The following is a 58,550-nucleotide window of genomic DNA, read 5'->3' as shown; positions in this document are numbered from 1 at the left end:
GAGGAGGAGGAGGAGGGGAGGAGGAGGAGGAAGAGCCATGTAGGTACTGAGATCAGTCCTGGGTAACAACTTATCTAGGCTAGTTAATTAGGAAACATCTATAATTATGTGGGCATATTGTTATTGAGCATTATCACACACATATAAAGCCTTTGATTAATATTTAAGCTTTAGAATCTCATTTCCTACCAGGCCTGTGTGGATGGCGGGATGGTCTGGGCACAGCCCAGCTTTGTGGAGACAGCATGGGAGATTGGCAGAGCCATCTCCCACGCTGGCGTCTCGTGGGTGGCAGGCCTGAGCAGACGGCCTGAGCTGAGCAGCAGCGGTACACCACCTCAGCTCATGGCCACAGGCTTAGGCTAGTCAGGTACATGGCGGCTGATTAAGAAAAGCCAGATTGGACGCAGCTGATTTAAGCATCTCCCGAAATAGGGGGACCCTCGGAAGTGAAAGTGGGACATTGCCTTGAGCCAGACTCATGTCAGCTAGTGGCTCACATGAGCAGCTCTGCCAGTTGTAAATTCTTGAACTTCTTTTTGTTGGTAGTTATTTGCTGCTCAGAGTCCCGGAGAACCACACCCTGGGGCCAGTGCCTAACAATCACCCCACCCTCTTGCTTCGCCACTTTAAAAAGAGTGTGAATACCACCCTGACGGAGCTAGTGCTTTAACATTTCCATCTAAGACCGAGTTCCACATACAAATATCTTTCATTGAGTTCACACGCCACACTGCAGCATGTGCCATGTTAAGGGGATAAATGTACGAATCACAGAGTAGATGGCTAGTAAAAATGGGGAGACAAGTAAAAGGAGTAGAGTGGAAATGTGAAAGGACTTTTTCTTTAGTTTGACATTAAGGACAACCACCACCATCCCTCATTCTTGATTCACAGAGAAAGTCAAGTGGAGAAAGGAGATGGGAGACTTGAAGACAAGGGAGTGCCTGGCAGAGATGGCTAGAACAGATTCCTGACTGACCACATGACTGAATAAAGAGTAGAAAAACAGCCCCCATGTCTTTGTGAAGATTAAGATAACTAACACAACAGGATATAAAGGTGAATCAAACATTCACTTACTGACCAGAGGCTGCGAATTGACTTAGAGGAGAAGATTGGTATCTGAGAACCATCAGCACCAGGAACGGTCAGAAAGCATGTCAATGTTGTTTCACCGTAGCATGTTTTCAGACAGATATTTGCTTCCCTTGTTTCTCTTCCTCTTTTTCCCTTCCAATACATTGGCTCCCTACCCATTTTCATGTTACATGTATTCCTTTGCCTGCCCCCTCCTTTCCTCAACATCTCTTCCCCTTCTGTGGTCTCTTACCTACTGTGGTGGTTTGAATATGCTTGGTCCAGGGAGTGGCACTATTAGGAGGTGTGGCCTTGTTGGAGGAAGTGTGTCACTATGGGGGTAGACTTTGAAATACTCCTCCTAGCTGTCTGGAAACCAGTCTTCTGTTTGCCTTCAGAATAAGATGTAGAACTCAGCTCCTCCAGCACCATGCCTGTCTGGAAGCTGCCATGTTTCCTGCCATGATGATAATTGAACCTCAGAAGCTGTAAGTCAGCCCCAATTAAATATTGTCCATTATAAGACTTGCCTTGGTCATGGTGTCTCTTTACAGCAATGGGAACCCTATCTAAGACACATATTTCTTAAACTGTGTTTACCCTCCCCATTATCTAGATACATGCTAACATTCGAAGTTAGACTCTGCATCCAAGAGGGTATCTGTATTTTTTTTCTGAGTTTCCCTCACTCCACAATGTAAGACTTTCCAGATCTATTTTCCTTGTAATTTCATAATTTCATTTTCACTTAAGCATAATTCAATTGTGTCTGTGCACAGACACATGTTTTATTATCCATTCTTTAATTGATGAACATATAGCTTGGATGTATTGCCTTGCAATGTGAATAATTCATCAATAAACATGGATGTGCAGGTATCTCTGTGATAGGATACAGAGTTCTCTGGAGTTCAGGATTTGGTATAGTTGAGCCATGTGGTAGCTTTAAGTTTTCTGAAAGTTTCATACAGATTTCCATAAAGGCTTCACTAGGTCCTATCAGCATTGAATAAAGTTCTTAGTCATATCCTCTCTAGTATTTGTTTTCTTGATATTAGACATTCTGACACAGAGAAATGGAATCCCAAGTGATTTAAATTTGCATTTCCTGGTGGCTAAGGATGACAAACATTCAAATAATAACGAAAGTAATTAGCTGTTTGCATTTCTCCTTTTGAGAACTATCTGTTCATTTCATTAGCCCACTTATTGATTGGCATTCGGGGCTGTTTTCTTGTGGTTGTTTAGCTTTTGCAGTTCTTTATATATTTCTGATAACAACTCTCTCTGTCTGAGGTATAGCTGGCAAAGAGCCTTCTCCCATTCTGTAGGCCAGCTCTGCTGGTACATTCCTTTGCTGTGCAGAAAGTTTTAACTCCGTGTACTCCTGTTTGTTGATTCTGGGGACCATGTCCTCTGCTATAGGAGTGCCATACCTATAGTTTGAATTGTATTTTGTATGTTTTCCTCTAACAGTTTCAGGTTTTATTTCTCTTTGGGGGGGGGGTTAGACAGGTTCTTACTATGTCACCTGGAATTTACTATGTAGTGACCAGGCTGGCTTTGAATGGATAGAAATCCACCTGCCTTGCCACCCAAATGCTGGGATTAACTACATGTGCTACCATGCTTGACAGTGACTTCTTCTTTTAATAAAATTAGTTTTTTAAGAGACTTGTTTTTAATTTGTGTGTGTGTGTGTGTGTGTGTGTGTGTGTGTTTGTGTGTAGGTTTGTGTATTTGGGTGCATGAGTGCAGATGCCTGCAGAGGCCAGAAGCATTGCATCCCCCTAAAGCTGGAGTTAAGGGCAGCTATGTGCTAGGCAATATGTGCTACAGGACCAATATGTGCTCTTAGTTACTGAGCCATCTCACTAGCTCCTAGTTTCAGGCTTTAAATTTAGGTGTTTGATCCATTTTGAACAGTTTTTTGGAGGTGTTGATCTAATTTCATTTTTTTCTGCAGACAGAATTTCCAGCACCATTAATTACTGGTTTTTGTTCTTTGAAACACTGACTCATGTAGTCCAGGATAGCCTCAAACTTGAAATAGCATTCCTGCCTCAACCTCCCAACAGCTGGGATTATAGGTGTAGGCCCAGCCAATTGTAGGAGGTTAGCATGACACTGCTTAGCTCTGGGTGGGGCCTGTCTTTCAGCATCCATGTTGAAAATCTGTAAATGCTTCAAGAGAGCCATGAACGAGCAGGACTGCCTTCGATGGCATATAAGTGTGGAGTCACAAAGAGCTGCTCAAGCTCTTTGTGTTGTTGGGTGGGGAGGAGTGCTAACAGCTCTGTCACTGTCTTGAATTCTTAATAATTGCTCTTTTAACTTGTGGTTTGCATGGGGAACCTAATGTGATCGTGGAGCAGGGTGTGAGCAGAGAAGTCCATATCCCTATCCCACACTTCAGCTTGCACCATGCACTCGATCTTGTGTCTTGTCCAACTCCCCTCTGTGGATCCGTCGGAATTCTGTGTGCTGTACTCTCCCATCGGAACACCTGCTTAACCTACAGTGCTCCTTATCTACTGACACCTGTTCCATGTGCATACATGAATGACATGTCAACAGCAGGGGCTGACAGCCCACAGGAAACCATGCTTTCCAGCAGAAGCAGCATTTTCCTCAAACAGAAGAAGGTATTGATAATAATACCAATCAGGAAACCTATTGGCTTATTGATAATAATACCAATCAGGAAACCTATTGGCTTATCACAGCTGTTCCTGTTTCTGAAACTTCTATGTGTGACCCAATCACTTACAATGACATTTCAATAGAAGGAGCAGGGAAGATAGGTTGATCTATAGTTTTCACGTTACAAGGAGTGCCCTTTTGCGTACTCATCACCAAGCCAAAGACAGGATGCATGAATACAAAGGTGAAATAAGGTGTGTACAGCATTATCAATGTTCTGATGACGAACGCCTCAACATTTTTTGAACTAAAAAGCACAAAAAAGTTTCTTGTAATTTGTCTTTAAAATTGATGAATGCTAAAATTTATTTCATTCCAAGTAAAAAAATTAAAAAATTTTCCTCTACTTACAATGATAATTGCTCCTGTTAACCCATTAAAAATTCTTGTTGTTGAGGCTGGAAAGATGGTATGGAGGCTAAGAGCAGTTACTGTTCCTGCAGAGGACTCAGGTTAAGTTCCTAGCACCCAGATGGTGGCTCACAACCATTCATGACTCCTGTCTCAGGGGATCCGATGCCTTCTGCCCTCTGAGGGCACCAGACATGAACATGCTACACGTAGACATGCAGGCAAAACAGTTATACAAATAAAATCTTTAAAAAATTATTACTGTTAACTATAATAGAACTGACACAAGATTATCATTTTAATCATGAACTGTACAGTTTTGTGGCACTACCATTTATTGTGCAGCCTTCACAACCATCCATTCTCCTAAATCCCATCCTTCAGAACTGAAATTCTGTGGCCATCTGAACCAACCCTCCCACCAGTCATTGGGAACCACAGTGCTGCTTTCTGCTGACTCTGAGTATTCTAGATTCCACATAGGACTTAGGTCTTGTGTATTTTCCTTCTTACAGCTGCCTTATAGCACTTTACATAAAGTCCTCAAGCTACATCATGTGGTTATGTGTTAGAGTTCCCCGCCATGCTTACAGGCAGCTCCACTCTTGACTCCTCTCTGCAGCAATTGTCATGGTCATATAACCTCATAGGGCAGGGGCCTATGAACCTTATAATATTCCTGAGCCTCTTTTGTTTCAGGGGCTTCCTTGGTCCTGAGCCTCCCTGCTTCCTCCCAGAGGGGACATTTTAGCTTTATATGTATGAGTGTCTTGCTTCCATGTGTGTATGTGTACCATGTGCATGCCTGGTGCCCACAGAGGCCAGAATATGGCAACAGATCTGGAGTTACAGATGGTTGTGAGCCACTATATGGGTGCTGGGAATTGAACCTGGGTCCTCTGGAAGAGCAACAAGTGCTCTTAAGCACTGGGCTATCTCTACAGCTCCAGGGAGAATTTTAATTCAGGAGAAGTAGCTACACAATTGGATCATATGGTAATTCTATTTTTAATTTTATGAGAATTGACTTAGTGTTCTATTTTTCATAAATGCTATTATCAATTTGCATTCCTATTAGCAGGGTACAAAGGCTTAATTCTTCAATGTCTCACTAACATGTGTTGTTGCTTTCATACTCATAGTTGATTGTGGTTTTATGTTTCCCTAGGGATTATTACTGGTGAGCCTGGTATAATTTATAACTGACAAGAAAATGTTTATATATTAGTATCTTAAGGTCCCTCTCTCCTTGCTCCTTGAGCAAAGTCCTCCACATTTTAATTTCACACTGGGTGCTTGAAATGCTGTAGCCAGCTTTGCTAACAGGAATGCAGGAGCAAGGTGAAAAGGTCCATGACCTGATCATTTGAACTTGTGATCTTTCTCAGAGCTAGGGATATAGTAGTGGTACCATTTTTAGAATGTATAAGGTCCTGGGTTCAAGCCTTAGCACCACAAAAACAAAGGACAGAATAAAAAAATAAATCTGTGATGTAATGACACTTCTCCATCAGGAGACAGTGACTATCTGTTCCTCATGTCTACCAACAACAGAAATAGGCACTGGGAGAATTTGCAATTTATACGGGCAGCTCATCAGCCCATGTAAGTGGTGCAGCTTGAGGGATCTGGTGTTTGCCTCCATTTTAGGTTTCAGCTTCACCTGGCATGTATCACACATCCAAGTGCCAGGAACATTGTTCAATCTCTTGACTTTGATTCCCAGTGGTATCTTGGAAGGCATTTGCCTTGTTTGAGGCTTCTGTGGGGCTTTTTAATAAGCCAGAGGCAGGTGGAAAGTGGGACTTTCTTGTTCAGTAAGAGGGAGTTCAGCCACTTGTGCAGACTCTGGGGTTCTGAGAACACAAGAAGTCAAAATTCTCAGGGCATTCTATGCAGATGTCCCTAGATCTGATTCTTGTCATTCTTTGAGCCCTGCCTGTTCCATCATTAAGGTGTATAATGGGTGAGGTGAAAGCTAACAAGAGAGCTGACAACAGCTGAGGGAAACAAGACAGCCTAGTTTTACAATATGTACAATAAGAATCCATCAAAGGATTTTCTACAGAATAAAATGATTTTAACTCTCAGTTGTTATCTCCCTTTTCCTGTAGCTACCAGTTTTCAAGTTATTTTTCCAAGGACAAAGAAAAAATATTTCATATTTTTGAACTTTCCTTTTGGTAGTCAGGGTATGTTTATTAAGTTCCATAGTCGGTTCTTCTGAAAGCTCTATAGATGATAGCCTAGTTACGTGTTGTCTAGAGACAGCTAAGATTTCAAGTTTTATATCTGTACTCTTGTAGGTACCCTCAGTGCTTATGCGATTTTCTCTTTGATGCTGAGACTCAGGACCTCACAAGTGGCCAATAAGTACTCTTCCACTGAGCTACATGTATTTGAAAAAATCTTTTTATTTCGGATGGTTTTTCTCAAAATTGAAGCTTCACTCAAAGGAAAACATGAAGCTCTGTTCTATTCTGCTAGTTTTAGAACACTATATTATTATCAGTAATTTTAAAGATTCAACTAGCACCCTTTCCATTTAGTTTTGGTGTTTGTGGTAGCTTCTAGAACCCCTCTCTCATACCACCGACCTTTTTCAAGCAATTCTATCCCCAGCTGCTTTCGTGAAGGGCTTAATGTGCATGTTGCAGTTTGCTTTCTAACAAATGACTATTAGTGCATTGTCTGGCATTCATGTACTTAGTGTGTGTACATTGGATGTTTTTGTTTTTTGCTCTCCGAGTTATTTCCTTCAGACATTTAGGCTAGGCTGACTGACCAGTGAGATGTGGAGGTCCACTTGTCATTGCAATGCTGGTTTGTAAGTACTCATGTTTCCTGGCTTTTTTACATGGATACTGGGGATTTGAACTTAGATCCTCATGATTACAGGGTAGGTCCTCTTACTAAGACACCTCTCCAGTACCCTCTACCAAGTTATTTTATTTCTCTTGTAGCTGACATGAGTTGCCTTCATCATGTATTTAATTATATTTTTACCTCTGTCTTTCTCTATGACTTTCTGAATCACGGAGACCACATCTTTCATCCTATTACTGACATACCCTAAAAGTCAATTAGGCTCCTGTAGTACATCATTTTCAAAATTATGGCCTTCCTTTGTATCTTCAGGATAATGGAGCCATTCAGTCCAGCTATTACTACTGTTACAGCAAATGATTTGGGAGATATTAGTGAACAAGAGACAAAAATCTTTTTTTATGAAGGTAACATTTGGAGTGAGGGGAAGAAAGGTAACAAGCATAAATAATTAGCGTCTATAAAATGTTAGATGAATTAGAAGAATGGAGAGGTGCAGAGACTTGATGACACACTGAAGGCAGCCTTGAGATTATGGGCATGTGCTAGCACACTCGGCATCAGAATTGCACTTTGGGCATGTGCAAGGAAATATGCAAGAAGGAAAGATGCCAAATGGACTACTCCATGAGTCCAACTTCAAGAGGAGGAGACATGAACTTGCGATATGTCAGAACAAAGATGTTTCATAATATTAGGTAAGACTACTAAGGGATGTGTTCAGAGAGGAGCAAGAGTTCGATCCAGTATTATTACAATGTTAAGAGCTGGGGAGCTGGGCAGTGGTGTTGCATGCCTTTAATCCCAGCACTTGGGAGGCAGAGGCAGGCGGATTTCTGAGTTCGAGGCCAGCCTGGTCTACAAAGTGAATTCCAGGGCAGCCAGGGCTACACAGAGAAACCCTGTCTTGAAAAACCAAAAAAACAAACAAAACAAAACAAAAAAAAACCAAAAAACAAAACAAAACAAAACAAAAAACCAAGAGTTGGGGAGATGAGTACCAACCAGTATAATTAAAAGGACTTTCAGAAATGGAGTCACAAACTGCATTTATTACATGCTGATATGCAAACATAAAGGTGGAATAGGGACCTCTGAATTTCTCAGCACAGAGGTCATTGGTGACCTTCACGAAACTAAGATTAGGTTGGTATGTACATAAAACTTAAGTACTTTAACAGAATAAACAAAAAGCTCCACACAGAGCAAAGTTTTGGGTAGAAAGTGACAAGAAGGTTACAAAGATGACGGGGTTATGTATTTGTGTGGTGCCTGGATGTCAGTGTGTGGCAGCATGTGTACACAGTGGTCAGAGCAAGACCTCAGGTATCTTTCTCTGGCTTTACCTTATTGTTTTGAGACAGGATCTCTCAATACACTTGAAGATGATCTTTTTGTTTGGAGTGGCTGGCTAGTGAGCTTTTAGACCCATGTGCCTTTGCTCCACAATGCAGGGATTATAGTTACATGTGGCCGTGCCTGTTTTTCATGTGTCCTGGGGATGTGAATTCAGGTCCTCACACTTGTAGGGCAAGCACTCTTACCCAATGAACAAATTCTCTGGCCCCAGTTTTTAAATGAAGTGAATAGCAAGCCTCTGTGTTACAAGCATCAGTCTAGCACACCCTTCCTCCCAAGATCAGTGTTACTCATAGGCGTCATGTGCATCTCGTCATACACGTGCTTCAGTGAGACCTGGTCCACTCACACAACTGCCTAAGGGTGCTACCTTCCTTTGAGGATCTACAGCAGGAAAGTAGAGTGAATGCTGCCCAGCAGCGCTTAGCATCAAAGGGCATGTCTAAGTGTGACTGTTAGATTTACAGAAGACCTGGCCTTCTGCACTGGCTCTCCCATAGGTGAAATATTAGATTGTATTACGTAGTGTCATTGTTAGAATGTACTTACAGTGAGTGTTTCCTATCTCTATTCCTGACCACAGCACTTTATTCCTCTTTGGAATAGTAAAGAGAAGACATTTAGGGTCTGGAGGGAGACTGGAAACAATGGTCACCATTCAGACTGCTTGTAAAGAACAGCACCACATAACTGAGGGACAGGTGCCAGGTATTCTTGTTTGGAACATTATGTGTGTGTGTTTGTGTCTGTGTGTGTGTGTGTGTGATCTTGTAGCCCAGGCAGACCTCGAGCTATGCAGTCCTTGAACTACTTCCTGATAGTGTCTCCACTTCCTGAGCGCTGGGATTATGAGCATATATACCACCATGCCCAGCTCTGACTAGGACTGAAGTATTAAAATTAAGTGGACTTTGTCCTCTTTTCTTTGAAATGGATACCATTGAGGATAAGCAAGAGTATCCCAATCACTTCTCTGCAGCTGACACGGTGTTGTACATTGAGAAATTCTTTCTAGAAAGGTTCTACTTTCCTCCATGTACCTTACTGGAAACAGGGAGCGATGAAATCGGGTGCTTGTATAGGTGCTTTGCTTTGAAGTTAGGTCAATAGGTAACACACTGAACAAGCCACAGTGCTTACTTTTCATTTTCTGCAAAAAAGTTTATTTTGCTGTTTACTATGGAAAGGCTACAATACAATATCATATGAACACAAAGGACTGAACTTTGTAGCACTGTAAAACATATACTGTCATGAGGAATTGAGAAGCCAGGAAATGGGGTGTGGCACCTGCATTTGCTCGTCTCCCATAATACTCCTTAAATGTCAAAGGCACTTGCCGAAATGGTTAAATTAGGGATTATAGGATCTCAAATAATGACATACAACTAAGATATAAAATCAATGTTTAAATTTTCTTATAGATTGATCTCTGACAGTTTACTAAATCCTCAGACATATGCAATTTACAGCTTTAAAATATGTGATTTTATTTTATAATCTTTTCAAGTGAAAAGAACCTAATGCAACACTGTAAAACCAGAATTTTTCTATACTAAATCCTAAGAACCCTTTATCTATAGGTTTGCCTACTTCAATCAAGTTTCCTCTCAGCACACACTGGAAATTAGCCCTCACTTAGACACCACCAGCACAGTGTGACTTCTGGAGCACAGCCACACACACTGGGACTTGTGAGAGCTGAGAGACACAACATGGTGTGGTCCTTGCTTTATAAGCTTATCCCAACTGGATTAGCAATGCTTTTCTTCTCATCCCTGCACTTGTTCTAAGTAGCCTTGTAAAATAAAACAAGACAGAATAAAAGTGTGTTCCACCCTTATTCTGCTTGACATATGAAAATAAATATCCAAGTGAGACTAACAGCAGGCTTAAAGAGAAGGCCCATCTGCACATGCTGGTACTCACATGTAGTCTTAGCTACTTCTGAGGCTAAGTTGGAAAGATCACTTGATCCCAGGAATTCTTTGATCAAAAAGAAAAAGTCTGCAGGGTGTGGTGGCACATACCTCTAATCCCAGCACTTAGGAGGCTGATGGCTCTCTGTGCATCTGAGGCCAGTCTGGGTCACACAGTGAGATCATGTCTCAAAAAAACCAAAATCAAAATCAAAATCAAAATCAAAACCAACCAACCAACCAACCAACCAACCAACCAACCAAAAAAACCAAGAAACAAAAGACAGACTGAGACTCTGTCAGTCTAAGGGAGGGTGCATTTGCATGTACTAAGATGGCCCCTTCCTGCTTCTTCTGAGCCATTATCTTTATGCTGTTATTTGGCAAACAACCCCCGCCCCCAAGTGTTTAGACTGACTCATGTTCTTACTATCACTCACAGAAAAGTAAAACTGACTGATAACATTTCTATGTAAGAACACAAAATCTGATTAGTAGTCCAGTCCTTAATTTAGTAACACTCAATACAACTAAGAACATCTCATGACAGTTGTTTTCAACACTAAAAAAACTTCTTGCATATTTTCTAGCCATAAAACATATCTGAGATATAAATACAAGTCTGTTTGGGCTACAGTGCTGACATGACACAAAACAGGTGTTAAGTGACAAGGACAGAGGTCAGGCTCTTGTCACATCTGAGTCTCACCCTGTGTGTGCGTCCGCATTTACAGGGCACTCACATGCTATACAGAATAGAAAGGTGCTGGTTTCTGCTCTCAAAATGCCAGCATTACTTTCTAAGACAGAACCCAGGAGTAAACTGTAATGACAGTCTACAGGAACACCATCGCAGGTACCTCTGTACCTCATGCGTATTACCTTTCTCCATTTTAAACAATGTTCCATCATCAATACTGGACTTTCTCTTAATCAATAAATTTCCCAGTTTATAAAATTTTGGGACAATTCCCAGTGAATTTTGTTAGGAATCAAAAGACCACAAGTAACACTGGGTTATGATGGAGGAGGAACCCATTCATCACAAACTGCTGCAAGGGAAGAGGTTTCTGTTACAGACAAACCACAAGGGCACACATCAGGCACGGCAGTGGTGACCTGATTTCACTGGGCATCAACTAACATTAGCAAAGCTACTTGAAATTTTCTGTTGATCTTCACTGTTGTTAAATAATGATAGTTTTGATGGTGGTAAAACTTCATTTTTTCAAGTGCAGGATGATCTGAGCTGAATGAGAAAAAGAATGATTAAGGAGGGAATGAAGGCAGGCCTGGCATCAATCTGACAACTGTTTCTCTTCTCATTAGTTTGCTTGGTTGGCTTTTTTTTTTTTTTTTTTGAGACAGGTTCTTACTCTATAGCCCAGGCTGGTCCAGAACACACCATGAAGCCCAGGATGGCTTCAAAATCAGGAAAACCTTCCTACTTCAGTGTTCATAGTGCGGGGATTACAGGTGTGACCTATCACACCTGGCTCTTCTCAGCTTCTCCTTGTAGAAGCACCCATATTTCCAGTATTTCACACTAATGTCATTTTAAGTCTCAGGATTATATAAGATCAAAAGGGACAAAGCGATGAACTGGGACTGAAGCCATCACTGCTGTAAAATCCTCTGTTCCATGCCAACAGGGCTTCCTCAGAAGTGATACATTTAAATACAAACAGCTACATATATAAGTAGTTAAATAATATAAATTTTTTATACTTAATGTTTTAAAATTAATTTTATAATTCTATGTTTTATAATTGTTTCTTTAAAAGTGGTATACTTTATTAAAAGAAGATTGGAAATTCGGAGTCTTTTTAAGACCCCCCCCCACTTCCTGTTCACTAAGGGACATTGAGTGAAAGCAGACTCCACACCAAGCAGTGGAGCCAACGACTTGAGTATGCTTACAAGACGGTCACACTGGGACTAGCTTTGCTGATTCAAGGGAACACCTCCATCCCTCAACCACCAGCTGCTGGGACTGAGAGCCTCCTTGACCCATCTTTTTCAAAAGGATATATCATCAGTTCAGATGCTGTGCACAGGAACTGATGAGCAGAGTGAAAAGACCAGAGCCGATTCTCCATAGTATGCAACAAACTGTAAACTCCAGCAATTATATTTAGACCTTGCAATGTCTAGGATATTGCTTAACCTTGCTTCCACTTTTTCAAATTTCTTTCTGTTCTAAACATTTTGTCTGTTAGTATTCACCATTGTAGAATTAAACAAAGAAAAATCCAAATTGTTTCACACATTTTGAATTAAAATGATCACGAAAAGTAAAATCTGTTATACAAGACCATTGCCTCCCACCCCCACCACCAAATACTGGCCACCCCTATGCACTCTATTTCTAGCCTGAGATGTCCATGTGAACAAGTTCCTGTGGTCTGTCTTTCCCCTTGCACATCAGGAGGCATCTTCACTTTGACTTGTTTAAACAATAGTAAGAGGCTGGTGATACTCTTTACAATGAACATATCTTGTTATAAGAGCAGGCTGGGGTCAATGGTGGTCCCTAAGCATCAGTTCCTGATTGATTATGTGAGGTCACCTATGCTCCTGACAGTTGGCTACTTACTGCCACTGGCTGTTTGAACACTGTAACATCTATCTCCTCAAGAGTGTCAGAGAACACTAGAATACATTAGAAGCACATGACTATGCTAACTTCAGCACTTCTGGCACAGAGTTAGTTAAAATTGAGGAGGGAAAAATCACTAACAAAAATTAAGTCAAGAAAAAAGTTACCTGCAGATTCCACTGACTCGCATCAGAATCAGTCCCTTTTTATTGCAGTTTAGCTGACAACCAACTGGACCAAGACTGAGAGCTACATATTGCTCGTTTTCAAACACTCCAATGACAATCTCCAATAATTTTATTATCTCCAAATTTATGGTACCATATTATGATTTTCACACTGTTTAAATTTCCCATTTTCAAAATCCAAATACCAAAAAATTGCCACGTATTTTCTTATACAGTCAGAATAGATTTACTGGAATGTTTTCAGGTAGAGCTGAAGGCAGAAACATTTACAATGCTTAGCTTTTGTTAATCCATAAATATGGAAATTGCCTGCAAAGCAACTGTAATGTGAAAAGAATGACATTCTTGCAAATACTGACAGGATGGTTATGCATCTCTTTAACAGAGAGTCAGGACTCTACCCAGGCTTCCTGATCACAGACTGACTCTCACTTTGATGTATTAATGTTCTAATGCCACTAAAACACAAGTATGGGGTATTGTCATCAGTATTTAACTATATATACAAATAACAAACTGGCAAGTATCTAGTTTCAAATTAGATCCTTGGAATAAAGCAAAATAGAGTTATTTTTGCATCAAATATAATCATTTAAAACACACTTTGATAGTTGGAAAGATGATAATTAGATATTCTCAATGCTCCAATTTGAATTGGTACTTGCCTTTTAGCTTCTTGAAAAAGAAAATTTGAAAGTTATATACATAGGTTTCATTTAAATTATGCAGCAATCTTTAAATATTATTGTCCCAGATCTTGTTTAATGAGGATGTCTGTCATCAAATCAAGTACGGAATTTCACAACTATAAGAACTGTAAGAGAAAAAAGTAAAACAAAAAAAGAATATAGAAAAGAAAAGAAAAAAGAAAAAAGAATGCATCAAAATTAGAACCATATCACAGCTAAGTTAGAAGCACAACCCTAAGTGTAGGTTTTGGTCACTAAAGGAAAAATGAGGGCCAGACTCTGATTTAAAGTAACAACTATGAAATAAGAAGAATGTAAAGATATCATAAACAACCTGGGTGTCTAACACTGACCTTTTGAGCAAATAAACCATGACAAAGTAGTAGCCCATAGCTTCTAAAATATTATTACCATATTTAATGATATAGGAAAATAATGCATATAATATTTATTAGAAATAACTGATATGATCTTAGCTTTTGAAAATCATACTTACATAACAATAGGAAAAGACTAGTAGCATACACTTTTATTAATCTAGTTATATTAGTATAATAATTATATTGAGAGCAGCTAGCGCCATAGTGAGAGTCCAGTGGACCTTATGGTCCTTTTTATGTTAGTCTGTATATTGCATGCTATCCACCTTGTTATCTGTTCTACAAAGTTATCATCAACACTGAGCTGGTGAATATTGAACCACTACTTCTAGGAAAAATACAGGGTTAAGTTTCCATGAGTCTTACTACACTTAATTAATACATAATCTTGTTCTAAGTGTTTCTGTTAAAAGACATCATGTTTAATAGATATCATTAATTAAAAAATCACTATGAAGTCAAGGCCAGTAGCACTATATCTCATCCTTGAACACAGAACCTAGCCTATATACTTTCTGCTAAGGTGTATCACAGCCAGATGATACTTAGTAATGGGGACAGCATTTCTAAACTATCCTTGAGGTCCATTTCAAACCATAAAGTCAACATATGTGTGGACCATGCAGTCTATGAAAAAGACATTGGTTATGTAATGAAAGCTGAAATAAAAAGGCAGATCTCCATTTGACCCCAACTAGAAACCTGTGGGTCAAGGGAGTCAAAATTCTTCTTGCTCTGAACGCATCTGCACATGACTATGGAAGTAACATGAGCATTAACGCAAGGGTTACAAATACACTTCACCTAGAAAACAAATCCACACAACAGCCTAGGTAATGAGACTAGATTGTATTTCTTTATAAAATTCTTTTTAAGTTAAAAAAAAGTCTTATAAAAATTTTCAATTTTTTTGAGGCCCTTTCTAGTTCTTCATAAAACCTCTGTAAACATAAGAGACCTTGAAGAAAGGTCCTTACAAAAAATGATCTGACTTTGAAAAGAATACTAAAGAAAAACCAAAGAATGAGTTATACTTTCAGAACTAAAATTAAGTTCAAATCTAAATGCACACATATAAAATCATCTGGAGAAATTAACTGGGTTTTTCTCTCAAATACAACAATAAACAGAAAATTATATTTTGGTCCTAAGTATAACACTTACCAGATTTAGCCTAAAAAAAAAAAAAAGAAAGAAAAGAAAAGAAACCACAAAACCAGCTGAGTCCTATGCTGTGTCTGGGGTGTGGCTGAGGGGAAGGAGAGGAGTATCTTTTGAGAATCTAACAAAAGATATAGACTCCCCACAGAAATGTACACATGGATAATCACAAAGGTTATACATTTTAAAAGCATTATTCAGAGATTCTAGGTAAAGGTTGGCTCCTTATTTAAGTCATATCATTATTCAATGTTGACATTTCATACATTAGGCTAACTAAAATTAAACTGATTTTAACATAATACCCTAGCCAGAGGCCAACCTCAGCTACACAGTGGCATTTAAGACAGCCTGGGCTACATAGTGAGACTGTCTCTGAAAGAAAAAAAAAAAAACCCTAAGCCTTATAAAACACAATAACCCAAGAAACAGTGATCCAATAAATACTTACTGATAATCATTAGCAAAAGGATAGCTGCAGCCAAAGCCATGATGGCTTTTATCTAGAACACACAAAAAGGCAAATGAAAGATTTGACTTGTTAATAAATACAAGACTATCTGTTCTGCTATTTACTATTCTATACTACCTCATTAATAAACAGGCACATTCACTGAAGCATGTCCAATTTGCTATTTCTCACAAGAACATGATGGCTGTTCTGTACTCTTGTGTAACTAGCCAAAATTGTTGTGTTGGATATTATTATCTGAGGCTGTACTATGCAGTAAGCAGCCACAATTGAAGCCTTCCCAGGGCTGGGCCTATTTCTAATGTGAGACACAAAACTGTACTTTCTGCAACTCTGTCAGGACTGGATGATAAACCACAGGCGCTAGTCCATGTATTATTTATGTCCTATCTTATCTACAGAGTTATGTTCCTTATAAATGTGCTCTCGCCCCATGAATGCCTGAACCCATGGATCACACCAAATCCTCTACATGGAGTTATCCCTATAAAGGCAACCTATGATAATATATTGATAAATTATAAAGAAGGGAGTAATAACCAACAGCAAAATGGAACACGTGTATGGCAAGGCAAAGTGAATTTGGTGTTTGTCTTCCAAGAGCCACGATAAACAGTTGGTTTCCCTAACCGCAGCTCATTGTGGAGAAGCAACAACATGGACAACATGGGAAACCACCATGGGCCAGGGACTGCTATCAACATGGCAGGAGGCAGCATGGCAGCTTTCCCAGAGTACCCAAGAGTTGTTTTCTCACCTTACTTCCTTCACAATGTTTTAATCTCCATTTTTAGAACTACATTTTATTTATGAATAATGTAATTTGAGAGTATTGTACAGTTTCAAGTGAGAAAGAGAAGCCTTGAGATCATGCTTTAGTCAGCTGCCTGACATTTTAAGCTCATGCTATCTTTCTACATGGACTTGTCACAATCATGATTCCATCACCTTTTAAATTCATAATTATATAAACTAATTTTATTGCCTTGATGAATCACAAGCTTTGGTTTCATCAAACACTTTCATCTTACATAACTAAAAATGGCTGACTGCCAGGCATGAATGATCATGCCTTTAATCCCAACACTAGGGAGGCAGAGAACTCACTGGAAATCTCTGTGGGTTCAGGCCAGCCAGTCTTTAAAAAAATCACTATTGCTAGTGGATCAATACATAAAAATACACTAGATCATGAAAGTGTAAAGTCCAGTGTAAGCCTCCCCAGCATCAGAGTGGCTGTTCTAACTAGACAGAAGGTCATCATCAAGATATATTGGTTAATTTTGGTGTGTGATTTTTTTTATTTACAAGATTCATTTCAAAAATTAAAAAAAATCAGTATATTCAATATTATAAAGGGCTGATTCATTCTAGTGACAATCATAAATAGAAACAGGAATTAAATGTTTTAAACGTAGAATGGCTGCTAACACTTCATGACATTGCAGCCATGATACCAACAAAGTCACCTAAGGAATATATAAAAAGCTTTGCAATTTGGACATAAAAACCCAGGTCTTTAATTATGATAACTTAAAAATATAAAAATAGTCTTGAACCTGTACTAAAAAGTACTGCAATTCCTTATTTAACCTAAAAATATTTTCTAAATAATATGGAATTTAAGAGAAGCTTTGCTAAAACATGTATTAATTTGTCCTATTAATATAAAATTAACTAGGCTTAAGTTTACAAAATTTAAATGGAAATATCAACAAAATTGTAAAGAACCTGTATTGAATAGATTTTTCTTCCTTGCGTTTCCAATTTGGGGTAAGAACCATCTACCTAAAACTGTCATAACCAACCCCATTTCCATGGCTGCTCAAAGCTCCTTCATCATCAACTGTAGCCTATTACCACTCTACACCCTTTCAGCCAGTGGCAGCCTCTCATGTCTTTTACCACCTCCTTTTTAAACAGCCTTCCTAATAGCCTTTCATTACGATGAAACTCAACCCAAAAAGCGGGGGCATGGGAACCTCCAGATGAACAGGGATGCAATGTGGGACTAACAGTGTAGGAAGAGACTGAAGAAACAGAGCTCTTAGAAAGGGATCAGTAAGAGGTATTTGCTACTTACACAACAATGTTGTGTATTAGACGCTTGATGCTATCAGTGGTCCACAAAGTTAAACTGAGTCCTAGCCTCTTTAAAAAACAATCCTATGTATTTTTAAATCTCTTTAAAACATTAGAGGAAGAGGTAAAGAAGAAGAAATTAAAGAAAATACAAAATTTATTCTCTGAAGCAAACAAAAATAAATGGAAATAAGTTCCTTATGAAGGGAACAATGAAACTCATCTTTCTTCTATTTCTGGGAACAGAATATTTAACAGGTAATTAAACAAAACTCAGTAAATCCAAGACATCTCTTTGAAGAAATCCTTAACATATAGCAAAGTAGGCTTTAGAAAGTTACTGCTGAACCCTAAAATGAGGGGTTGAAAAAAAGTAAGTCCATGTTTAAGGATTTTGGCAAAATAAAAACACACCTAGATTCAAGAGGAAAAAGGAAATACTCTCATAACAACTGTTTGTATAAAATCTTAAAAAAATATTTTTCATGATCGTTCATGTTTGATTTAAGAGAAAACTTCATTTCTGCAGAAATATTAGTATGCAGTGACTCCATTTGTCCTTATTAAAATTTAATAATGAAGGAATAAAATGGGATTTTTTCCTTAATCTTTTGTTAGGAGAGTCTCTGGCATAGAAACTGCTACTGTTTTTCCCACTACGAAAAAAAAAATCACACTTTTCTCTAGTTTTCATTCTATTAAGAAAACAAAAGACAAAATCCAAACCCATTCTGTACACAGTGAACTGTTCTCCAAGTGCTAGGAAGAAGTGGAAGTGGGTCTAAGAAGGGAAGCGTGTTTGTCACCATGCTTGCCCAGATGTGTCCAGATGCTGACTTGATGGCAATGTGTGCACTTTCATGGAGAGAGCTGAGCACAGCCTTCCACTCTGTTCCTTTAGATTTCCCAGGCAGAAGAACTCTTTAAGCAAGGCACTTACAGTGTTTGTCCTCAAGCTCAGAGACTAGCTGCCTCCTCTCTTCTCACCTTTCTCTGCCCCTCCCTCCACCCCTCATTTACTTACTTTGCATCCACGCCACCACATTTGCCTTCGAAGCTGTTTGGATCTGTTGCTGAAAGCAGTTGCATTATCCGATAAGCTTTCTATATCACACAGAGGGTGGAGAGAAGGAATAAATGACATAGCAGAATTCTTTTATATACTCATACAAAGATAAACATTAATTTCTACTTCTTAAAATTTGTTCTCACAAAGTCTGTTAGTCTACATTAAAAAAAAAACAAAACAAAACAAAGGAAAACACAGTGGAAGGTCAGTTTGTCCAACCGATCCCACCCCACCCTGACACCCACTCAAGATTTCAAGAACCCTTCTTAGGGTCTCAATGCTTATACACAAACTTAATCCTGGTAAGAAAATAGAGTTTAAAAATAAGGATAGTCACGTGGAGGCAGATGGAAGGAGAGCGTCAAGTCCTGAGCCCCACATGTACACATGTACGTGTGCTCCCATACAAACACATGCACACAAATTATCAAAGTTTTTAAAATTAGGGGCTGGGGTTGCTGCCCATGGGCAGATCCCTGATGGTACACATTGGATCCCAGCACCAGAAACAAAATAAATACTTTGGCACATCTCTAGAAAAAATTTGCCCACGGAAAGAATTTAACTTTTAGAAAACAAAGATAACTGATTTTGAGTGAAAAAAAAATCAAGCCAATCTATCAAGAATGAACCTGGCATGCCAGAACCATTCTAATGTGCCAAGAACCATTACAGACTCAAGGACCAACATCTGCCTGTAAACAAAAGTTGCTAAGTTTCCAGGGAAAGCGTCATCATTCAAACAACACTTGAGGTCCAAATATGTGCTAGGAATCATGGACATAGAGACTAATATCTTTTGGAAAATAAAGACTACCTAAGTACCAGAGAAGACAAAATAAAAATAGCAGGCAAATTTGAAAGGAATACTAAAAAATGGATTAGATTTTAACATCTTGATATCCTAAGAAACAAAGCTTATCAATATGATAGGGCAAGAGAAAAGAGAGGATTTAACTTTTCAGCAACGTTGTTGTAAATTCTCCATTCCTTAAGAGTAAGAAGTAAACAGTAGAGTAGGACCATTCACATTAATGGCAGAGACTAAGCCAAGGAAATCAAGCTTAAGAACTGAATGTTAATCTCAGAAGCCAGGATTCCTAAACAATGAAGGCATGCATTAGCTACACACACTCACAACATCAAGAAACAAGCAAGTGGCTGTACCTGATTTGTCCTGTAGTTCATCTAGCCTCTCTCCTCTTTCAATTACCTTTGTAATATTCTCTTGCATTACATCAATAACTTCATCCACCTGATTCTGAACACTAGTTTGAAAAAAGATAACATTTATTCTTCTTTTAGAAATACACTTTTAGAACTTTTACTAGATGTGGCAAATTCTCAGAGAACTAAGAGTTGTCATTAAACTATAAAATTAAGCATTGTTCTTCCATTTCTGGGTCTGAATACCCAAGTAATTAAGGACAAAGGATATACTTTACAGTAATACTTAACTGAAAGCTTATTTTTAGTCTTGATTCTATCTTCAATGTAGCTCACAAGCAAACAAAACACTGACAGAATGCTCAGTGTGACTCTAAATCTTTCATCTTCTTTTCAGTAGACTGATGAAACAGCAGGTAAAACTAGTAATCACAATCCACCTTCATTTGCAATGCATTTCAACCAAAGACTTACCATGGTGCTTGATTAGGTTTACTGCAGGCTAATGAAAAATACCTTGTTTCCAAAATGGAAATGTACAGCACTCCTCTGAGGCACTGGATACCCTATGGATGTAACTCTTCAGTGCTCATTAGTTTTCTTTTGAGCATAAGCAAGATTCAAGACAACTTGGAACACCCAGGAATATTGGGGGAATGCCCACCAATAGGCAAAAATTTTAAAAAGCAATTCAGTCTTTAAATGAAGATGTTTTCCTCCTTATGTGATGGGAGCCTCTTCTAATCAAACTCAGACTGTTCAATGAAAACTGAAGCTTAAGAATTAGTCAAACGTTCTCAGCTATCTACTGTCATGTAGGAGTTACCTCCTATAAAAAAACAGAAATACTTGCATGTCTAGTATTCCTCTGATGTTCTAACCACAGACAAATACCTATCTTAAATTACTTTATATAATAAGCAATATTTAAATAAGAAAGATTAAATAAGAAATATTTAAAAAGAGAAAGTGAACCTTTGGTCCTTATAACTCAAAAAAATGTTTAAAGCACAATGACTATTAGCAACTATATACACACAGAAACCCACATATATTTAAGCAAATAAGAATATACACTTGTCTTTGTGCGTGTGTGTGTGTGCATGTGTGTGTGTGTATGTGTGTGTGTGTAAGAGAGAGACAGACAGAGAGAGAGAGAGAAATCATCTAGGCTTTTTTTAAAAAAAAAATCCTAATACTAATACACATTTCTTTTCTGTCCTGTCCTACACTATTCCCCACAAATTAATCATATGCAATCATGAAAAAGAGTTCTAACCTCTATTTGAGCTAGTCAAAGTGGGTGCTTTAAAAACAAGGTGAGGGCCCATTCAGATGTAGGTGATTTAGAGGCAGTACCATCACACTTTAGGAGCAGTTACTATGCCTGATGAGCTCATCTTTCACCTTCATTAGAAACATTACACATACCCATGAGTTATCTACAGTCTTCAGGATTCATCACAGTTTCTCAGAGTTCTCCATCCACACATTATTCTACTGAAGGCTCTAAGACTGACTAACTCAACCAAGCAGGGATATGCACCAAGATCTGACATGGCCACGGAATCTCCAAGAGATGTTTTACTGCAAGTCCTGATTATCTAAGCAGAGGGCTAGAGATGTTTATCCTACTAAAGAGCAGTGCATAAATATTTATATAACTACTCATACGTACAATTAACACACCTTATTAATCCTAAAGCTAAAATATAGCCAGCTCAGTCACACATTTTTTTTTCATTTAGGGACTGAATGAACAGGGAGGGAAAGTGACTATAGATTTACCTACACAGGCTTATGGCAGAGTATTGTAACTGTTTGTGATAGGTAAGTTAACAATTAGGTTGTGTAAAGATGACCCTAGTGTCTAGAGAGCTATAAAGTAATGACGGGAAACCCCTCTACCCATTCAAAATGAAAGCAAGTCTATGTCACAACAAATGTTGGTGAGCCTTATACTGTTGGTGGGAATGTAAATTAACACAGCCAATACAGAAACCAACGTGGAAGTTCCTGGAAAAAAAATGAAAAATATTCACAGGTATGTTGCTGTCCACCTAACACTTGAATGGCAGAGGAATATCAGGAGTTGAGGGTTGGCCTTAGCTACATCATGAGTCTGGGGCAAGCATGGACAGTCTTGACATTTTCAAGTAGTCATCTGTATGTTACATAAATGTTGACTGGCAGGACAGAAATGAATAAACGTACTATGGCTGCTACACACAATCCGACAGATTATAGTAATTATGGATATTAATATGTCAAACTATACATGATTTTAATATAAAGCCAAAAAGTTGAAGAAATAAGTCATGTGTCTAAATTGCTGTAAGCAAAAGACTCCATGGGTCAAGGGAGACTGCAGCAATCCCCTGCCCGCCTTCCACACCTCCCGGAGAGTGCGCACAGACACACACAAACACACTCACACACACTCACACAGTGAAATAGGTTTGGTTATGACATTCCCATCAGTGTACTTTGGGCATATCTGTCCCCTGTACTGTCTGCTCTCACCCCTTCTCCCTGCCTTTTCTCATTCTGTATCCTCCTCCTACCTCTGTTCCTTTCACCCACCCCTCCCCTACCAGACATCACATGAGAGAAAACATTTGGCATTTTCCTTAGGAGGCTAGATGACTTTATTTAACATAATAATCTCCAGCTCCTCCCACCTTTCTGTAAATGTAATTTGTTCTTCTTGACATCTGAATAAAAATTCATTTGCTGCCAGCGTGGTGGTGACTTGTGCCTTTAGTCCCAAGGCAGCAACAGGAGGATGTCTGTGAATTCAGTCCTGCCTGGTCTATAGAGTGCATCCCAGCACAGCCAAGGCTACACAAAGGAACCCTGCAAATCCAATTGCTGATGGGCATCTACCTAGGCTGGTTCTAACTCTGCTCTTCTGAAGGCTGTGATGAAAGGGTACCACATACATCTCTGTGCTAAGCTGCCTTGGAGTCTTTTCTTTGGGGGGGGGGGGAATTCATACCAGAAGCAATATGCTAGATCATAAGAGTTTTCATAAAATTTTCAATTTTTTAAGTTTTTTTTTTTTTTTTTTTTTTGAGATAGGGTCTTAGACAATCCAAGCTTGCCTCAAACTCAGGCCTTATGTAGCTAAGGACAAGCCTGAACTCTGATTCTCCTGTCCTCACCTGCCCACTACTGGGTTGCAGGTGGGTGCCCAGATGTGTAGGGTTACTTTGAACCCTACTCTCCCACCCCAGGAATGTCCACATTGATCTCGGTATTGGCCAGAGTAATTTAAATTTCTACCAGCAGTATGTCAGGATTCCCTTTTTTTCTGAATCCTCTTAAGTATTTGTTGTTTCTTTTCCTTTGCAACAGCTATTCTGACTAGTGTGAAGGAATCCTCCTCCCCCCCCCCCACTGCTGTTGGGAGCCACAGTCCTAGCAGAAAGCGGCTATCATCTTCACAGTCATCTCAGACCATATACCCTGACAAGAGACTTGTTTTGCAAGCAGCCTACAACAGTTGAGTACACTCTGATAAACATCTTGTTTTTCTCACATATCTTGTTTTGTTTTTTAGTGCACAGCTGGCACACATGGTAAAGTGTCTTCAGCTGCATTCCTCTGCTTCTGCTTATATATACCCATGATTTCCTTTCAATAAACGGGACTTGATCAGACTCTCTGTCTTGTCTCCATTCTTTGTGTCTCTTGCCCCTCCATTTCCACTCTCTCCCTTGCAGACCCTGTTGACTGACCTGCAGACCGGCACACCTGGCCCCCAAATGTGGGGCAGCACAGACTGGGTCAACTGCTGTCCCCCAAGCCCTCTCCTCATCCCCAGACAAGGTTTCTCTATGCAGTCCTGACCATTCCAGAGCTCACTCTGTAGTCCAGGTTGGCCTCCAACTCAGGGATCCACCTGCCTCTACCTCCCAAGAGTTGGGATAATGACAAGTGCCACCATTGCCCAGCTGAGGTAAAAGCTTAATGTAGTCATTTACATTTCCTTGACAGCTGAAGATGGTATACATTCATTTTGGGAAAGTACTGGCTATGTGTACTTCTTCACAAGTGTCCTTTAGTAACTAGATCACCTGCCTTTTGCTATTCATTCTTTATTTAATGTGGATACTAATCCCATATTGGATGAGCAGCTGGCAAAGATCTTCACCTATTCTGTTCTTCACTCTTTTTTTTTTTCTTTTGGTTTTTCAAGACAGGGTTTCTCTGTGTAGCCCTGGCTGTCCTGGAACTCACTCTGTAGACCAGGCTAGCCTCGAATTCTCAAACTCAGAAATCCGCCTGCCTCTGCCTCCCAAGTGCTGGGACTAAAGGCATGCGCCACCACTGCCCAGCCTGTTCTTTACTCTGTTCTCTGCTGCACGGCTCTTTAGTGTGATGCGAAGCCATTAGTCCTATCTTGCTCTGCACATGTTCCCACTGTACTTTTCTCTAGCAGTTCCAAAGTCTCAGATCTTACACCAAGGTCTTTAGACTCATTTTGGAACTGACTTTTGTGCACAGTGCAAAAAAGGAATCTAGTTCCAGTCTTCCTTAGGTAGCTATCAGCTTCCCCAGCATCACTTATTAAAGAGGCAGCCATATCTCTAATCCATGTTTTGACACCTTTATTAAGAATGGGAGGAATGTGATTGTGTGGAGTTATTTTCTCTCTGGGTCTTCTATTCCACTGGTATCTATGTGTCTGATTTCGTGTCAGCAGAACGGTGTTTGATTACTGTGACTCTGTAGTACGACTTGAAGTCATGAATTCATAAACTAGAGATGGGAAAGACCCTATGAAACTCTAAAGCATGGAAGAAGAGCTGTAGAAAACACCAGACAAAAAAAGACTTCCTATATTTAGAGATTATTTGCCATATTACCAAAGGCAATATACAGAGCCAATACAATCAATCCCCATCAAAATTCCAATGACATTCTTCATAAAAATAGAAAAAAAATTCTAAATTCATGTGGAATTAAAGAAGCTAAATATACAAAGCAATTTTGAGAGATAAAGAAGGAATTGGGGGTGGGTAGCAGCTGATCAGATGGCTCAGCAGTTACGAGCACTTGTTACTTTTGCAAAGGACCCACATTTGGTTCCCAGCACCAACCTAGTGGCTCACAACTGTCCCTAACTTAAGTTCCAGGGGATCTAACACCCTCTTCTAAATTCTGCAGGCACTAGGTATGTATATGGTACATTCATGCAGGCAAAACACTCATATACATAAAATATATTTTAAAAAATATATATTTAAAATTTTTAGAAAAGAATGAGTTGGGCACAGTAAAGGAAGTACTGGATTTATCTAGAGAATATATGTAAGAGGAAGGGTTATTTCAAGAACTAGGTGAACTGGATGTGGCTCAAAGAACTAGGGACAGCAAAGGGAAGAGGACTGTAGATCAAGAATCTATGTAGCTGAGTGGGAGAAAGATAAGGCTATAGCTGAAAGAAAATTAAGAACTGAAACAGCTCACAAAAGAGGTGAAACAGCTTCATGGCCTTAGGCTCATAGGAACTAGAAAAGGACATCAGACACACAAAGAGGAAGAGGGTCTGACATTTTAAGCAGTCTGAATCACCTGTGTTCTTCGAGGTTTCTATTCTAATGATTCCCAGGGAGGAAGATGGTGAAGAGAGGGCTCAGGTTCTACATCCAGAAGAGCTGCCTTGCAGTTTACCTGTCACTTACTATGTATGTATGCTATTCGCAAGGAAGGCTCTATCAGCCCTGTATTTTCTCACCTTTAAAATGAGGATGATAATTTGTCTCACTTGTGAGAATTAAATGGGATAGTCTTTCAAACACCTTACATGGTGTGCAACACTTAGCCATGTACTTGATAATGTCAATGCTCTTCCATTAAAAAAAAAATCCATGTTCTGCAACACACACATTCTTCTTTATTTTATAGAGAAAACACTAATTTTCTATTAACACCCCCATCTTGTGGTCTTTTAAGGTACTATCGACAAAAAAAGGGTTCTTTTGTTGTTTGTTTGGTTTTGGTTGCTCTTAATTATGTATTTTATGTATGTCCAAACAATTATATAAATCCAAACAATGTTGCTGATCTATATAGCTGAAAACACTCCATTGAATTATTATAAATTAAGTGATAACAATGCATCTTAGTTGAATAAAATGACCGATTTGGTGTACTGATGTCAGAGAGTTTTCCTTAAGCATGCGGCATGGCAAGTATGTCACACTGTACGCACTGCTGAGTCCTGTCATGTGAGATTAGTGTTCATGAGGCTCAGCCATCAACCTTCAATCTGCTCATCTGATGACTGACTTCTAACTAAATCTGGCCAGACTTCAGCTCTAGAGTAAGAACCACTACATCACTCAATAATTTCTTTTTATTCAATAATTCTGTGATTGTCAAAATTACAGTAATAGTTTCCATATACATGTCATTTGTGTGTGGCTCTAAAAGATACACTGGGTCATATTCTATATTAGGTTCACTCTGTAGAAGCATTTCAGATGGAAACAAAGTATACTGGCTGAACAAAAAACCCAGATGTGTCTCTAGATTCCTCTACTCCAGTGACACTTTAGACATGAGAAGTGGACAGATGATGTGGATGGGTAGAGTTACTCTGGCTCAGCAATTACATACAGACAGTCTTGCAGGCATACTTATATACACATATGCAGAACGTCCTGTGAATCCACTAAAACCCTGAGATAATGGCTTGTGAAGCCAGCTTCACTCCACTCCACGTGTACTTTATAAGACCATCATCAGACAGTTTTTTAAAACTTCCAGGTAGTGATGAAGTACGCTGCTTCTATGTATGTAGACTATAAAATCCACTTAGCTGAAGTCTAGCAACAATCCCCTTACAACACAGTATTCTACAACTGGAATTGAAGTTTCTGGCTCCTTTTGGTATTATAGCTGCAGTGTGAGACAATGGTGCAGGATACTAGCACCTTTGGCCACTCTTTTTTATATAATAAGAATCTAAAGGCATTTTGGGTTATATGATCTCTGCTATTGTAGTTAAAAAACAGCAATGGATAAACACAAATGGATATAGCCTCGGTTCTAATAAAAACTTTGTTTATAAAATCAATAGGCAATCTGTTCACAGACTATAGTCTGATAGCGGTGGTCCACATAGAATTATGACAATCATTTAAACAAATGAGTATCTAGAAACTTACTGCTTAATTTTATCATTTCTAGGTCCAAATCTTGGTCCAGATGGTCCCCGTCTGAAAATAAAACATGCAGTACACATTTGTAATGACAATATTTCACAAATATGAGCATAAGAATTACATCCATGTGCGCAATCAAGCTGGATTCTAAATATGGATCATCATTAATCACACAAAGCTTTATTTTACAGGTGTTAGTAGAACTGAATGCTACATAATTATGTATGGACTTCATGGTATATATCATTGGCCATAATCTAATTCTTCCAAGTGTTAAAACTTCCTGAGAAGGTATGGATTACATAATCCTTTTTTTTTAATTGTGGGTTTTTTTAAAAAAAAATTACTTATTTATTTTATATAGGTGAGTACATTGTTGCTGTCATCAGACACACCAGAAGAGGGCATCGGATCCCATTACAGATGGTTGTGAGCCACCATGTGGTTGCTGGGAATTGAACTGAGGACCTCTGGAAGAGAAGATGGTGTTCTTAACCACTGAGCCAAATCTCCAGCCCCAGATTACATAATCCTAATCTGCTTGTTTGTTTGAGATAGGGTTTCTGTGTAGCCTTGTCTGTCCTGTAACTTGCTCTGTAGTTCTGGATGTATGGAATATTCATAACAGACTACGGTCTGGACCCATGGCTGGTGTCTGTTCACTGCAGGTCATGAGTAATATTCAGTGAAGACCTGTCTAGGGACCAGGAGGATACTTTTAAAGTATCAGTGAAACTAAGTGAACAACTGGATGAATTCCAAATTAAGTTCTTTCAGTAGGGCTGAAGATGGTCAACTTGTCTTCTGTCTGTCTGTCTATCACTCTGTCTTTTTCTTACTCTTTCCTTCTCCCTCTGTTCCCTCTATGAACTAGAGGAAAACACTGTACCCGGGGACCTTAAGAGACACCCTGTATGGGCTTGCTATGCTCCTTATCCAGGAGATTTGAACCAGGAGGCAGAGAGTCCAAGTACTGGATGTATGTATATGACTCTTAAGGTCCCCTAGTACAGTGTTTTCCTCAGAGCCTTAGAAGTTCACCAAGGGAGGAGAGAGAGAAAGAAAGGGAGGGAAAAGTGAGAAAGAAAAAGAGTGATAGACAGACAGAAGACAAGTTGACCATCTTGCCCATGTGTCTTTACACCACCCTTGTCAGAAGACTCCTACAGCAAAGCTGTCCTTCCTAAACACATACCTAGCCCTAAGTGAGCAGTCTTCCTGACAACTACAGCAAGATACCAAGGTAACTCAGGAGGAAAGAATAATTTTTTAATTAAATGGTTCTGGAATGATCAGATGGTCATATTCCAGAAAATAATCCTTTATCCTTACTTCAGCAATGTACAAAGCTTAATTTAAAATGTCTAAAGGGTTAAAACTCAAAAGTCCAAACTATAGTGCTCCTACAAGAAAACACAAATTAAATCTACTATAGTGACATTATTTCTTCACTATAATATTTATGATAAAAGAAGTAATGAGGACATAAAGGAAAGAGAGCTGGGGGAGGGGGAAGGAAACAGAAAGGGAGGGAAAGAATAAGAAAAAGAAGAAAGAATGACAGACAGGCTGACAGATAGTGACACACATCTATAATCCTAATATTTGGGAAACAGAGGCAAGGTAATAATTGAGTTTGAGGCCAGCCTGGGTTACAGAGTGAGACCCTGTTGGAAAGACGGGAAGTAGGGAAGATATGTAAAAAAATTGATTTCAATTAAATCAAAGCTCTAGTTGTCGTGTGGTCCCCTTGGAACACAGATGAGTGTGCAGCAGCCCTCACGTCTAGGGGTTTGGCCAATAGAGACTATGCCTCGTGTTCTCATAAACCCCTCCACACAAGCATTTATAAAAGTTTTATATGTATGAGCAAAAACCTAGAAACCACTTAAAACAGTCACACACAAGTGAGTGGATACCTGACCTACTGATCCACAGACGGATCTCAAAATAAGCAGGCTATATAAATGAAGCCAGTTTTAAACATATAAAAAGATGTGTGGGGGGGGAGGGGCACAACATATAGTTTCTTTTCTATCAAACTCTAGGAAACAAAATCTGCAGTGACAGGAGTGTAGCCCAGGAGAGCAACAGCTTACAAAGAGCTGCAGGAAAGCTCTAGGGCAACTGTATGCTCCTTCTTTATTTTGATGATACTATAAAGATTTATTTTGGCACATGCCAAACTTAAATGAACACTTTAACTAGATGCACTTCCTTGTATGTTAATTACAACTGGATAAAAAAATTAACTTACAGAAAAAAGTCTTCTTCTTCATCTGAATCATCTTCCAAAAGATTTCTCTGTCAAGAAATAAGAAGATCTTGAGTTTTCAGACACAGAGGAATTGCAAAATCACAGAGACAAGTTCTAGGCTGCTGACATTTTTAAAAAACAAGCCTCCAGAAAAAGGGAACAGTAAATTACAGATGCCTCCGTGGCAGCTAGAAGAAATGAAACACTGTTTGTTGATCTTCCACAGAAAATGCTTTCAATCCTAGAATCCTATCATTCCCCACATCACCACCTTCTCTGTTGTCAGCTCTGAATTGTGGAGTCCAAGGGGCTACCCTAGAAGGAGTACAGGCCTCACCTTAGAGCACAGATAAATGCTTTTCTAGATACTTATCCTGAAATAGTCATACTAATTTCCAAAAGGTAACTTTACAGTTTCATGTTAACAAACAGAAAGTCTTCCTTGAAATGAAGATGGTGCTACATTCTCCCTAAAAGAGCATGAGGTCCTAATAGCAGGTTAAAATTAAGCAAAATCTAGACCTTCACACACAGATAATATATATTTTGTAGGCAGAGTAATGGTGCCCCAAAGATATCCAAGTCCCAATACCAAAACCTGTGACTGTTAACTTGTGAGGTGAAAGAGACTTGGCAGGGGTAACTGAGGAGTCTGAAGGTTCTTACTGATTACGCGTTTAAGCCACAACTAAGGAAAATGGTTTTTCCAAGAGAGGCAGGAGGCAAGAAAGAGACACTATGAGGCTGAAATTACAGATAGAGAAAGGATATGAACCAAGAAAGGCAAGTACCCTCTCTAGCAGCTTGTTTCAAAGAGCAATTTCCCCACAGAAGAATATAAAATAGAAGCTTTATCATGCTCTAACTTTGTGGTAATTTGTTTCTACAGAAATGGGAAATGAAATCACATATGTATCTTTTCTGAGGACATTGCTCCTCCAGGAATTAGGTCAGCCACAAAGAATAAGCCTTAAGACACAGGTGGATCTAATCAAAGGATCTAATCAAATGTATAGCCAGATTTGAATGTTGGAAGGCTGGGGAGGTGGCTCAGTAGGTAAAGTACTTGCTTCATAAGCATGAGGACCTGAATTTGGATTGTCAGCATCCATGTTAAAAAGCCAGGTGTGGCATCATGCATCTATCTGTATGCAGTGCCGAGGTATGGAAACAGGGGACCCTTGGTGCTCTCTGGCCAGCAAGCCTACTCAGTCAGCAAGTGCCAGGGTCAGCGAGAGACCTTGTTTCAAAAATGAGATGGAAGGCAACAGAGGAAGAGACTCAATGTTTACTTGTAGTCTTCATACTTAGACACATACAGGTGAGCACACTTACACACATACATGCACCATACATATACACACACACATTAAAATAAGTGGTGATAATGTCATTACGAACAATAAGTTAATAAAAAGTATAACATAAAAGCTCCAAGAGAGCTTAAGACTGTCCTATTAAAGTTCTGAGGCTGAGTGCAGGATGTGATGTGAGGAAGCAGGCGTGTACTGACATGCTCATCCTGGGGAGCGGTCAGGGCAGGAAGGGGAAAAAAAAGTACACTAGTGAAGGTCAGTCAGTTTATTTAAATATCACTGCTAAAATATTCAGTTAATATTTAAAAACAGAGAGAAGAAGAAGAAAAAGAATAAATTCACTAAGGTGCCTAGTGACTCCAAGGATAGGTAAAAGATGAAAGGCAAAATACCAATTTGGCACAAGCATGAGGGAATAAAAGAAATGCATATATGTATGATAGTTGTATGCCTATGTAAAATAATTAATATACAACACATACTAAAGAGTAAAAAAGGAAGGCTCTATGAAATGTTCATTAACAAATACTTGTTAATACTGAGCATTTAATATGTGAGCTGGGATATGTCTCAACTCTCAAAGTAACGGGTGATCCTGAGAAAAATGCCATGGAGAGCATTCACACAGCGACGGGGCAGAAAGTGACAGATGACTACTTGGGATTTAGATTGTTGTGGAAAATCATTCTGAAGAGATAAAACTTAAACTGAAGTTCACATGATAGTAAAGAGTCAGCCAAAAATCAAACAGGGTATTCGCTGCCCACAGAGAATGGCCAGCACAGAGGAAGTCCAGTGCGCTTACTTAAATACATGACCTTACTAACACCAAAATCTTATAAGACTGGAATGCCACAAAGTCTAGCCAATAGTTTTTTTTTTTTTTCAAGAAATTCACCTAAAATACATGCCAAATAAAGAATAAGGTGGAGTGTGGAGAAAAGATATACTGGTAAGGTTACACATAAAGAATATTAGTAGTCTAAACTACTGAAAGACATAACCAAGTAAGACCTTTTGTGAGACAATTATAAAATGTACCATCTATCTAGAAGCAATGAAAATGACAGAGGGACTAATTAGATGGCACAGAGGTTAGAACACTGGCTGCTCTTCCAGAAAAGCCAGGCTTAATTCCCAGCACCTACATGATGGCTCATGATCACTTGTCACTCCAGTTTCAGGGGACCTAAAGCCCTCTATGGCTTTCTTGGGTACTGCACACACATGGTGCACAGACACCCATGCAGGTGAGATGCCTACATACATAAAATATTTTTTTAAAAAAGGACTATAAAGTACTAATACAATATTTATAAATTTTAAAAACATGAATCAAAGAAACCAACCACAATAGGATACACATCCTATGATTTTACTTGCAATGTTTAGAATAAGTCAAACTAGAGTTTTCATTGTCTGTGGCTAAAGGAATGAATGGAACATGGATGAGTGGCAGAGAGGACAAGGTCTCCTTCAGAGATATTGATATGTCTTAAAACTGACTGTGCTAGCAGCTGCCCAACTCTGAAATACCAAACTCCTCTGAACTGTATACAGCTAACTTAAATGGCCATAAAACCTGAAAATATTGCTCTGATCTATCTTTCTACCTAGGAACTGATCATAAAAACATTCTCTGACCTACACTGTTTGATGATAGGGCTTAAGACCCCCACTCCAGAAGGTGTCTGTCCCATATCCAGCATGAAGAAACACAGAGGCCAAGGAGAAATGGGGAAACAGTTTCTCTTCCTTCTCCTTTCTCTATGCTATTAAGATCACCCTTTTGTCCAATCATGTTTCTACACAGTCGTCCATGCTTCATTAAACCTGAGCATGAAAACGGGCCAGTTCATCCTGCTTTGGGGGTATTCAATCTAAAGGACCACATGTCATATAAAATAAAGCCATGATCAAATACATATGTTCTAGCTTTCCTCTGTTTCCTTTCTTTTATTATGGGCATCAGGCGTGACCATGAACAAGACCATGAAGGTGAACAGGAAAAGGATCACCTCCTTTTCTGCTTCCATACATTTCAGATATTCTTCCATTATTTGCAGGGAACGCAACTTACATTCAATTTCTTTAAAGTTTAAGATTCTAAACTTACCCTCTCACTTTTCACAGACCCAGTGACGTCATCGTCATTTAGGTGGCGCTTGAACTTGGGAGGCATACTTTCTGCTCACAAGTACTCTTGTATTTCCCAACAGAGTAAGTATTCACCACCTTAAGGGGAAAAAAAAAAAAAAAAACAAATTTCATCATATGAGGAACTTTGGGGTATAAGCTAATGTGCCTAACATTGTACAATGCCCTGAATGATAGGGTCTCCTCACTTCTAACTTTAACTATTCTTGCTCCATTCCACTGACTACAGTCTATATGCTAGGTCTTAGATTGAAGAAGCAGTTAAAACCAGAATAAAAATGAATGTTATTCTCCTAAGGAAACATGTAGAGAATATGGTAAATTTGAGATTTTATAACATGAAAGAGCAGATATTGTCAAAGAGGGAGAAAATGGGACTAGTTCTAAATCTTGAAAAAGCTTTATGATTTTTCTCTTGGAGTCAGAAAACAGTGGCATACGTCTAGTCACTGCACTTTTAATTGGTTGCTTAAGCAATGACGCAGTTCCTCATCTATAAAATAGTGATTTCCAGGATTCTGCATGAAGTCAGGTGGTCACATGAGATAACAAATACAAAAAACTATAAACTATAGTCCACTGGTGCTCCATGAGAATGGCTAGTTTATAAGTACTAATGTGACAATCTGGTAATAACAATTATATATATATATATATATATATATATATATATATATATATCACTAAATATATGTACATACATATTCAAATGAGTGTATATGTACATGTTTTCTCTCTCTCTCTGGCATTCCTCTTTTTTCCTGACAGGTAGATCCTAAAGCCCCATACCCATGAGAGAAAATTTGTGAGTTTTTATGCTAATGAGATTGATAGGTCTTTGGCAGTCTATAAGCAGCTTCGGAATGGAGGCTATCACTGAATAAAAAAAACAAGTCAGGATTAAAAGGCTGAACTATTTCAGTCCACACCACTCCAACCTCTGGAGAGTGCAGAGGGCTAAAGGTTGAAGTGATTCCTGACAGCTGCTGTTGTAATCTACTAGTCCCACAAATGAAGCTTCCATGAAAAGCCAAGTGGTTGGGATCCCAGATACAAAAATCCAAGAGGTCCAAACCCCAGGCAGCTTTGAGGTATAAGCATATGACTTTCCTAGAGGATGGATGCCTGGAGGGGCCAGGAGAGCTCTGGGTTCCTCCTATACTTTACCATCTATCCCATCTGATAATTAATCTGCACCCTTTATAACAGTCTTTAAAATAAACTGGCAAACTTAAGCAAAGTGTCTCCCTGAATTCTGTGAACCAGTCTAATAAATAAATTGAAACCAACAAAGAGACTGTGGCCATCACAATTTATAGCCAATCAGGTACTATAACTTGGAAGTACACTCTACGTGTACTTCACTGCTCACTTAAATCTCATGTATGAAGCTTCTGTAGAATGTTTTCTATTCAGTGGCCACCTGAAGAAGGGACAGCTGCGGCTATTTCCTAGTAGAGAGCGGTAGAAACAAACTAAGAGGACTTGCAGCTGATGTCTATTAGAGAATCTCTTGCTTTCTAAAGGAAAACATCCTCCTTGCTTTCTGGGTTTACATTTCCTGAGAGAAAATGTGATTTTTCATAGATAAAAACAAAGAGGTTAAATAAAGCTGTGTTCCTCTGCAGTGGAAGCACCTCACAGCCTTTTGTATGTTAATATGCACTGTGATTTTTCCAGGAAATACTTGAGTATGCAACACAACCAAATTGTTCTAGGGAAGTAGCTGTTATGCAAATTCACATTTCCAGTATTTTGGAGCAGACGATGAGATAAAAGCCTCAGATGCTTAGTATGTGCTAAACACACACATGCACCTTCAGGAACAGAAGCATCTTTTAGCTTCCAGTGTTACATATGCATTTTCTTTTATTCTTAACACTTCTTTAAAGGAAAGTTAGTAAGATAACGGTGTTCTGCCATACCACTCAAACAGATCAATAAGTGGCTATGCACTATCAGTTTTAATATTTATTCATTTAGTTATCATCATGTTTTAGAACTCTTAGACATACTTTATAACAACCTACCATCTTCTATAAAAAAAATCTTTAAATAATTTAGATACTAGTTTACTGTTAGGCACTAAGAGAAACCCAAATCAAAGTACTATCACTGAAATCAGCTCCCTGTTATTTGTGCTCAAACCAACAACTTCACTTATAACATAACTAGTATCCATCCATGCCTGAGTGACAGCTCTGGGGTTCTTTATTCCACATTACTTCCGTGAGAATCTGACCCATTTTATTCCTTACATCTTAATCTCAGAATAAATTTCATGAAGAAATGCTACAGAATGCACCGGGAAAAAGTTGATAAAGCAAGAATTGGAGAAAAATAAGACTTTTAACTGTATCTAGACTATATATTTATATCCTTGACAGCCCAAAAGAAATAACTGGCTGAGAAGAACAGGTACTCCAACTGATCTTAGCCGACAGAAGAGAGAGATCAAGCAAATTCACAAAATGTCTTTACAAGGTATGACACTAAACCTTAATGAGGAATAAACCTCTTATTCAAGTTCTAAAATGCAACCTATCAGTTTGAGAAAGGAAGCAAAGTCAGGCCAGACAAATGAACAGGCCACCAGCAAAACAGCAGACAGATAGACGAGCTATCCTTGATTATACTACCCGCAACTAATGATATTTACAGATTAAAAATAAGAATCGGAAATAAACTGTGCTCAGAAGTTAGAGTTGACTACATTCTGCCTACAGTTCCTTCTACCCAAAATATTGTCAGTTAACGTGTCTACGTAGTAAGAGTCATCATGAGGTCTTTCCATGTCGTGGATGGAAGACTACGCGGTTCACTGAAGTGTCAACATCGCAAGACTCTTACGTGTACTTCCTCGCTCGCTTAAATCTCACGTACGCATCTTCTGTAGTACGTTCTCTATTCAGTGGCTTTACACGTAATTCACTTCTAACCTGTTTAATCTATTGGCTTTTTTACTTGACAAAACAAGCTGTGTATTTCACTTTACTAAAATGCTCGAATCTGGCTGAGCACGGCTTTCCTTTTCTCAGCCTCCATTCCCTTGCCGGCTCTTCCTCATTTCTCATCTGCAATCTTGGCTGGTGACAGTTCCACGCAAATCGTGACTGGAAATCTTACTCGCAAAACCTGTTACGTGTAAGGATTCACCTCCACCCTCGGGTCATTCTAAGCACAGTGGGGTTGCGCGCTTTCTCTGAACCCCTGAGGAAGGACCTCAGAAGAGCCCCCTCGGCCAGTTCCTCGACTCCCTTCCCGCCGCCGTCGCAGGCCCCGCACCCCGACATCTGCTCGGAACTCTGGCCCCCCACTCCCCGTACAGGTGCCCCCTCGGGAACAGCTCTTCCCCTGGAGGGCAACTCGATCCCAAAGCTCCTCGGCCGCCCCAGCCGCTTCCCAGTCCTCGCGCCCCTTCCTCAGGGTAGCCCGGGCCCCAGCCTTCCCCACTCGCGACCTGGCCCTCGCGCAGGCCAGCTCCCAGCCCCAGCGGACGTTGAGGGCAGTAGGCAGGGGCGTCGCCTGGCTCCCTTCCTCCCGACGCGCGCCGGTGCGGGATACCTGAGGTCTCCGAAGAGCTCCGGGCAGCAGTCCCTGCTGGCAGCGCAGGACGGGCGGGGGAGGGAGCGGGAAGCTGAGGAAGAAGGGTGGGAGGGGGAAGGCCGAGGGCGCAGACCCGCCACCGCTCCGCTCTGCTGCAGCGCCCCCGCTCATCGAGCGACTCGGCGCTCCGCAGCCTGCCGCTGGGCAGAGGGGGCGGGCTCAGGCCGGGGAGATCGAACCGCTCGGTACTCCGAGGCCTGGAGAGGGCGGGTGGGGGCGGGCTCATGCGACGGAGATCGAGCCTCTCGGCGCTCCGGGTCTTGTACCCTGGCGGAGGAGAACAAGTTCAGGCAGTGGAGACACTGAGCAGGTCGATCGCTCCGGCCTTTCTTTAATCCCGGAGAATCGCCAGTGGTTGTGACATTCAGTTCCAGTGGAGGAGCTCGTGGGTTGTAAAGGGATGAGTAGGGAACATTGAGAAGGAGTCTCTCAGAAACCGGCGCTGAAAGGGTGACTAGGATGTATGTGCCTTACTTTGCAGGATGTCTGAAGGAGCATGATGAAATATCTGTCTGATACCATTTACAAAATTGGTAAGGGTTACTCAGTTTCATTTCCTTTGGTTGTAGCCTAAATGGCGAATCCAGACATAAGGATTCAGACGGGAAACCACCCTTACACTGCCATTCCGCCAATATATTCATCTCTTTCTCAGTCTCTGCTTGGCATATTTTTTAAAATAAGTCTGGTGTCGCTAGACTTATTCCAAAAATGTAGAATTTTGTATTTATTTTCTCTACTTATCTTCCTGTATGTCTTTTAAATTTAACGGTTATGAGTCCTTTGTTAATAGTTTAACTGTGGGGAGATAAATTGCCAAGTATTTTATAGACACAAAAATAAGAAAAGATGTTCAGGAACAAGAAAACAAACAGGAGGAGGAACATCCCAGGGGGAAACTCTCTTAGTACCTGGTCTGTAGTGTAGGGTTGATGTTGGACTCACTGCTTGAGTGTCTACTCCTACACAACTTGGTTGACTTGGAAATGGCCTGCCCAGAATGGAAGTATCTTAATCCGTGTCTCTGGCAGGGCATGGTGGTGAGATTATCACAGGGTCCTTAAGACAGCCCAGATATGGTTTTTTGTTTGTTTGTTTGTATTCATTTGATGTTTTAAAAAGATTTATTATCTTATGTGCATGAGTGGTTTTGGCTGAATTCGTATTTCAGATCCCCTGGGACTGGAGTTACAAACTGTTGCAAGTTGCCCTGCAGGTGCTGGGAATTAAATCTGGGTCCTTAACAAGAACAAGTGCTTTTACTCAGAGCCGTCTCTCCAGCCCCTTCAGTTTTTATCTGATATTGATGTTTTTATCTGTATATTTGCTTACTGTGTCGGACTTCCTTGCTTTGTTTCGTAAGCTAGTTAATGCCCTTGTCTATTGACAGCATAAGGAAATATGATCATAGAGCTACAGTAGACACGCCATTCTTTAGCTTTAATGAATAATCTGTTAATTTTCTTTGTATTTAGTCATAATGCTTTAATTTGGCTAATTATTTTGATTGCTTTTGGGCCAGGAACGTATGCTTTCACTCTTCTTTAGTAATGTGGAAAAGTCCCGTTGACTATCCCTAGCATTTGTGAAAGCTTAGGAAACGTGATTTCTGTGGTCAGTGTGAGTCACTTTCTTATTCAATGTTCTATTGCTGTGATGAGACACCATGACCACAGCAACTTTTATAAAACATTTTTATCGGGGCTGGCTTACAGTTCAGAGGTTTAGTCCATTATCAGCATGGTGGCATCAGGCGGACATGGTGCTGGAGAGGAGCTGAGAGTTCTACATCTGAATCAGCAGGCAGCAGGAAGAGAGAGACACTGGACCTGGCTTGAGCATCTGAAACCCCAAAGCCCACCCTGAGTGACACAGTTCCTCCAACAAAACCACATTTATTCCAACAAGAGCACACTTCCTAATCCCTGTCAAGGAGTGCCACTCCCTAATGACCAAGCATTCAAATCTATCCACTTCCTGGAGCAATACTTATTCAAACTGCCACAGTCACATATTACCAGTAAGCATGAATGATTATAAATATCTCTGGAACAAGAACTTAGAAACCACTTCCATTAAAAAGCACTGATAGGGGGCTGGTGAGATGGCTCAGTGGTTAAGAGCACTGACTGCTCTTCCAGAGGTCATGAGTTCAAATCCCAGCAACCACATGGTGGCTCACAACCATCTGCAATGAGATCTGATGCCCTCTTGTGGGGTGTCTGAAGACAGCTACAGTGTACTTATAATAAATAAATAAATAAATAAATAAAGTTAAAAAAAAAAAAAAAAACAATAAAAAAGCACTGATAGTTGAGTCCTTATTTACTTGGGCCCACAGGTAAATCAAAGTATGAAAGCCAGGTTTTGCTGTCTTCATTGTGTCTGTCTTCTTTACTTTGTGTCAGAATCCTGCTTGACTCTACATACACACGTTAATCACTGTAGTGGCTTTCACCTAGAGCAGTGATTTTCAACCTGTGGGTCGTGACCCCTTTGGGAGGGGTGTCAGCAGCCCTTTCACAGGGGTTACCCAAGACCGTGGGAAAACACAGACATTTACATTATGATTCATAACAGTAGCAAAATTACAGTTATGAAGTAGCAATGAAATAATTTTATGACTGGGGTCATGACAACATGAGGAACCGTATTAAAGGGTCGCAGAATTAGGGAGGCTGAGAACCACTGCTCTAGAAGGTGAAAGGAAAGCATCATAAAGATGCTGGGCTTTGATACAGGGTCTCACTATGTAGCCCTGGCTGTCCTGGAAGTTGCTATGTAGATCAATCAGATTGGCCTCAGACTCACAGAGATCCATCTGCCTCTCTCTCTTAAATACTGGGATTAAAGGCATATGCTGCCGTGTCTGGCCTGGACAATTAGTATTTCTGGTGGCTGCATTAGAAATAGCAGACAGAGCCAGGCAGTGGTGGTCTACACCTTTAATCCCAGCACTTGGGAGGCAGAGGCAGGCAGATTTCTGAGTTCAAGGCCAGCCTGGTCTACAGAGTGCGTTCCAGGACAGCCAGGGCTACACAGAGAAACCCTGTCTTGGAAAAAACAAAAACAAAAAGAAACAGCGGACAGAGCCAGAGGGGTAAAGGACACCACAAGACCTACTGAGTCAACTAACCATTTACCAAAGAGCACACAGGGGCTGGACCTAGGACCGTTACACATTTGTAGCAGATGTGCAGCCTGGTTTTCATGTGGGTCCCCTAACAATTGGAGTGGAGGCTGTCTGTGACTCTGTTCCCTGCCTTTGGATCCCCTTCTCTAGCTGGGCTGCCTGGTAGAGCCTCAGTGGGAGAGGACGCACTTAGTCTTGCTGTAACTTGATATCCCAGAGCCTGCTGGTACCGAAGCAGGGCTTTTCCCTCTTCTAGAAGAAGGGGAGGGAGTAGTGGGGGGAGGGACTTTTGAAGGAGAGACTGGGAGGTAAGGAGGGAGGGGGGCTGTGCCTGGAATGTAAAGTGAATAAATAAAAATTAATGAAAAAGAATACAAAACAAACAACAAAAACACGGTTGTGAGCCATGTGGGTGCTGGGAATTCAATCAGTTTTTCTGCAAGTCCAGCCAGTGCTTTTAACTGCTGAGTCCCCTCTCTAACCCTAAGTGTCAGATTCGTAGGTAGACTTTCCATCATTTCTTTTAGTTTAAGCTCATCTCATGCTTTCTTCCAAAAATTCTCATTCCCATTCCAGAGCTGTATTTGAGGTTTGTGTGTGTAAATCAGGTTGTCTCACGGCCGGCTTAGGATTCCTATTTCTCAAATCTGCTAAGGCAATTGCTACTTGATTTATTGACTTTCCAGCTTTCAATATTTTGTTGCTATTGTTTCCTAAGGGTAAAAAAAATTAAGAATGTGAATAAGTGAGAAATCATAAAATGCTGAGTTTCATCTGTCAGTGAATAGCAGTAGGAGACAGCTCAGCAAAAGATATGCTGTCTATTCTTTCTTCATAGAGAAACACTCCTAAGACAGCAAAGAAGAATGTGATTTTATAAATATAGAAATAGACTCCCTGGCAAACAAACGAGGGCTGAGATTACTTATGATAAGTTCATCAGGAATCTGACCCAACGGATATAAAGCACTGGGAAATGGCAGTGTAAGTTATGAATTCGCATGACAGAGTTTAACAGCAGTGTCATAGCTGAGTTAGCTCATTCTGTATTAGTAGGGTGACTATACATCTTGCTTAGAAAGCATATATATTTCCCTGGACATAGTAGTGCATTCAAGTCAGGAATTATCTAAAAATCTACATATCAACTTTATTGTCGGCTACGCCAGCATAGCTAACTGAGTTCCTTGGATCGGCGGAGGGCTGAGGGCAAGAGAAAGAAACACAAGGAGTCATCTGGTAAAGAACAAATGCTATATTTTCAACTGCATAGCTCTCTTTTATGCTCCCCACAAAACAGGAACATAAGAACAGGAATAAAAACAGGAACAAGGATCAAAACAGGAACAAGGAGATACACTCGGCAGGCTACCAACCAAGCTTGGATTTCTCCTTGAGCAATGTTCTTGGGGAAATGCATAGAGATGGGGGAACGGGCACAACAGCACAGGTGCAGAGGACGGTGACTCACAATTCACCCTTTTTCTTTTTATTAGAGGCCAAGTGGAGACAGAGACCAGACCCTCAGTGAATATTGGGGATATTGTAATGACCCCCCAGCCCCCTGCCATTGTACAGTGAGGTGGTATGGTCATACCCATCCCGGTGTCTTTTTCCTGAGGAGGGGAACTGTATCAACACCAACCCCTATGCAGCCAGGCATGTCTCTCAGGGAAAACTCCCTTGCAGTCCTGGCCGCAGCTCGGGCCTACATGAATGATTACGCTTTTTGTAGCATGGTCAGCCACACTTGGGCAGAAGGATCCTCTCGACCATGTAAAAGCACCAATCCTCGCACAACAGCTTGAGATTGTACCTGTTGTGCCCAAAGGCAGCACAGACACCCAAAAAACAAGCATCAGCAAAATTAGGCTAAAAACTTCCAAGGAAGTAACTCCAGCCCACTCTTTCACCAGCATTCCCACTTGAAGAAACATGCTCAAGATAGATGACCCATCAATAGGATAAACTCTGGTATTATTAACTAATACAATCTTATTAAAGAGCTGCCGAGTAAGATAATAAATAGCATTCCAAGAGCCAGAAATCAACTGATTCAAATACTTAACAGAAGAGGAAGCATTAATTACATGCACGGGTGTAACACAATTGGCATGAAAGAAGGAATCATAGCTAACATGTCTGGTAGATAACATAAAATCTACTTGTTCTTGAACCAAAGCAATTTGTTGATTTGAATCTAAAACAGCAATATGAAAATGAGACTGAATATCACTCTGAGAAAGCAATGCATCTGCACCCTCCCCGAAAGTTCATTCAATGTCTCACAGTGATAAGTAACCATTTTTCAAAACATTCAAGGTGACATAGCAAGTCATAATGAGAACCTGGTGCTTAGTAAACTCTTGGCTCCATCTCTCTTTTGTCCAAGATGCATTTACTTCTAGGTTTGAGTACTTCCCAACCTTGAGATCTGAATGCGTTCTGACACTTGTTGAGCAACTTGGTTTGCAGAGTTGACGAGGAACACAGTCCATTTTGCGTGCGGATTGAGGTCGCCCCCTAATCTGATGGGCCAGGTCTTTGGTGAGCAGAACCGCAATGAACATCTTCCCCAAGCCAGTGTTCAAGCACACAATGGTGTTATGGTTCAAAGCTGCCTCCAGCAGCTCAACCTGGTATTTTCTTGGCGTATAAATGTTATCATGAATTGCTTCTTGTTGCCATGGCAGTCCAAAGAAAGGACCCATTGGTGAGGAAGCAGGGGTCATGAGTTGCAGGCCTGCCATGCTGAGGGGCTGCAAAGCAGGGCTTTTCATCTTAACCTCACAGCATGCCCAAGCTTCAGCTCTGGAAATGCTGACTCTAAGTTCTTTCAGAGTTTAGGCGAAGGCCGCTAAACAGTGCACGCTGCAGGCCTTCCACAACCATCGGACCCTGCTCCAGCACACACATCACAGCCCAGGCCTCTCAGTGCCGCCTGGTTCCAGCTGTCAGCTGTCAGGTTACTCCATTCACCTGGACCCAGAGCTGCCCGCGCTGCATCTGGCCCCTCTCTTTTCTCCTGGAGCCCACTTCCTTTCCTCTAATGGCCCCCAAGAGTTCCTCCTCCTTAGAAGAAAAAGAATCCCCCAATGTAGATGAAGAAGAGGAAGAAGATCCACATAGGAACTCCCTAGCCAATTCCTCCTGAACGTCTCCAAGAGTTTTCTTAGCCTCCTCAATTTGTTCCTTAACCAATTCGTTTTCACTGACAAGGGCATCCCTAACCAGTTTCCAAACGCCCCAAACTGAGAATTTTTGTAATTCTTTCATAAATTCTTCAATAACCCTAGCTTCAACAGCGGTTCCCCGCTGAGCCAGAAGAGTAGATAGTTGCTTAGCCAGCAACTCCTTACTATGTGCTAAATCCACGGCGGTTACTTACCCCAAAAACTTACCTTCTGTTCGTGCCCAATACGTCTCCCGTCTTAATGCACACCCCGGAGACGGCCCGTCAGCAGTCATCCTCATCTTTCCGATCTCGGTGAAACCTCCACTTGTCAGGTACGCCAGCATAGCTGACTAAGTTCCTTGGATTGGTGGAGGGCTGAGGGCAAGAGAAAGAAACACAAGGAGTCATCTGGTAAAGAACAAATGCTATATTTACAACTGCATAGCTCCCTTTTATACTCCCCACAAAACAGGAACACAAACAAGAACAGGAATAAAAACAGGAACAAGGATCAAAACAGGAACAAGGAGATACACTCGGCAGGCTAACAACCAAGCTTGGATTTCTCCTTGAGCAATGTTCTTGGGGAAATGCATAGAGATGGGGGAACGGGCACAACAGCACAGGTGCAGAGGACGGTGACTCACACTTTATCATTAAAAATTAGTGCAAAATGGAAATGGTGAAATATAAAAGTCAGTATATTATTTTATCTTAGTATAGGTTGAACAATAATTTTATTATATAAAGCCTATCAAAAAGTTTTGGTTAAAAGACACAATTTCTGTAAGCTGTGTTGAATACCCATGATGAACAATGCTGTGCAGCTCAGCAGCAGGCCAGACAACAGCTACCACAAGCTGGGGGCTGCAGAAAGTTCCTTGAATAAACACATTGACCAGTTTCCTTCTGTGGTGTATGACTTCCTGGGGAAGTGTGAACAACTGTCTGTTTATCACCTCCCCCCACCCCCATAGGGCCCCTGCAGCAGGCAAGAGAGTAATTCCACCCAAGTCGACTTTGGTGAACCAAGGAGTTTATTGGGGTTACTTCCTGGAATGTGGGTGACCTAAAAGCAGAGAGTGCATCACCCAAAAGCCAACCCCTACATGGCTTGTTACATCTCAGAAGCTCCTTGCCCAACCTGCAAATGACTCCACCAGAGAGACTCCTTTTAGCAGCTGTTTACTGCTTCTGTAGCCTTGGGGTCTTGTGAATCTTGTGACTTCCTAAGCCTTGTAGCATGCTATAGCCTCCTGAATCTTGTGATGCTTTCCTTCCAAGAGCAATGCTCCAATTCAGAGGAGTTAGTCACACAACATTGTACATTCAACCTTTAACTTTGGCTCTATCTAGTTACTTTTAGTGAGATGAGGGGAGGTGCCAGAAGCCAGGACCCTCGCCCTTACCCTCACCCCCTACCTTTCCCCACCTGCACAATGTTCCCTGCAGCTTGGCAACCGCAAGATCCTGTTTGGCAGCTGCAGATAGATTCAAGGCAGTGTACCATGTAGACCATGAAATGTTTCAAGGCACAGGCCAAGAAGATTCTGTACTTTTCTACCACCTGGCCCCTCTTACCCCCTCCCCTTGTAAAACATACTATAAAAAGGCGCTTTGCACTCAAATAGATGGCTCTTGACAAGCAATTGCTTCCTTGAGTCCGTTCTTCTCTCTTGCCCGTTCTTTTTCAGGTTGTGGTCCTCCTCACCCCCACGAATAACTAGGACCCTCAGGTCGGGTCAGGGAGGTTGCACCAAGGTGCAAGTGTTTAGAATTTCTCTGAAAATGTCCCCTGTGCCAAGTTTCTTCCAAACTGATGAACAAGCTCTCGGTTATTGACTCATGGTCTTATTTTTGTCTAAAATTTGTAGCCTTTCTTTGATTTGATACCATATCGACAACATCAGATGACAGGGCAACATAGAATTCTCTTAGTTTCTCCTCTTGCTGTTATCTGTCATTGATTCTTCTGTTTTATTTTTAGCAGAACCTCAGTCTGATTCTGTAGTGGTAGCTGTGGACTTCCTGCAGCCCATCTACTGTTAGTGGGGAAGCCACGCCCCCAGTTTGTTCTTAAACCATATAGAAGCAATCTTTTAAGCTTAGTACCTCGTGATGATCCCACTTTAAGTAGGAGGCTTTAGTGTGCTTAAGGTCAAACATAGCTTTCTTGCTGAAAGTGGTGAATGCTAATTTTAGGTGCAACATCAAAGTGAATCAGCTAATCTTTCAGATATATGTGGCAGGTATTCTATTAAAGTCTAAAGATTCAAAAGTGAACTATATACTGTCTTCCAAATACAATCTTATATAGCAACACAATATGTTAGCCTTCTGTTACAATGATAAAATGATTGTGTAGTAGTTTGAATGAGAATCTCCTCCATTGACTCAGGTGTTTGACCTCTTGGTCCCCACTTGGTGCTGCTGTTTGGGTAGGTTTAAGAGTTTTGGCCCTGGCTGGAGGAAGTATGTTACTGGAGGTGGGCTTTGAGGTTTCAAAAGTCACAAACCTTGTCTAGTGTGTGTTCTCTCTCTCTCTCTCTCTCTCTCTCTCTCTCTCTCTCTCTCTCTCCTTATGTTTGTTGTGTTTTAAGCTCCCTCCTTCTGCTGTCATGCCTTTGCTCTACCATCATGGACTCTTAACCCTTTGGAACCATAAGCCCATATGAATTCTTTCTTCTATAAGCTCTATAAGTTGGTTGTGGTGTTTTATTATGGCAATAGAAAAGTAACAGACACAGCATGAGATAGCATAAAAGAAGGAAAATCAACTGAATTAATGAGTTTCAGAGATTTTAGCTCATAACTTGGACTCCTTGGTGCTGGGCCCAAAATGAAGGCATGTTGAGGAGCAAGCTGATCACTTCATAGTGGCTAAGAGAAAAAGAGTCAGAGACTGAAGTCCCACAGTTCCTTTGGAGAAAATGTCTCCAGTGGTGTAAGACCTCCCAATAAGCCCACATCCTGAAGTCTCTACTACCTCCCAATAACACTGAAGGCTAAGGCCAAGCCTCCAATACATGGGTCTTTGAGGGACCTTTAAGATACAAACTGTAGAATAAGCAACAGTTGAAAAGGAATATAGTAAAAAAGAAAAGAAAAGAAAAGGAATATAGTCAGGTTTAGAGTCAAGTGGACAATGGGATGAATGTATTTGAGTTTAACAGTAAACTAAACCACAGTGAAGTCAAGTGGGAATGCTGTCATACCTTTGGGGTAGTAATAAGGGGAAGCCATTACTATGTCTTGGCATATATCACCTCCTGCAAGAGTAGGCTCAGTAGAAGAAAGACAGAAACCATGGTTACAGGAGAAGGGTTTATGGTAGTGGAGTACAGCCATGGCTAACCCTGATTTATTTCTCTTCCCATTTCTCTTGCCAACTAAGTGGATTGTAGTGCAAGGCAGGAAGAAAGATTATGAAGTCTCTCTTTTCTTCCTTATGCCTTTCTTTTTCAGGGTCATTTAGCATAGGCATCCTCCTAATTTCATCTCTAGGTAGAGCCCAAGAAAGAATATTTACAAGAATGTCTATTTTCTATTGATACATTGAGATATCAGAATTGGGTATTTTATTATTTTAAAAATGATTTATTTATTTTTATATGCATTGGTGTTTTGCCTGCATGTATGTATCTGTGAGGGTGTCGATTCCCTGGAACTAGAGTTACAGACAGTTGTGGGCTTTCATGTAGGTGCTGGGAATGGAGTTTCAGAGGTGGGTCCTCTGAAAGAGTAGTCAATGCTGTTAACTATTGAGCCATCTCTCCATCCCCTGGTGTTGTGTGTTTTATAAGAGGTTCATTTAACTACTACATTTGGGAGTATGAAAATCCAAGATCAAATGACCCTTGGCCTCTGATCAGGGCCCCATGTCTGCATCATATAGCAGATGGCCTCATGGTAGGAGCACATACAGGATGAAGAAAATAAAAAGGCACAGTGGAGAGAATTGAGTGTTGCTCTTATAACACTTACAAAGGTATTACCTCCAGGGACTTAGTCTTGAGTCTGTCTTCTTAGTCTCATCCATTGTCTTGATATGTTTTATGATCTAATGACCTTCCATTAAGCTCTACTTAAAGATTCCACTGCTTTCCAAAGTTGCTGCTCTGCAAACCAACACACGGACTCTTGGGAAAGAGCTGTGATTATAAGAATGAGTGCCTGTTAGCCTCTTGGGGTGAAGGGATGAAGAGCCATCAATGGTCACACTTATACAGAGTAGTCAAGACAGGACAGTTTAAATAAGACAAGTTAGGCTTGTGGTACATCCCTGAAAACATCATGATACCTACGATACCTGAGAGGCTAAGGCAAAGGATGATAAACTCAAGGCAATCCTGAGGGTATATAGCAATGTGAAACAAGACACACACACACACACACACACACACACACACACACACACTTGGCCACAAGGAAAACAAAAATAGAAGAGTGTAAGAGGCTGGTCAAGCACTTGTTTAGCAGGAGTTTACCCTGATGAAGTGGAAGGGAGACTGAGTAACCATTCAGTATCAGATCTTCAGAGAAAAGAAAATACTAGAAAAACCATTAGACTTATTGACTCATAGACCATTACTGATTTTTCACAAGTATTTTGATTAACATGGGAGAAACAGAAGCCACATTGTCAAGTTTAATGTTTAGTAGAATTACAGATTTCTTTTTATGGTGGTATGAATAAGAATGCCCTTCAGTAGGCTCATATATTTGAATGCTTAGTCACTGGGAAGTAATACTATTTAAAAGGCTTAGAATGATTGAGAGGTGTGGCCTTGTTGAAGGAAGTGTGTCACTGGGGTTGGCTTTGAGGTTTCAAAAGCCAACGCCAAGCCTAGTGTCTCTCTCTGCCTAGCCATCAGGATTTAGCTACTGCTTCAGCACCTGCCTGCCTGCCCGCCTGGTGCCATGCTCCTTGCATGCTGATAATGGACTAAGCCCCTGAGATAATAAGCAAATTCCCAATTAAATGCTTTCTATCATAAGAGTTACTTTGGTCATGGTGTCTCTTCCCAGCAATAGAACAGTCAATAAGACACATTTTGTGTGCCATGAAAAATAAACAAGTTATATTTACTAATAACAACATTTAGCCACTGTAAGAGTGAAACTGAAAACCATACCATAAATAGCTACAAAAATGAGAGGATGATGTTGGAGAATACAAGATGTGGAGTTCTAGACTGAGAGAGATGGCCTGTTTTTAGAGGCAAGGGGCAGTGTGCAGATACTGATGAGAGATTGTGATCTGGAGAAGAGAAAATGAGGGCAGTCCTAAAATGGTGTGTAAAGTGACAAAGGTGTGGCCCAGATTAAAGGTGTGCCTTTCCACCTCAAGATCTGTATACCGGCCCGTTCTGTCCCACGTTTGGGGGCCACTCTGTCCCACCCCGAGCTGCTGCTCTGGTCCACCGGTCAGGGTCTAGCAAGAGAGAATGGGGATGGAGAGGCGAGAGATACGAAGAATGGAGACAAGACAAAGTCTGATCAAGTCTCTCTTTATTGAAAGGAAATCTTTACACTTTACCACGTACCTTGCCCTCATAGACAAGCAGGAGAACACAGCTGAAGGCACTATGTCATGTGCCCTGCAACATGGATACCACGTGTACCTTGCAGCTGGGGGCACTAAACAGCAAAACAAGATATGTGAGAAAAACAAGATGTTTATCAGAGTGTGTTCAGCTGTTGTGGGCTGTTGAAAACAACTCTCTTGTCAGGGTATATGGCCTGAAATGGCTGCAAAGATGATAGCCGCTTTCTGCTAAGAGTTGGCTCCCAACAGATCTGGACTAAAGGCGTGTTGTCTTCCTCCCCTGAGATCTGGATCCCAGGTATACCCTTCCATTCTGGATTGGAGCTCATTCCAGATATAGTTAAGTTGACAACCAAAAAAAGCCATCATGATTGGTTGGCAAGAGTTGACCCATTGACTTTTGTTGTTGTTTATGTTCTTCTTTTTGATATTTCAAGAATATAAAAAAAAAAAAACTATGGGGCTAGAGATGCTGCTCAGCTGGTAGAGGGCGTGGCAGGCAGCAAAGCTAATGTCCTGAGTTTCATCCTCAGGATCTATGTGGTATAAGGAGAGAATTGACAATGTTCATTTGGAATATATATTCATATACATAGTCTATGTTGTGTGCCTGCTACTAAGTCATGCGCATAGTTCAAAATACATTATTGCTTTCACCATAGATAAAATTTCAAACAGAATAAAGTACATTAAATAATTATACATTGCCATGGATATTTAAGAAACAGTAAAAGAATTATTGACAGTAATACTAGAAGAAAAGTCAATATATAAAAGAAAAAAAAAGGCTTTCTGAAGGAGGTACCTTTGAATAAAAAACATCTAAGCAGACTTAAACTATAAAAGGCTCCTGTCATGAAAAACAGGAGAGAATGTTCCAGGCAGAAGGACAGCAAAGGCCACTAGGCAGGAAAGAATGTGGCATTCAAAAACTGTATTTTGACATTGTACTTAAAAACACATAAACCCTTCCATCCTCATTATGTTGAGGTAGTTGGTTTTCAGTGTTAAGTACTCTCACATGTTGGGCATCAGACCCCTGGGACCTTTAGAGCTTGTGAAATTCAAATTGTGTACTTGCTTGCAACATCCCTTTTGTCCTCAGCTCCAACAGCTGGCAACCAGGATTCTACTTTCCTGTTCTGCCTTCCCCAGCCCCAGCCCAGACTTTGAGACAGACTCTCATGTCACCAAGCTAGCTTCAGAATTTCTATGTAGCTAAGGATGACATTGAGTTTCTGATCCTTCTCCCAAGTCCTGAGACAACAGGCATGTGCCACCACTCCCTGCTCACAGGTCTGTCTTATATTTGTATGTGTTGTCAGATACATTATGTAGGTGGAATAATGTGGGATTTAGCAGAGTAGTGTCTTTGAGCATGTATCAGGATTTCCTTTTTTAAGGCTGAATGTCATATATCCTGCATGTTGTTTGTCCACTTACCCACTGTAGATACTTGTCACCTTTGTTGCTTCTGTTAGGAACTCTTGTTTCTCTCTTTTACCTCTTGAAACTAATGCTCTTGTGAATATGATATGTAAGTACCTCTTCAGCATTTCCCTTTACTCAGGAGATGCCTCAGCAGTTGCAGAGGACCCACTATTCATGTTGGGCAGATCACAACTACCTGTAAGTGTAATTCCAGGAAACCTGACACCATCGGCTCAGGGAACTCTCCCACATGTGACATACACATACACAGAAGCACACACACGCAAGTAATAAGTATGTTTTAAAAAGACTTTTCTTCTTTTTCAGTCGAGCGCTGAGCAGGTTTTCATATCATGTCTGATGGCTCCGCGGATTACAACAGAGAACATGGCGGCCCAGAGGGAATGGACCCCGATGGTGTCATTGAGAGCAACTGGAATGAAATTGTTGATAACTTTGATGATATGAATTTAAAGGAGTCCCTTCTTCGAAGCATCTATGCTTATGGTTTGGAGAAGCCTTCAGCTATTATTCAGCAGAGAGCTATTATCCCTTGTTTTAAGGGTATGATGTGATTGTTCAAGCTCAGTCAGGAACTGGCGAGACAGCCACATTTGCTATTCCATCCTGCAACAGTTGAAGATTGAGTTCAAGGAGACCCAAGCACTAGTATTGGCCCCCACCAGAGAACTGGCTCAACATCCAAAAGGTAATTTTGGCTCTTGGAGATTATATGGCAGCAACTTGTCATGCTTGCATTGGAGGAACAAATATTCAAAATGAAATGTAGAAGTTGCAGGCTGAAGCCCCTCATATTGTTGTTGGTATTCCAGGAAGGGTGTTGGAAAGAAGATACCTTTCTCCAAAATGGATCAAAATGTTTGTTTTGAATGAAGCAGATGAAATGTTGAGCCGAGGGTTTAAGGATCAAATCTATGAGATTTTCCAAAAATTAAATACAAGCATTCAGGTTGTGTTGCTTTCTGCCACAATGCCAACTGATGGGCTAGAAGAGATCAAGAAATTCCTGAGAGATCCAATTCCAATTCTGGTGAAGAAGGAAGAATTGACCCTTCAAGGAATTAAACAATTTTATACTAATGTTGAGTGAGAGGAGTAGAAGCTGGACACTCTTTGTGACTTGTATGAGACTTTAACTATCACACAAGCAGTTACTTTTCTTAATACAAGGTGCAAGGTGGACTGGCTCATGGAAAAAATGCATGCAGAGACTTCACAGTTTCCACTCTGTATGGTGACATGAACCAGAAGGAAACAGATGTCATCCTGAGGGAATTCCAATTAGGGTCAAGCCATGTTCTGATCACTATTGACTTGTTGGCTTGTGGCATTGACTTACAACAAGTGTCCTTGGTTATAAACTACGATCTTCCTACCAATCGTGAAAAGTATACTCACAGAATTGGCAGAGGGGGTCGATTTGGGAGGAAAGATGTGGCTTTAAACTTTGTTACTGAAAAAGACAAGAGGATTCGTCGTGACATTGAAACTCTACAATACTACAATGGAGGGAATGCCCATGAATGTGGCTGACCTAATTTAACTCCTGGGACGAGGTAGTTTTGAACGCAGTGCTCACTGTTGCTGAATAGGCGATCACAACGTGCATTGTGCTTCTTTGAGAATATCTGAATCTTGTCTCAATGCTCATAACGGATCACAAATACAGATTCTGAGAGCAAAGCGACTTTAGTCCTGAGCTCTTGTGAGGAGAGGCATTGACTTTATCCTCTTTAGAGTTAGAGTTAGAGTTAGGCTGTTGGTGGTGGGGGTATAAAAGATGCTATCTGTAAAATCTTTTTTTTCTTAGAAATTCATTTACTAGTTATGTAGAAATGGTTGTATTAGATGTTCTTTATCATTTAATAATATACTTGTGGATTAAAAGATATAAGTGCTGTATAAAATCAGCCAATTATGTTAAACTAGCATATCTGCCTTTACTGTGTTTGTCATTAGCCTGACTAGAAAGGCCTTTAAAAGTGATTTTTTTTTTTAGAAAAATAATTGAATGCATTTTATTGGTATTGTATTTATTCAATAAAGTATTTAATTAGTGCTAAAAATGACTTTTCTTTTCATACTTCTGTTTTCCCTTTTTTTCTTTTTTCTTTTTTTTTTTGGATATAGACCCTGGGATGTGCTTGCTTGATCACACAAAAAAACGTGTTTTAAATTTTTGAGAAACTTCCCTGACAGGACCATTTTGTATTTCTACTAAACAGTACAGATGGATTTCAATTTTTCCACATCTGGGGTAGCATTTGTATGTTGTTTTGTTTTCCTGTGCTCATCCTATGGTATGTAATGGTTTTCAATTATTTTCTCTTAAGGTAGGATCTTACTGTCCAGTCCAGGCCATCCTGATTCTTGACATCTTCCTTCTCTGAACTGGTTATAGGTATGGTTTTGTAAGTTTGGTTTATATTTCCTTACAGCAATATGTAGCAATGTGGATACCAAGTCCTTTGTCTGTTTTTACGCCAGCCATTGATGATGAAGTATATGAGTTGTTCATATGTTCTAGATAATAACCCTAATTAGTTATGATTTTTCTAGATAACCTTAATTGCTTATGATTTATAAGCATTGTATCCTGTCCTGTAGGTTGTCCATTAACTTTTGTTGAATGATTGCTGTCATTTACAGGAGATTAGAGTTTGGTTTAATTGCACTTGTCTATGTTTGCTTTTGGAGTTATATCTAAGAAACTCCCTGCCAAATCCAGTGCCCTGTGTGAAGCCTTTCTCCTGTGCTTTGTAGGTTTTGATTCTTTCTTTATTTTGAGATAAGTTTTGTACATGGTTAAGATAGGAAACCAACTTCATTCTTTTACAACTGGCTTTGCAGCTTATCAATACTCAGGATTTTGATATTTATGCAAAAAGAAGGAGCAGGCCAGTTGATTGGGGCATAGTTAACAATGAGCATAGCAGAATATGAGATTGAGTCATGAAGGCATTTTAAAGCAGCCTAAGAATTTAGCAACTGGAGAAAGTCATGATCAGATTTATAACTGAGAAAAAACCTGATACATTCCATATGGAATACCAAATAACACTAGCATTTTGCAGCTTTTCAGAGAGATGATACATTTGTTTTACTATTACTATTTTCCCTTCTTGCTTTGTTGTTGTTGTGATAATGTCTCTATGTAGCCCAGACTGTCTTGGAACAGTTTATGCAGACCAGGCTGGCCTCAAACTTACAGAGACCTGCCTGTCTCTGCCCAAGTGTACCACCACTCCCAGCCTCCTCCTCACTTTTTAATTTTCTTTTCCTTTAAGCTATTAACTGTGTGAACCTCCTTTTGTTCTATGTAGTTTTAAGTCTCTCCTGGCTTTTGGAGGATACTAAGTGCTGGATTTACAATTCCATAATCAATCTGTGGCCCTCTCTTTACTTCTCAGTCAGTGTTCATTGTGTTAGAGTCTTAGGATTTTCTTTATGTAATATGTACTGCCAATGGAACAGATTGTAACAATATCTTGAGAAAAATTACATGCCCTAACTTGCTTTTCTGGACCAAGCCCATCAGATTTATTCTTTGAAATAATCATGAACACATGATCCAGCAATCTCAATCCTAGAAATAACTCAAAAAACTCCAGACTTTCATGCAAATACCGTGTGTTAATGTTCACAGCAGCGTTATTCATAATTGTCCAGAGTGGAAAGAATTAACATACATCTTATTCAGCCATAAAATAGAATGGAATACTAATACATGCTACATAAGGCATGAGCTTTGGAAATAAGCTAAGTCAAAGAAGCCAAACATAAGAAGCCACATATTATAGTTATATATGTGCAGTGAAAGTTGGAGGATTCAATGACTTTGCAACTTTAGCTATCATTTTTGAATACTGCACGTCAAGGTATGTTAGCTTGTCCTTTGTACTGGAGAATGCCGCTTTGATCTGCAGTTCCATTGCATACTGAGGATGTATGTATGACCTTAGAGATTCAGGTTCAATGCTGATTCCCCTTCCTCAAAGTCTTCATGTGTACTGGTTTTTGTGGTACTGAGGATTAAACTTGGAGCTGCGTGCATACTAGGCAAACACTCTACAACCATCACAGACATCACCAGCCCCATTTCAGAGGCGTGAAAGTTCATTATGTCAGGATAGAAGTATGACAAGTGTCAACATGGCAGCAGCAGAAAGCTATGAGAGGAAGATAAAGACACTATTCAAGCCAGGCCTAGGGGCTCAGGCCTGTAATCCTAGCATTCCTGAGGCTGGGGCAGGAGGATTGATGTGAGTTTGAAGCCAACATGGGCTACACAGTGAGTTCTAGACCAACCAGGATGACAGAGTGAAACCTTGTTAAAAAAACTGCAACAACAAAGAAAACCAAACCAAAGACCCAACCAGCCAACAATTAACCAACTAAAGATGAGCTGTTCGGGGATGAGGAGCATAAGAAGCTTTGGCACCACGATTTGATATTCTTCTTAGGGAAAGCGCTTCCTTGTGCTCCAGTCACCTCGTAGCAGGAAGAGTTCCCGCTTTAGAAGATTACATTGCACTAGAGGGAATTTTGGGCTTATGTCTTTAAGGATGCTGGATCAGAATTTAAGATGAATATGTTGGGTGGAGCATTTCAATGAATTTTATTTATTGACTTCTATTTTAAAACTGTTCCTTTGGTTGTGGAAAGTATTTTGTTATGGGCTGAGGACAGAGCTCATCCCCTAAGACGAGACACTTGAGATGCTCTTGGTTCACAGTGCTGAGTGAGTGCTACAAGTTATGGAGAAAAATAAGTTGTTTTTCAGGGTATTTTTTCCCCTTGCACAGGAACTGGTCTACAATAAAATTGTGGAGAAAACATTGTTATGGTCTACCCTTATTATAAAGATTATAAAATCTTCCCCAATATCCAGGCAGCACATAGGATCCAAAAGAAAACGTGTGAGCCTTTCATGTAGGGGTCCCACACACCAGCTGCAGATCACCAACCCTGGGGCAGTCCCCTCTTCTCCCCACCTTCCCGACTTTCCTAAAGTTACTGCTCCAGACCTAGTGGCAAATGACTTGCCTGTTTCCTGTATGCGTTACTTCCCCCATCAAAATGGGTGGGAATGCTTTAACAATCCATACGTGTGAGGAAAATTGTACAGCAACAGATTAGGTTCCAGAAGAAATGATGGAACAAAGAGAATACTGGGAGGTGAATGGAATACCCATGACTGAACTCCATCAGACCCAAGTAGAATTTCCTTCATTTACTTTCAAGCAATTGGAGTTTATTATCGATTATGTGTGTATGGTTACTGGTGAGTTACCATCTCCTAGGATGATGTTAATTAATACCTAACAAGACTTACATGTTCTTCCAGCCAGAAGGGTCAGTTCTGCTAATGTAAAAATTAATTTAGCAACTCAGAATCTCTTTCCCATGATTCCAAACCATTGTATAAGAAAAACTCTTGGCAAACTACAAGAGATAGTCAGACAGAACACAATATGACTATGAGGAATCCAATATTAGCTTGCAAATTACTTCTCAGGTCAACAATATCCTCAAGAAAGTGTTGACATCCACCTAATAAAGTGGTATGAAATCACTCCGGGTTGTTATGCTTGCCTTCCATTATTGCAAGACACAGGAGACTATTCATTTAACTCAAGTGTAGAAAAACAGGCCCATCTGCTAAGATGACCAGCATGAAATAGTTTCCCTATTACACGAGCCACTCCCTGTCCACCATGGAGAATTGTCTTTATCCAGTTTTATATCACACTCATGAGATGTTTTCAGACCTTGGACCAGTGTCCTACACTGGTTGCAACTAACTGTGGGAGGGCATGAGGTGAGATGGGCATGTGTGGTGGGGGTGTCCAGCTTTTGCCTCTTTTGCTCTAGGATTCAATAGCATCCAGGATCTTTTAGTTCCTTGAAAGGAATGGTTCTACAAATGATTTTCTACTTCTCCAGGTGCTTTCTACAGACTAATCCTTCACTTATCCAGATGCCAATGTGGGTATCATTTTGAGTCCCTTAGTCTTTTATTCCCTTCTAGTAAGTTGTAGGAGAAACAGTGGCGGCCATCTCTATGTAAACACTGGGGACCATGCGACCACAGAGGCATCTTCTGCTGATTCAGTCCTCCTAATTGAGAACTGTATGAGAGACCAAGGATTGCTGGTGCAGACAATGCCAACCAATTGGGAACTGCTGTTTAGAAGAGATGCTTTCTTGGGACCAATGGAGCGCAGATGGAGGGTATTAAAGGAGCTTGCAGCAGCATTCAGATTAGCTTGCTACAGCATTTCTCACCTGTTCCTGGAGTCTGTGTCATTGACTGTGAGCTACCTCACCTCCAACCCCCAAGGGCAGGTAGGGTCCAGCTGCCAATAGTCCAGGGCACAGGAAGCAGCAAGCCATCAAACTCTTTGGTCCTCCCAAGGAATATTTCTCAGATCATTTCTTCCCAACTTTCACGATTCTGGTTCTTTGTTAGCCTCATGTGACCTGATAGGCTTGAGCTAAGGACTGAAACAGAAGATTCCTAAAGCTTGCTTTTAAACTCAGTTTCTAGTTTGACCTGCTGCTGCTTTCCTCTGCTATAAGCCCTTGCCCAAGGCATACAAATTTCTCTCTCTCATATTTATACTCTGTACTGGTTTTTCATTGCCTCTGCAATGAATGACCAAAACATTTAGTGTGGTGGACAATGAAAATGTATTATATTTCAGTTGCAAAGGTCAAAAACTTGACATGTATTTCTCTAGACCACAAGAAAATTCTGCAGGGCCTGTATTCCTTCTGCCCTCCCCCCAACAGCCTAACTCTAAAGAGGATAAAGTCAATGCCTCTCCTCACAAGAGCTCAGGACTAAAGTCGCTTTGCTCTCAGAATCTGTATTTGTGATCCGTTATGAGCATTGAGACAAGATTCAGATATTCTCAAAGAAGCACAATGCACGTTGTGGTCACCTATTCAGCAACAGTGAGCACTGCATTCAAAACTACCTCGTCCCAGGAGTTAAATTAGGTCAACCACATTCATGGGCATTCCCTCCACTTACTTGGCTTATGGATTCTTCTATGTTCAAAGCCAGACAGTGGATTAGGTCCTGTCATGCTACCAGCATTCTGTGCTTGCTCTTTTGCTTTAAAGGGACCTTAGTTATCACTCTGGACCCACCTAGGCTAACCTGATTTTAATATCAGCAGATTAGCAACCTTAATTGTGTCTACCACCTTAACTTCTCTGTGCCAGGTAACTGACTTGCAGATTCTGGAGCATTAGAATGCAGCCGTCTCTAGGAGAACATTATTCTGTCTGCTACACACTCATCCATCCTTTACCGACCCCCCATCCAGACAGTCAGAAGCATATTTAATTTATTACTTCTTTATTTTTCAGTTAGTTGCTGTAATGATCAAGTAGTTTTGAATATTGTCAGCAAAACCTCAAGTGTTTAGTATAATTGAGTAAGAATAACATGCAAATCATATGTCCAGATTTCTTGATTCCTAATTTTGTAAGTAAGCTCTACAGAGTCGAATGTGTTTTTTTCTAAACCCAGTCTTTAATTTAATTTATTTTAGGTTTATTTATATCATATATCTTAGTGTTTTATCCGCATGTATGTATGTGTACATATGTGCTTGGAACCTATGAAGTCAGAAAAGGGAATCAGATCCCCTGGAGCTGGAGTTATGGATGGTTTAGATCTATCATGTGGGTTGCTGGGAACTGACTCTGCGTTCTCTGTGAAAGAAGCAGTCACTCTAACCACTGAGCAATCTCTCCAGCCTTTCAGTCTTTATTTTAAGTAATTGAGGTAGTCAGTTTGGGAATCCTAATGTAACAAAGCATTTTAGCATCTAACTTTAACTGTATTAATGATAGCACACACTTATTAATTATGTATCATAGTTAAATCTTGCAAGAAATATTTCAAATAAGTGAAGACTAGTCAGAGTCTGAGCTACAGAATATTCTAAAATTTTTATACATTAACCATCTCATTTTAGCAAATCTCTACCCTCTGACTGCTATTGCTTTATTTGGGCTAAAGACAGAAGGTAAGCACAGATGGTAACAGGTAAGTTGCTTATGTTTTGGGTATGGAACATACTGTAAACAGTAGTCACCTCTTGGGGGAAGTATGTAAAGATCCAAGAGTTATGTCTGAATAGATAGTACTTGTATTGTTTTTTATGATGCCATGCCCTTGACAGAAAGAATTGTAGAGTTACTGGGGAAAGAAGCAGCCAGAGTTTCTTGGAGAGGTCTCTAGATCAGTGTTTCTCAACCTATGGGTTTGTGACCCCTTTAGGGTCAAACAGTCAATTTAATGGTGTTGCCTAAGTCCATCAGAAAACACAGATGTTTACATTTCGATTCTAACAGTAGCAAGATTACAGTTATGAAGTAGCAATGAAAATAATTTTATGGCTGAGGGTCACCACAACATGAGGAACTGTATTAAAGGGTCACAGTGTTAGAAAGGTTGAGAGCCATTGGTATAGACGGTGAACTACTTCCTCCTCATAATCCTCCTCTTTCTCCTTCTTCTCCTCTTCTTTCTTCTCCTTCTTCTCCTTCTCCTCCTCTTCTTCCTCCTCCTCCACCTATGGCATGCTTTTATTGAAATAAAGTCGAGTATGTAGCACAAACAAAAGCATATTACAGATTCTTTCCACTCCTTTCCCAGGAAAGCCTT

General features: G+C 40.3%; 1 protein-coding gene and 1 pseudogene across 2 annotated transcripts; one reads left to right on the top strand and one right to left on the bottom strand.

The window, feature by feature from the left end:
* Nucleotides 1-9,455: 9,455 nt before the first annotated feature.
* Vamp4 (vesicle associated membrane protein 4) lies at nt 9,456-36,645 on the bottom strand. Of its 2 annotated transcripts, none has more exons than XM_028758900.1 (8): nt 36,515-36,645; nt 32,910-33,028; nt 29,478-29,524; nt 27,224-27,274; nt 20,046-20,146; nt 18,834-18,913; nt 15,707-15,758; nt 9,456-11,487 (listed from the first exon to the last, which is right to left on the bottom strand). In XM_028758900.1, the coding sequence occupies exons 2-8, from the start codon at nt 32,973-32,975 to the stop codon at nt 11,459-11,461; spliced, it is 426 nt and encodes a 141-aa protein (XP_028614733.1). In that variant the 5' UTR covers nt 32,976-33,028; nt 36,515-36,645; the 3' UTR covers nt 9,456-11,458. The 2 variants fall into 2 exon arrangements, with proteins under 2 accessions (XP_028614733.1, XP_028614732.1); XM_028758899.1 differs by lacking the exon at nt 9,456-11,487 and adding an exon at nt 13,766-13,839 and having other exon boundaries at nt 36,515-36,644.
* Nucleotides 36,646-50,196: 13,551 nt separating this feature from the next.
* On the top strand, nt 50,197-51,407 carry LOC114615549 (annotated as a pseudogene).
* Nucleotides 51,408-58,550: the final 7,143 nt, after the last annotated feature.

Source organism: Grammomys surdaster, unplaced genomic scaffold, assembly GCF_004785775.1.
Source record: "Grammomys surdaster isolate TR1022 unplaced genomic scaffold, NIH_TR_1.0 130, whole genome shotgun sequence".
NCBI lineage: Eukaryota > Metazoa > Chordata > Mammalia > Rodentia > Muridae > Grammomys > Grammomys surdaster.
This window is presented reverse-complemented; position numbering and strand designations above follow the sequence as displayed.

Bases quoted from the DNA above. Each gene is read 5' to 3' on its own strand.
- Vamp4 (XM_028758900.1), bottom strand. From the start codon at position 32,975: ATGCCTCCCAAGTTCAAGCGCCACCTAAATGACGATGACGTCACTGGG. The intron at 29,525-32,909 runs GTAAGTTTAGAA...ATTTCTTGACAG, and splicing joins GGTCTGTGAAAAGTGAGAGG to AGAAATCTTTTGGAAGATGA. The intron at 11,488-15,706 runs GTAAGTATTTAT...TTTCTCATTCAG, and splicing joins CCTTTTGCTAATGATTATCA to CTCAGATCATCCTGCACTTG.